General features: G+C 32.3%; 6 protein-coding genes and 1 pseudogene across 23 annotated transcripts; 4 read left to right on the top strand and 3 right to left on the bottom strand.

Moving 5' to 3' along the window:
- Positions 1-17184: 17184 nt before the first annotated feature.
- LOC107949002 (DNA damage-repair/toleration protein DRT100) lies at positions 17185-19455 on the top strand. The gene has a single exon (XM_016883696.2). The coding sequence runs from the start codon at positions 17472-17474 to the stop codon at positions 19239-19241; it is 1770 nt and encodes a 589-aa protein (XP_016739185.1). The 5' UTR covers positions 17185-17471; the 3' UTR covers positions 19242-19455.
- Positions 19456-28907: 9452 nt separating this feature from the next.
- LOC107949003 (helicase-like transcription factor CHR28) lies at positions 28908-36328 on the top strand. Its single transcript, XM_016883697.2, is given in 12 exon segments — positions 28908-29155; positions 30079-30287; positions 30384-31003; positions 31445-31516; positions 31647-31724; positions 31839-32739; positions 33081-33211; positions 33951-34208; positions 34641-35231; positions 35398-35607; positions 35894-35936; positions 35939-36328. Coding segments are annotated over 11 exon segments (3177 nt in total). The 5' UTR covers positions 28908-29155; positions 30079-30148; the 3' UTR covers positions 36073-36328.
- Positions 36329-39984: 3656 nt separating this feature from the next.
- On the bottom strand, positions 39985-41615 carry LOC107949004 (protein ASPARTIC PROTEASE IN GUARD CELL 2-like; annotated as a pseudogene).
- Positions 41616-45720: 4105 nt separating this feature from the next.
- On the bottom strand, positions 45721-51473 carry LOC107949005 (probable protein arginine N-methyltransferase 6). Of its 2 annotated transcripts, XM_016883701.2 has the most exons (14): positions 51011-51473; positions 50464-50529; positions 50118-50186; positions 49648-49683; positions 49284-49349; positions 48112-48180; positions 47885-47962; positions 47603-47681; positions 47358-47452; positions 46993-47077; positions 46567-46772; positions 46208-46326; positions 46042-46114; positions 45721-45967 (listed from the first exon to the last, which is right to left on the bottom strand). In XM_016883701.2, the coding sequence occupies exons 1-13, from the start codon at positions 51281-51283 to the stop codon at positions 46072-46074; spliced, it is 1284 nt and encodes a 427-aa protein (XP_016739190.1). In that variant the 5' UTR covers positions 51284-51473; the 3' UTR covers positions 45721-45967; positions 46042-46071. The 2 variants fall into 2 exon arrangements, with proteins under 2 accessions (XP_016739190.1, XP_016739189.1); XM_016883700.2 differs by having other exon boundaries at positions 45721-46114.
- Positions 51474-53736: 2263 nt separating this feature from the next.
- Positions 53737-58428, top strand: LOC107948075 (mitochondrial import receptor subunit TOM40-1). The gene is made up of 11 exons (XM_041111576.1): positions 53737-54123; positions 54895-54976; positions 55089-55188; positions 55300-55395; positions 55507-55557; positions 55802-55867; positions 56223-56324; positions 56929-56997; positions 57075-57158; positions 57862-57957; positions 58151-58428. Exons 1-11 carry the CDS (start codon positions 53982-53984, stop codon positions 58202-58204), a joined length of 942 nt encoding a protein of 313 aa, XP_040967510.1. The 5' UTR covers positions 53737-53981; the 3' UTR covers positions 58205-58428.
- Positions 58429-61627: 3199 nt separating this feature from the next.
- Positions 61628-65841, top strand: LOC107949006 (transcription factor SRM1). Of its 14 annotated transcripts, none has more exons than XM_041111564.1 (5): positions 61632-61958; positions 62227-62306; positions 62910-63016; positions 63183-63593; positions 64985-65841. In XM_041111564.1, the coding sequence occupies exons 4-5, from the start codon at positions 63217-63219 to the stop codon at positions 65469-65471; spliced, it is 864 nt and encodes a 287-aa protein (XP_040967498.1). In that variant the 5' UTR covers positions 61632-61958; positions 62227-62306; positions 62910-63016; positions 63183-63216; the 3' UTR covers positions 65472-65841. The 14 variants fall into 14 exon arrangements, with proteins under 14 accessions (XP_040967499.1, XP_040967497.1, XP_040967498.1 ...); XM_041111562.1 differs by having other exon boundaries at positions 61696-62021; XM_041111565.1 differs by lacking the exon at positions 62227-62306 and having other exon boundaries at positions 61628-61958.
- A 1740-nt stretch (positions 65842-67581) lies between these two features.
- On the bottom strand, positions 67582-71453 carry LOC107949007 (transmembrane protein 53). Of its 4 annotated transcripts, none has more exons than XM_016883703.2 (6): positions 71298-71453; positions 70400-70511; positions 69326-70211; positions 69106-69211; positions 68298-68503; positions 67582-68071 (listed from the first exon to the last, which is right to left on the bottom strand). In XM_016883703.2, the coding sequence occupies exons 3-6, from the start codon at positions 70060-70062 to the stop codon at positions 67804-67806; spliced, it is 1317 nt and encodes a 438-aa protein (XP_016739192.1). In that variant the 5' UTR covers positions 70063-70211; positions 70400-70511; positions 71298-71453; the 3' UTR covers positions 67582-67803. The 4 variants fall into 4 exon arrangements, with proteins under 4 accessions (XP_016739192.1, XP_040967494.1, XP_040967493.1 ...); XM_041111560.1 differs by having other exon boundaries at positions 70400-70770; positions 71298-71434; XM_041111559.1 differs by lacking the exon at positions 71298-71453 and adding an exon at positions 70690-71277.
- Between the last annotated feature and the right edge of the window lie 636 nt (positions 71454-72089).

Here is a 72089-nt window from a genome sequence, read left to right as displayed (position 1 = left end):
TGATGTTCTTACCTTGTTCCATTGATTTCAATATTTAACTTGATTTTCTCTCTCCTCCAGCTTCTATTTCTTGAATCTAACTTAATATTCTAGCTCCCCATAGTCTCCTTGTGATCTTTCTCTCTTGATGGCTATGGAAATTCTTTTGATTTCTAGGTGAAAATGATAGATTTTTAGTGAAAGGACCAAATTGTAAAGAAAGTAAAACTTTCTTTCTTTCTCTCTTCTTCTCACGTTAGTTTGCATGGGAAAGATAATGAATGGTGTGTGTGTTGTTTTTTTTTTTCACACACACACACATATATATAAACTAAATAAAATAATAACATATCTTATTAAAATATTAAATAAATAATAATTATCTAATTAAATAACTATAAAATATCACCAACATATCATTACTTTCTAGATTTCTCTCTCTTCCAATTGACCATTTTGCCCTTTGTGATCTTTTAAAATTTCATTCTTGAGTCATCACTTAATTTGGTAAAATTACAATTTAGTCCCTCATAATTCTTTCAATTTGGTCCTTATTCATCAAATTTTCTTGGTTTCTAGATCATTCCACCCTTAAAATATTTTCACTATTAGTCATTCAACTTTTCATATTTACACTTTAATCCCTCAAATTTTGAGTATTTACTCTTGGGCCACAAAACTTTTCTCACTTTTACAATTTAGTCATTTCTTGAATCAATATGTCATAATATACTTCCCAGTGACATAACTCAATTTTCCTCTTCTTGTCACTTTATTTCCTTATTTTAATGTATTAAGGATAATATCTTACTGTAGAAATTTTCAGGGTGTTACACATTGAATAGTTTTTTTTTTTATATTTGTAATTAAGGTTTAACTATGTTAGAAGTTGATGTAATTTTTTGAAATTTAAAATTTAATCACTACACTTTAATTTTGAGACATCAAGCTTCTTTATTTTTTATTTTTTATGCGAAAATATTTGGTACATTGTCAGTGGGATTTTAGACTCCACAAGTAAGGTCAAAGGGTTGACAAGTAGAGGTGTTCGTGGGGCAAGTCGGGTCGGGCCTAGGCATGATATTAACACACTTTATGTTTGCCCAAGCCTAGTCTAATCTGAAATATGGGCCTAAAATTTTACCCAAGCCCGCCCATATTTGTAAATAGCTAACCCAAGCCCATTTTAGACTGACTCATATTATTTTAAAAAAAATTTAAAGTATATATTTATATTATTTTAATTAATATTTAATTATTTTATATATTTTTTATTTATTAAAATAATATATATTTAGCTATCTTAACATTTTTTAACATTTATATTATAGTAGTATTATATATTACTATAGATTTAATTTTTATGTGTTATAAGTTACGTAATATAAAAATAATAATAACATAGTATAAAACATTACAAACTTAAAAGCGGGTCGGGTTGGGTCAAGTTAGGGCCTTGAATGTTCAAGCCCAAGCCCGACCCATATTTTAAACAGACTTACTTTTTTACCCAAACCCTTTTCTAAGCCTAATGTTTTTGTCCAAACCCTTTCAAATTTTAGAAGAACTTTCGATCTTGGGTAGCCCAGCCCATGAACAAGTCTATTGACAAGTATTTTATGAGCAAATAGTAAAATATTAAAAAAAATTGGTTAGTATTTGGTACACCGGCTATGTACTTTTTTTTATTTCACAAGCGACGCTTATAAATAATATAACAATTACATGATGATTTTTTTATATGATGCTTAAAACTACCCATAATCCCACTCCAATTCTTAAATAGGAAGATAAACACACCTTAGTATACTCAAACCCACGTCCTCCTACACTAAAAACAATGTCAATCCAAACTGAGTTAATACTCAACCAGCATCATTACATGATGAAATTGAATTATTTTAGAAAGCAAATATTTTAAAAGTATTTGTTTCTAATTAGGTTTATCCAAAATCTGGGTTAATATGAAATGAATGAATAATTCAAACTTTAAAGACTTTACTATCATTGAAGGAGTAAATAACACATTTTTAATATTGTATCTAAATTAAAAGAATAAATCCCCAAAAATATGATTTCTCTCTATGAAAATTCTGGTTCTGAAAAATCCATTGTGGAGGAGTTGATTCCTAAAAAGGTTAGATTCATAGATAAAGAGGAGGAGACGAGTAACGGCATGATGATTGATTTGTCCTCATATCAACTTACCTCTTAGAGAGATAAGCTCGTCGGCCACTCTTCAAAGGATGTCTTCAACAGCTCAGAAGAAAAGGAAATTATTAATACTTTAGAAGGGGACATTCAGAAAACTATTGTGAATAGTGCCTTCTATAACCTTCTCAGACATGATTCACCAAATCCTCATTCAGGGTATGGATAATACTGTGATTTTAAAACTTCTAGGTCGTAACATTGGATTTTTGGTTTTGCAGAATAAAATTTACAACATGTGGATACCCTCAACACCTTTGTACATGATGGATATTGCAAATGGCTACTTCCTAGTCAAATTTCAAAACAAGCTGGATTGTGAAAAGGCTCTCTCTGAAGGGTTGTGGACCATATTTGGTCAATATTTGACTATTCAACCTTGGACGTTGGCCTTCGACCCTACACAGGCTTACCCAAGTGTTGTGATGGCGTGGATCAAATTTCCTGCTCACTTAGTTATTTGTACAGCCGTAAAATTATTACAGAAATTGGGGAACTGGTTGGAAAAGTGATCAAGTTAGATATGAACACCGACAGTAGGGCAAGGGGACATTTTGCTAGAATGGTGTTTTATGTTAATTTGGAAAAGCCATTGGTTTCCCAAATCTTGATCAATGGTCAATCAAAAAAGGTAGAATATGAATATTTATCTACAATATGCTTCCACTGTGAGAGGTATGATCATGTGGAAAACCTTTGTACCTTTAGAAATCCTGACCCTACGGTTGAGAAAAACATTGACTTGCCTGAAACGATACCTGAAAATCAAAATTTGGTCGTGGAAGGATCGGTGAAAAAGGACGAGAATTACGGGCCATGGATGATCGTAGAAAGGATCAAAGAAAAGCAAGGCGAAAATTTAGAGATAATGTTCAGAAATTCACTGGAAATCAAGAGAGGGAAAATGAAGGATCTCATTTTAGCGGCCTAAATAATAGGGATTTAAACAAAGGAATTTATGATGGAGATTTGTTTGACATTAGAAGTTCTAAAAGGAAAGAAATTATAATTGGAAATTAGCACAGAAAAGATTTTGGTCCCCAGCATAACAGTCAGACAGAATTAAATAAAAATAATAATAAGGGCAAGCTTAAGGAGGTGAGCTCTAAAACTGGTTTAGGCCCGGTCATCAAAGAAACTGTTGGACCAAAAGTAGGTTCCAATTTGGTCCCAAATGGTGCTAATGAGAACTTACAAAATTCAGAAGAACTTACTATGGGTTTGGGCCTAAGGGACATTTCGGCTAATCAGGCCTGGGATTTGATGGATCAGGATGTTCAGGAAGAAGTGGCACAGCAAAAATCTATTGCTCCTGGTAGTTGTAGTCGAACCCTAACGACGGTAGGAGTGCCAAACGATTCCAACGACGGAGTGGTCTTTCATGTCGAAGGTGAGTCTTCAGCATATCGTTCAGCCTTAACATTAAATGGGTGTGACAGAAAAAAAGTGGTGGTGGAAGTGGGTAGTCTCGACTCCGGCAAGCGTTTGGCAGAGTTATCTTTCCTGGAAACAAAAATGTCAGTAACAAAAACAGTGTTCTCTCTATAAATAACTCTTTGGTTTTGGTTCCGAAGGGGTTTTCCGTTTCTGGAAAGGGGAACAAAATTAGAGGCAGAAGTACTATTAATAAACATAATAAAATTCTTCATGGTAGTAATATTCGCTTCAAAAACTCTGAATCTCTACGTGTTTCACTGGAAAAATCCATGGAACAACTAATAGAAAGTATATCAACATTCTCTAAAGTCAATTTTGGTTTTGGGAATTTTACCAGAAATGATGAACAACAGAAAGGGGTTAATCTCTCTGGATAGTAAAGCTAAATATTATAGTTTGTATTGCTCCTTATGAGTTTTATTTTTTAGGGATTTGTTATATTTTATTTTTCTTAACTGTCACTTAAATTATTTTTATAGAACCAAATATTAAAATTTTTTCATGGAACTGTCAAGGATGTGCTAGCAGGAATTTTATTCAAGCCTTTCGGGTATATAATGTGGAATATAGACCAGATATTGTTTGCTCGATAAAACAGAGAGTAAGCGGCAAAAAAACTAATTTTATTATTGAGCAACTAAGCTTTAATTATTCTCATCGGGTTGAAGTTGTTGGTTTTTCAGATGGTATTTGGGTGGGATGGAAGGATTCTGTTCAAATTTAAATTATTAGAAGTCATCCCCAATTTATTTTTCTTTATGTTGATAATTTTATTCCTAATAAGTCTTTTCTTATCTCTTTTGTGTATGGCAGTCCAGACAGGTCGAAACGAAAGTTTCTTTGGGAGGGGTTAAAATCTGTTTCCCCAACTCGTTCTTTTCTTTGGTTAATTATGGGAGATTTCATTGTCATTCTATCACCTATAGATAAGAGAAGTCCCTTTACCATAAGTAAGCGCTGTGAATTATTTGGTAATTTTATTGATTCTTGTGAATTACAGGATTTAGGTATAGCAGACCCTCTTACACTTGGCAACGAGGTGGTACTTTTGTCAGATTAGTTCGAGCTTTAGCTAATGACGAATGGATGTCAACGTTCCCACAGTGTTTAGTCCAACATCTCACTCATATTAAGTCTGACCATCGGCTTCTCTTACTGTCTACTAGACCTGATCTTGGCATGCCTAAAGGAAAACTTTTTAGATTTCTAGCCGGATGGACACAACATTATACTTTTCCCATTTTTGTCAAAGAGAAGTGGAATTTTGCAGGTAATATGGTTGATTCCTTGACTAATTTTACTTCTTTTTTTAAAGCTTGGAACAGGAATGTGTATAGCTTTTTAGGTACCCGTAAGTGACATTATGAGATCGCTGAACAATATTCAAAAGGCTCTAGATCACTTCCCCTCTAGTCATTTAGCTCAGAAAGAGTTGAAAGTTCGAGATGAGTTGGAAAATGTTCTTGATTATGAAGATTTACTTTGGAGACAAAAGGCTCGCTGTGACTGGCTTTTCTTAGGTGATAGAAACACTAAATTTTATTATAGTCTACGATCAAGAGAAGGAAATTCAACCGTATTACAACCTTACATATCAATAATGGGGAATGGTGCTCTGATCAAGATATCTTGCAGTCTAAGGTGGTGGAATTCTTTGAAAGGCTTTATGGTGAGGCTCTACATACCTTAAGAAGCATTCCTAGTTTTGGTTTTCTAGCCTTTCTTCTTTAGAGATCACTTTTTTTTTTGGAAGCTAATATCACAAATGAGGATATCAAAAGGGTGTTATTCGACATGATGCCTCTGAAAATGCCTAGTAGTGATAGTTATCATGCTTATTTCTTTCAAAGTTAGTGGGATACCCTTGGTGATGATGTGTTTTAGTGGGTTAAAGATGCTTTTGCTGGAAGGCCGATTAAGCAAAATTTGAATTATACGTTGATTATTCTAATACCCAAAAAAGAGATTCCTAAAGATTTCATCCAATTTCGGCCCATTAACTTGTGTTCTGTTCTTTATAAGTTAGTGGTGAAAGTGATTGCAAACCGGTTTAAGATAAATTTTCCTAAACTGATCTCTCAGGAACAAGCTGGTTTCATTGCTGGACGAAACATATCTGATAACATCATTCTTGCGCAAGAATACATTCATTCTATGCGCTGCAAGCTGAAAGGGAAAAACTGGATGGCTGTTAAGTTGGACTTGGAGAAAGCATATGACAGAGTTAGTTGGGATTTTATTTCTACTTCTTTGAATGCGGCTGGAATCCCTGTCTTTTTACGAAGAGTGATTATGTCAGTTATATCTTCCTCTTCTATGCAAATCCTTTGGAATGGCGTGCCTACTTAGAAGTTTAAATCAGTTAGAGGAATCCGTCAGGGATGTCCTTTATCGCCTTATCTCTTTATTCTTTGCATAGAATGGCTGAGGCATAGTATTTGGGCTGAAATGGATATCAGAAAATGGGAACCAATTTGGTTATCCCGTACTGACCTTGTAGTCTCACATTTATTTTTTGTTGATGCATTGGTGATCTTTTGCAAAGCCTAACTGGATCAAGCATGGTTGTTAGATCCATTCTTAATCAATTTTGTGAGAATTCGGGGCACAGAATTAGTTTGAGGAAGAGTAATATCTTCTTTTCCAAGGTTACTGAAGTTGATGTTCATAATCAAATTACTCAAATGTTCAGATTTTAGGAAGTTCAGAATCTTGGCACTTATTTAGGTGTTCTTCTTCTTCACGAAAGGATAACCAACAATACTTTGAGTTTGTTGTTGATAAGGTAAGGCAGATTTTACAGAATTGGGATGCAAGGAAGTTATCTATGGCAGGGAGAATTACCTTGGTGCAATCAGTACTTCTCTCTATTCCTAATTATTTTATGCAATCTTTGATGATTTCGAAAGGTATGTGCTCAGATATTGAAAAATTGGTCAGACAATTTATTTAGGGTTGTACAAATGGTTACCCTAAAATGTCTTTAGTGAGGTAAGACTCTATATGTCAGCCATGGGCTAGGAGTGGCCTTGGTTTTGGACATTTGAATGACCAAAATAAGTCATTTCTTATGAAGATTGGTTTTAGCCTTGTTTCTAAGAGCAATGCGCTTTGGGTTTGTATCCTTTGCTCTAAGTATGAATAGAAAGAACAACTTCTAGACTCTATTAGCAGGAACCAATACTCCCACTTATAGAGGTTTTTTTTTTAAGATATGGCCTTTACTCCGTGAGAATTTAATTGGGTTTATTGGAGATGGTGCTACTGCCCGTTGTTGGAAAGATCCTCAGATTCTAGGTATGGGCTCTTTAATCTCAAAAATTCCATCTTTTTCTAACCTTGATTTAGACTGTTGTGTTAGGGAGTTTAGTCAAATCAGGCGGGAGTTGGAATTTGAACCTGTTTCGTGCCTGGTTACCTGAAGATGTGATTTGTAGGATTACTAGTATCCCTCCCCACATTCAGATTCTGGTTCAAATAGAGTGATTTGGGCTCAATCAACTTTAAGAGCCTTTTCTGTTTGTAGTGCTTATTATTGAACTTTAAAGGAGGCCACTTAGAATTCTCGAGATAAGTATTGGAAGTCTATTTGGAAATATCCGGAACCACAGAGAGTAAAAGTCTTTCTTTGGTTAGCTTTTAAGCAAAGACTTCTTACTAATTTGGAGCGTGTAAGAAGGGCAATCGGTCACAGTAATTTGTACACCTTGTGTGGGCATGAGTTTGAGGATTTGGCACATGTTCTTCGTGACTGCCCTTTTGTGAAGGATGTGTAGATGCTTATGCTTCCATAACAACTTAAACAAAGGTTCTTCTCTGTCTTATTTTCAGATTGGCTTTTACTTAACCTTTATTTTCATGAAAGATTGCAAGGTAATTGACTCACTTGGTCATGTTTATTTGGATTGATCGCTTGGAGTATCTAGAGGAATAGAAATCTTTTTATCTTTCAGAATATTTCCTAGGCAGCAACTGAAGTGGTTAAGGTCTCTAGCTGTTGGGCTCGACAATACGAATCACATATTAGTGGCTGCAAAAGAAATAATACCAGCTCGAATTCAACGAATAACCCGGATGATACATGGGTTTTTTTATCCACTGATGGAGCTGTGGCTAAAGATTCCGGCTACGCTGCTACAGGAGGTGTGGTTAGGGATCATGATGGAAATTGGATATTGGGATTCACTTGTTTCTTAGGAGTATGCTCTTCGTTTAAGGCTGAAGTCTAGAGCATCCTTGATAAAGTTTTTATTCTGCTAAATAAGGGCTACAGAGGGGTCATTATCTTGACTGACAATCTTGAAGTCGCCTAAATCTTGACTGATTTGGATTTGGAAGATTCCGGGATTACTGTGCTTAGAAGGACTCAGCACATCATGAGGGCGGAAGGGATGTGAAAGATTAAGCACATTCCAAGAAATCGAAACTTGGTAGCGGATCGTCTAGCTAAACTTAGCTTGAGCTGGAAATCAAGCTTATAAGTCCTTAATAAGGCTCCTAAGGAAATAATAGACTTTTTAAAAGAAGATAAAGACAATGGTTGTTTTATGTGGTTGATGTTATTCATTTTCTTTTTCACCAAAAACGCTTTTTTTTCAAAATTTTGAAACCTTTTATTTTTATTTTTAAAAAATTAAGATAATTATTTAATATTTTAAAATTTTAGAAAGTTTAAATTTTTTTCATGTTTTTTGAATTTTTAAATATTAAAAATTTCTATTTTTAAAGAGTTTTTTTATTGAAAATATGAAAAATTTATTTTAGTTTTTTATAATTTTCATGCCAAAAATGTTGTTGACCTGAAATAGTTTATAAGTCTACAAGTTGTGAAAAACAAGTAACAAAATATGAGAAGAAGTGACTACGAAAATAGGTTTGAATGTTGAACCCACATCCTCCTGTATTGGTAACAATGTCGATACCAACCGAGCTAAAACTAAGTTAGCACGATTACATGATGAAATTAAATTATTTTAGAAAGCAAATATTTTAGATTGTTTGTTTCTAATAGGTTTGCACGATTACATGATGAAATTAAATTATTTTAGAAAGCAAATATTTTAGATTGTTTGTTTCTAATAAGTTTGTCCAAATTTTGGGTGAATACGAGTTGAATGAATAACTCTGTTAATACAATTATACAAGAAGGAAGAGACATGAAGGAAATAGTATTGGTTGTCACAGAGACCGGTTCACCCAGTCAAGGCAAAGAGTCGAAGGTTATAAAGAGTGAAAGAAAGGAGAGTATTACGGCTAGATGCTGAAGGTTAGTTCGCAGAGTGTAGGATTGGTATCTTAGGAAAGTTTGTCATTTCTTCATCATTTTTGGGGATATTTATAGGCGAGGGTCTCGTGTAGGATGATCTTAACGTGTTGATCTTGTCATTAAGCCATCATTATGGAACTTGTGGGGTGGATGTTTGTGATAGGATAGATCCAGTCATTCATTCTAACTTGATGGCATAGAGCAATTGCACCAACGACATAACGTTTCTCACGGAAGCCTGAGGGTTTAGGCATCGGATGGTCAGCGCTTGTTATGTAATGACCCAAAATTCACGGGCATCGAAAAAGTGCATTATCGGGCCTCCGTCTTAATAAACTGAATTTGTAAATAATTAATAGAAATAATTATGAGTCTAGTAGTGTGTTTAATTAGGCTTTAATTAGGTGAATTTAACTTAATTAGGAGAAATTAGGAAAAATGATTAAATTGAATAAAGGGTAAAAGTTTAACTATAGATTAAAGAAAATTTTGAGGGGCTAAATAAGCAATTAGACTAACTGCTTAGAATGAGGCGTTTAATGAGTATAAAAATCTTCAGATTTTGTTATCAATTTATTATTATAATTATTATTATGGTTTTTTATTTAAATATTATTATTAATATTATTATATTATGAAATAAAATAAATTAAGACAAGTGTATGGTGATAAGATGATACAAGTGTAATAATGTATATATATACACTTGTATTATAATTATTTATTTACTTAAAATTTAAGTTAAAAGATATTTATTAATTAAATAATTATATTATAAGATTTTTGTATGATAAATAAATAAAAGAAAGACAAATGGATGGTCATGATAATATACAAATGTAAAAATATTTATATGTACAATTGTGATATATGTATTTGTTATTAAATAGATATTTATTATAATTATTATTATAGTTTTATATTAAATTATTAAATTATTATTATTATTATTATTATTAAAATAAATTAAAATGAAGACAATTATATAATGGTTAATGGTAATGTGTAAAATATATATAAATACACTTGTAATAAAATAAAATAATTTCTTATAATTTAAGTAAAAGATATTTATGAATTAAATATTATTATTTTATATTATTATTATAATGTATTATTATTAATATTATTAACTAATATATATATATATGAAATAAAGTAAAATAAAAAAAGAAACAAAAAGGAGAAAAGAAACAGAAGCTTTCGAAATAGGGAGAAAGGAAAGAAGAAAAGAAAAGAAAAGGGAGAAATAGGGATTTTAAAGCTTGGAACTTAAATTGGTAAGACAATTAAGTCCTTTTCTTTTAATTTTGATGTCTTATAAGCTTTAGAACAAAGTTCTGTTGAAATTAAGTTGATGTTTTGGAAGTTCTTAGGTTTTTAAACATAATTCATGTTGAACAAAATGATGAATTAGGGGTTTAATTGATAGAATTTTTAGTTAGAATTGATTAAAGAATTAAATTGTAAAAGAAGCTATTAGTTTTACAGAGTAAGCACTAAATTGCAAGAATTTCAAAATTAGGGTTTTATGATGAAATTAGATAGTTATCTCTAAATTTGGTTGAAAATTGAGTAGAAATAAAGTATGAATTGAGATAGAAAAGTAAGTGAATTTAGTTAAGACTAAATTGAAATTACAGTAGAAAATTGAATAGAAATTCAATTTATTAGATAAAAATTAATATTGTATAATGATTATGAAATTTATCTTAATTTTTCGTATCCAATATTGCACCTGAGGCATTCGCGAAGAAAGGAAGAGAAAAAATAGACAAGGAGTAAAAACGAGAAATCACGGTTTGTATTACTATAATTCAAATCTATTTATTATTAATTGTTATATTTTAATTAAAATGCATGGTAGATAAATTTAGGAAAGTAATTGAAATAATGATATTGATTTGAATGAAATTGATTTAAAAGTGTTTATGGCTATTGAAATTAAATGTTAAATTAAATTATATATTTGGTAAGTAAATTATGAGGTAAGTGTTGTTATGGAATTGAATGATAATTGAAATGGTTGTTAAATAAATTTTAGTATTGGATTATGATTGAATTGTTGAATTGAAAGAGAATTTGGGATTTAAAGTGAAGTTGAATTGAATGAGAAATATGTGTTAGTATTGAATTGTATTTTGATTGGTGAATAGAAACTATATTTGATTTTGAAAGTGGATTTTTGAAATGAAAGTGAAATTGTGATTTAAGTGGAATTGATGTGAATATTAATTGAAACAGAGAAAGTGAATTAAATACCCTATTAACTAGTCGGGCTAAGTCGGATATAGTTGGCATGCCATAGGATTGGAAGAGTTTAGGGATACTTCGACCTCGAGTCGATGAGACACTGGGTGTCACTATTTTACTTCGGATAGATTCGATAAGGTACTAGGTACCACTTTGCTTCGGCTCTGCCGATGAGACACTGGGTGTCAACTTTGCTTCGAACTATCTGATGAGGCACTGGGTGCCATTCTGGTGTGTTTGGTTGGATCCGTGTATCCGCCAAGGTCCGAGTTTGTTAATAGGGTGAATAACTGAAATGAGAAATTTAAATAAATTGATTAATCGTACTATTAAAAGTATGAGAAAGAAATTATGAGTTGAATTGTGAATTGAATTGAGACATGAGATTTGAAGCATGAACTTAAGGTTCATGAAATTGTTAAATATCGAATTATCGATATTGAAATCAATTAAATAAATGAAATGAGAAAATCGAATGAATTTGACCGGTTGAACTATTGAAAGTATGAGAAATTGAAATTATGAATTGAAATTGAGATATCGAAATAAGAAGTGAAAATAGGATGAACAGGAAATAATGAAATAGCGTATGAGTTAATTGAATATAATCATATGAATTAATTATAATTATTTTTATTGAAAAATGTTGGTTTAAATAATTATTGAAAGACTAATGTTACTGAATAACTGATGATTACTGAATGATTATATTAAAGTACTGAACAACTGATTGTTATTGATTGATTATGAATAGAAATGAATATTTTCTTGAGAATAAGTTATTGAATTGAGATATAGATATAAAATTTATGAAATTGTTATTGATGAAATGCATGAAAATGGATATTGATATAATAAGAAGATATATAAATTAAAATAAAGAAAAGCTATTTAAGATATATATTGTTAGAATAAATTTAAAGTTTAAATGCATAAATGATTTATTGAAGGTAAAATAGTGGTAAGACTTAATGTGTATATATATTGTTTTTACCTTAAGTATTTGAATTATAATAATACCACTGGGTGTATACTCAGCATACAGTTTGTTTCCATGCGTAGATTAGGTACAGAAATTTTGAAGAGTTGAGATTACGAGTCATCATCTCATCACATCTTCAAGCAACAAGAGGATACGTTTTAAAATTTTGAATAGAATGGCATTTACTTAGAAAAAATTAAGTATGTCCCAAGTGGTAGTAATAGATTTAAATATAAATTATTTAAATTTATTATTTGTCCGTTTTTATGTTTAAATTTAATAGTAATTAGCCAAGAATTACTTTGGCACCAAATGAAATATTCCTATATCAGGTTCCTTGAGTCGAACATGGTATAGGAGTGTTACATATTAGGACGGTTGACCCCTTCCAATTTGTTACCGGCTAGTTTGTCACTTAAATGACTTTTCAGTTGTCATGTGTCTCCATACGAATAGGGATATAACAAATTCAAGTTTTGAGGACTTTATTATCATTCAAAGAATAAATAATACATTTTTTAAACTTTGGTTTTTTTACTCTTTTTTTTTTGAAATTTTAAGATAAATTATTTAATATTTTTGAATGTTAAAGAGTTTAATTTTTTTTCATAATTTTTTATTTTTTAAAAATTACAAATTTCTATTTTTAAGTCTTTTTTATTGAAAATATGAAAATTTTAAAAACTTTTAATTTTTTTTTTAAAAAACTAAGGACCAAATTGTTAAAAAAATGAATATTGACTTCTAAAAAATTGTTCTAGTTTTTTATAATTTTCAAGCCAACAATTTTGTTGACCTGAAAAGTAGAAAAGTCTATAAATTGTGAAAAACAAGAAGTAAACAAGTATAAGTAGAAGTGACTGTGAAAATGGGCACTTCTGCAAAAACTGCAACAAGTACAATATAAACAACGAACAAAAAATTTGTTTATATAATTTGGTTATCCTACATTTGTGAAGCCTAGCTTAGTGAGAAGAATTCACTATCTTTCAATCAAATACAACCAGTGATCTTAACTCTAACACACCCCCATAAAGAATCATCACACTTGTATCTCAAAGACTAAATCTTTCTCTGTAACACCCCTAACCCATATTCGTCGTCAGAACAAGGTTACGGAGCATTACCGGAACATACAGGAGCATATACAAATAAATCATGCAAATTACTACTCATTCATCAAGATTATTCGAAACGTCCCTTAAATGGACCCTCAAGTCCCAATACAAGCTTCAGAAACAAGTCGGGACTTAATCGGAACTTCTAAAAATTTTTCGCGAAATTTCAAAAAAATTTCCAAGTCACAAGGTTCACATGCCTGTGTGGTCCAAGGGACATGCTCGTGTGGTCCTAGGACACGCTCGTGCTGCAGGCCATGTTCGACCCCGTGTAAATCTCTGACTTGCACACACGACCATGCCACACGCCCGTGTGCTAGGCCATGTGGTTAATTAATTCAATTTGAAATTAGGTGCAGTTTTCACAAGGCCATATCGCATGCCCATGTTCAAGGTCGTGTTGTCTACACGACTGAGACACACGCCCGTGTCTCTACCCGTGTGCTCAATTCTGAGCATTCTATTTTGCAAATTTGAAATACAGGGGCCACACGGCCAGATCACATGCCCATGTACTAGGCCATGTGTCACACACGGTCTAGACACACGCCCGTGTGTCTACCCGTGTAGACAAAATAAAGTAATTTCCTAGCCTCATTTCTCATCCAAATTTTCCATTTTTCCTGCACACACACTTACAAGTATATTCCATCCAATTACAAGTATAATTCAAGCTAATTTTTATCTTTCAAATAGATACATTTCATCATATATTTGTATTTAATGACTTACCTTTATGTAACTTATATAATTTGCAATATTAGATGTTCAAAATTATCATTTTAGTTAATATATTAACTCAACCATGACATATTTCAAAACATAAGTATATTAGCCATTCCAATGGCTAAAATTTCATTCATCATTTACATACCATCATTAGATTTATTTAGCGTATACATGCTATTAATAAAATAAGATTTTCATTTATACCAAGAGGACAAATTGATAGTGTGATGATTTGCTCCGACCGACCTATAACCTTCACGAGCTTTGGGCACTATAAAATACGGAAAATAAAACCTAATAAACATATTATGCTTAGTAAGCTCATATAACATAAATTAAGATTTCTCATTATATTCAATATATTAACCATACAAAACATGCTTTCCATTTATTTGGTAATTTACCTATTCACACATATTCAACCAACATGTTAGTCATAATATACCAATATGCATAGATGAGCTTATCATGTCATATTCATATTCCATCTCATAATTCTCATGTTATACATATTTTGTCCATTGAATCATTGAATGTCCGATGGATATTTCAAGTAGTACACTCGAGGTGTACAATTCCATTATTTGTCAATTCATGTCCAGTAGTACCATATAGGTACACTCTCGAGCCACATATTACACAGCAGAATTACCAGTCCAGGCTAAATTCTAGCTGTAACATATACTCTAAGGGCTTTGTCGGATTACCAGTCCAAACTAAATCCTTTATATGACAAAGAATTCCCTATACAATTTATTCTAGTTTAACAGTCCAGGCTAAATCCAGTCAATTAGGATTACCAGCCCAGGCTAAATGCTAATTGAAACATATACTCGAAAGCTCATTTCGAATTACCCGTCCGGGCTAAATCCATTCTGCAACACATGCAGTTATATCAGGAAAACCACATTTATCCATCGGAATTCAATATTCATATGGAATTTTACCCTTTATGAATAAATTCCATCATATACCATTCCATCCATTAAAATTTTCATACATTTCATACATACAAATTTCATACCACATATTCAATATAATACAACATTCAAAATAACACACTTTTATGCTCATTTAAACTATACGAACTTACCTTGATATTTGTTCGTAACTAAAATCTACTAATCCGAAATCTTTTCTTTTCCTCGATCTAGCTCTTTGTTTGGCACTTCCGGATCAATTTATGCTTGGAAAACTTGTTTTCTCTCTCCTAGGGTTTCCATGGATTTTAGGTTGAAGAAGATGATATAAAATGATGATATTTCATTTTAATTTAATTATCATCTTATTAACTTTTCTATTTCCAATTTAGTCCTTAACTTTTTCTAATTTTTCCATGGATGATTCACCAAAAATATCTACGTATTTTTCATCAATGGTCTAATTACCATTTAAGGACCTCAGATTTTAAATTCTACAGGTATTTAATCCTTATAGCTACTAGAATTCAAATTTGACATTTTATGCAATTTAGTCCTTTCTACAATTAAGCACCCAATTGATAAAATTTTATTATCAAAATTCTCATGCAATCTTTCTACCATATTACTAATCATTTCTTAATATTAAAATATTTTATCTTTCTGGCTCGAATTTGTGGTTACGAAACCACTATTCTAACTTCATTGAAATTGGGTTGTTACACTTTCTACTAAATTTTCCCCTGAAAATTTTACAATCACGAATAATGTTTCTTACTTCAACGGATAAGTGCTCTCAATAATCAATACATTAACCTATACAAGTCTCTCAAACAAACAAGGATTTCAAGACTTGTTAACATAATGAAGATCAATCATAATCCCTTCTAAACAATAGCTAAAATAGTTAACTATAATATAATATTAACAAACAAGGTAAAATAGATTGTTGGTAGATGAGTCTTCAAAGTTTCAATATGATCCAACTTCTTCTATCCAAGGGATTTGATACACAAGATCCGATCCAATCCAATCTAGTCTTCTAAATAAGTTTCTTCAAATGAAATGATTTTTCGTTGATGGGTTTGATTTATTCCACGATCTCAGCTCAACCCAAAGATGTAAAGATGTGATTCAATAAAATACTAATCTTCCAACACAATGGTGAGGAAGTGGACACTTCTCTTAACACGTAACAACTTCAAATATTTCAACAAATGTTAATAATAAATTTTGATGAAGGGGGCAATTTTTTTTAATATGTTTATAAGGAGTCGAGATCTCAAAATTAAAATACAATATTTATTTTAAAATGCAAAATCCTTTTACATATTTTTTTTACACAATATCTAGTACTACCCATAGTTACTCCCCAACCTATAATAAGAGATAATGCGCTTCAACCTACTCGAACTCACATATTCTTACTTTGACAAAAATACTCGTACCAATTGAGCTAAATCATAATCGACAATCCTCTTCCATATTTAAATCTTGTAATTAATTGTTTGAATATTTAGTGGTAAATCAAGACAAAGTGAAGACACGAGCGTACCCTTATCACGAGAATTAATGGTGTAAAAACATTGAAGAAAATGGCAGCAGACTTTTTTCCAAAAAGAAAAACAACAAATTGATATTACTATTCCAGCATGGAATTGTGGACTTACATGCCACAAAATTAAGATAATAAATTCATTTAACAAAAAATGTAAAATAATTTGAAACCCCACTCGTGATGAAAAATTAAATACAATATTAATACATGAATATTTATATTATTGTTTTAAGATTAAGTTAATATTACGAATTTATCTACATTAATTCAATCAAAAAAATTAATAAAAAATTATATTTTATACAATCAATATATAATATTATAAGGTATTTCTATATTATCATATATTTATATAAAAATTAATTACAAAAACAACTTTGTCATCCAATCAAAGTCTCATTATTGTTTCATTTTAATTCCGTAAATATTGCATATATGTTATTTTATTATATGTTATTTATAAACTCATACGTGTAATAAAATTTGTAATATAAATTATGTTTTCTTTTTCTATATACTTTGACAAATAAAATAAATTTTTACCAACATTTGTTGGCTCGAGTGGTAAACAATTACACACTCGAACTCATATATTATTACATTAATAAAAATACTCATACCAATCAAACTAAAACTCAATCTCCTCTAACAAAATCTTTATATATATAATATTTTCTTATTTTTGTTAGTACTAGTATAAATGAGGGGGGACATTGTCCCAGAGACTGGCAGAGGGCGAGGCAAGTTAATAATTCACATTTCAGTTTTTTTTGAATCTTTTTATGCTTTGTTTTTCATCATTATACCTTCCTCTCTACGTGAAGGAAAGAAATAAAACCGTGTCTGCTACCTTTGCTTTCTTAAAACCTTTCTTCTTTCTTTCTTTTTCATGATAGTATATAATTCCTTTTTTTCCCATTCGAAGGTTTCCTTCGTATCAGATCCCAACACCAGTAGGGAAAACCCCTATAAATTTTTCAACCAATCTCACTGATCCAATCAATACCCATTTCCCAAAATGCAGCTTTTGAAATGGGTGCTAAACCTTCTTCTTGTTTGTTCAATGCTTCAAGTGTTTCCATTGCCATTAGCTCAAACAATCTGTTCAGAGGCTGATAGGGCTGCACTTCTCGGTTTCAAAGCCAAAATATTGAAAGACAGTACGGATAGTCTTTCTTCATGGGTCGGAAAGGATTGTTGTGGAGGAGATTGGGAAGGTGTTGGATGTAATCCAACAGGGAGAGTTAATACATTAGCACTTCAAAGACCAGAAAGGGATAGTACCCTTTACATGAAGGGTACTTTGTCTTCTTCCTTAGGAAGCTTACAGTTCTTAGAAGTGTTGGTCATCAGTGGTATGAAGTTTATTACAGGTCCAATCCCTGAGAGTTTGTCCAATCTGAGTCGGCTCAAGCAATTGGTGTTGGAAGACAATAGTCTTCAAGGGAACATACCTTCAGGTTTAGGTCGTTTATCTTTTCTTCAAACACTTTCATTGGCTGGTAACCATTTCAATGGGGTAGTTCCTCTAAGTTTAGGGAATTTGAGAAACCTTGTGATGTTGAATTTAGGGAGGAACTCTTTGACAGGTTCAATCCCTTCTAGTTTCAAAAACCTTGTCCATTTACAGTCTTTTGATCTCAGTTTCAACTTGTTGTCTGGTTTTGTCCCTGAAATTTTAGGACAGTTTCATAACATTACTTTCATTGACCTGTCCAATAATCAATTATCAGGGCACCTACCTGTTTCATTGTTCAAGTTGGTCACTCTGTCAGACCTGTCATTGAGTCATAACCAGCTCACAGGGAGTATCCCTGAGCAGGTTGGAAACCTTAAATCTCTCACTAGCCTTTCATTGAGTCATAACAAGTTAATAGGTCCTATTCCAGCATCTATTTCAAGGTTACAAAAACTTTGGTCCCTTAATTTATCTAGAAATGGGTTCTCAAATCCTTTACCAGCTATTTCTAGTAAGGGTGTTCCTTCACTTTTGTCAATAGACCTATCCTTCAACAACCTTAGTTTAGGGACAGTTCCTAACTGGATCATGGACAGACAACTTTCAGATGTGAATCTAGCTAGTTGTAAACTGAGAGGAGCCTTCCCAAAGTTCAGACCAGATTCATTGAGCTCTATAGACCTGTCAAGTAACTTACTTACGGGGACCATTTCCACTCACTTCACAAATATGACAAGTCTGCAAAAGCTCAAGCTTTCAAATAACCAACTGAAGTTTGATCTTTCTGAACTCAAAGTGCCAGATGGGATTTCCTCCATTGATCTACATTCGAATCAAGTATTCGGGTCTCTCTCGAGCATTTTGAACAACAGAACAAGCAGCTTCTTGGAGGTTATAGATGTGTCGAACAATCTCATTTCAGGCACAATACCAGAATTCACTGAAGGCTTGAGTTTGAAGGTGCTGAATATAGGAAGCAACAAGATTGCAGGCCAAATCCCCAGTTCAATCTCAAATCTCATTGAACTTGAAAGACTAGATATTTCAAGGAACCAGATAACTGGCACCATTCCAGCAAGTTTAGGACAAGTGGTGAAACTTCAATGGCTTGACCTGTCTATCAACAGGCTCACTGGGAAAATCCCAACTAGCTTATTGGGCATCCATTCTTTGAGACATGCAAACTTCAGAGCAAACAGACTATGTGGGGAGATTCCACAAGGGAGACCTTATAACATCTTCCCTGCCGCTACCTATGCTTATAATCTCTGTTTATGTGGCAAACCATTGCAACCTTGCAAGGGAAAGAAACAAGAGATGGTCCAGTGAGTGTCTGACTAATTTGCCAAAAAGTAGATACATTCATGGCCTAATTAGCATCCTCCCATGCTAGAAAGAGAGAGGCCTTGTTTTAAAGTGGTAGTTCTTTTCTTCTTCTTTTTTTTTCTCCATTAGTAATTTGCTAGCTCAGTTTCATTAAATATTACCATTATGGAACATACACTGTTTCAATATGCAGCATTGATGCACATTTTAGCATTTACTCTAAGCTTGCAAGAACCTTTACTTTTCAAAAAATCCAGACACAAGAAAATTTAAGGGGCCAACTCAAAGGCTTTAAAGATTATTTTTTTAATTATCATTGTCAAGATGATTCTAATGAGAAAACAAGATGATTCTCAACATATCCAGACAATTACTAGAATCCATTACCTCAAAAAGGAGATTCAAAAATTTACTGTAGCCCCACAAAGTGACAAGAAAATCCTGAGGGTAGGATGGGGGGGACCTATGTTACCCCAAGTCTTTACTTTTCTTGAAGCATTCACGTCCATGGATACAAGGATATGATCTTCAAAATACATGAAAAACTTGAAAAAAGTTAAATTAAATATACCAATGTAGAATATATATTTGTGTACGATGCTTGCACCTTGTGCTGGCTTTTCAGCAGCAAATGTTTCTTTCCCGTGAACCTTGAAACAAGTTAATCATTTTCAGCAAATGACAAAGAGAAAAAACCAAGGGACCACTAGCTCAATCAAATGTTTAACGTTCAAGAACAAGGTGAATGAAGTGTTACTTTTCATTTTCATTCTGTCAGCATTCTTTGCCTCCTTTAAATCCTACTCATACAGTCATACTTCGCCAGCTATGCTGCTCGGATCCTTCATTCTTTCTGAAACATCCATGTCCAACACTCATCTGACACATGAATATGAGGATATAACTTCCAAAGAACTGAATATATAGAAATAAAAAATCTAACTATACCGTGTAGGAGACATATATGTAGTGGACACTGGCATCTCAGTGCAAGTAACATAGCTCTCTGCCCTGTGTTCGGCAAGTTTACCAATGTAAGACGTATTTTCCTGATTTAAACAAAAATTAGATCTAACCCATTGTTATAAACCATTAATCAATTAATTCTTATTAATAATAAGATAAGATAAATAAACTTTTTTTTGGCACATTGATGCCAACTTTGGAACTCAAGCATTGCAAATCATTTTGATACTAAACCAGTAGTTTGATGGCTAAAATTAAATCAAATGAATATGTAGAACTTAATTCTGACATAGACTACTCCGTTTCTCATCACCTTCCTTTGCAACCTAAATTTCATCTCAAATGCTTAATAACTACTATAAAAAATCTCAATTTGGCTATTTAGATAAAAGCTTCAAAAAGGAAGCAAGCAAAAGAAAATCTGTGAAAGTAAAAATTACCATTCTGCAAGATTGTTTTCTTATCCTCAGCAGGCTTCTCAATAACTTGAGCATCGTGATTAAACAGCCCATTAATTAAACAAAACTAAAGGGGCAAAAACGATTGATCTAGTAGTAATTTTTTTAAAAGTGATGAAGGTTATTGAAAGATTAATGATGGTTGGATTTAGGGTTTAGGTTCTGAAAATAATTCAATCGGGAATCAGTTTAAAAGTCTAAATTGAGAGATAATGAAATTAGCATTTGGGAAAAGGACCGCCGTCTTTGGCGCAGACATGAGAGGCGGTAGCAGTGGCAGCGTTCGAAGCATAGTGCACCTTTTGAAGGGAAACAAATTTAATTAAAAATAAATTAATATGGGGGTGTTTTAGCGCCACTTTTAAAAACGCGCGTTTTTTCACGGTTTGTTTTTTCTCTCGTAGTTAGTTTAATGTAATTTTTAGCCCTCCAACTTTGTAGCTTGTTACATTTTAGTACTTAAATTTTATTTTGATGTATCTCTACGTGGAAACATTAAACCTAAAAGTTAACAAAATTATTTAATGTCATCATTAAAAAAATATTGTACAAACAAAGACACCACATCATCCTGCATCTCTTCTTAATAATTATTTAATGTCATTTCAACGTTCTTTTATGTCAATGACACATCATTTTGGTAATTTTTTTAACTTGAACCATGGACGTTTGACCTTGAACCCTAAACATTGAACCTTGAATATTAGACCTAAGGTTTAGGGTCAAGGTTTAAGGTCTAAAGTTTTAAGGTCCAAGGTTTTAGGGTAAATAATCCAATGTTTAAGGTCTAAGATTTAGGATTTAAGATTTAAGATTTATTCTCAAGTTAAAAAATTACTAAAATGATGTGTCAATGACATGAAAAAAAGATGTTGAAATGACATTTAATAATTAGTAAGGGATAAAGGATGATGTGACGTTTTTGTGTCATGCAATCATTTCCTTATCATCATGTGTATGTTGATTTGTAATTACATGTCATGTTTATTTTAATTTTGTTTATTTTTCATTAAATATAAAAAGTGATAAAAGTAAAATATTTTAAAAGAATTAATTTTTTATGAATTTCTTTCCCACACCAAAAACCTTTCCAAATAACAAAATTCTTCTTTCTTAAAGAATTAACAATAATTTGTTTTATTTTATCTTTAATTTTTTTAAATTTTTTTTTCTCAAGAGATCTAGATCCACAAGTTTAAAATTCAAAAACACGGCGTTAGAACCACAACATTGATCACCTTTCAAAATCACCTACAGACTGCTTTCAACCTCTTCCAGTGATTCAATAGTTTAAATTTCTAAAAAACTCTCATAAATTTTCAAAATCTCAAGTTAAATATTTAAAATTTTCAACTTTTGATCTCATATATCATTAGTTTGAATCAACCTAAATTTGAATTATGTTGTTCCTTTCATCCTTCTCCATTTCCTCATTATTGGGATCTTCATAGTACTACCTATAACCTCTCGAAATCCACCTAAGTCAAATGGCTAATTTTCTCTTCTTCTTTTTTCCATTTTTTTTCTTTCTATTTTCAATTTTTTTTGGTTTGTTTGTTTGTTGCATGGAATGTTTTTTTACTTGAGCTCGACTAGAAATTCAAAGCTCAATATTTTGCTCGAGCTCAATCGAACATTTGTTTTTATACTTGAGCTCGGCTCGAGATATAATCAAGTCACTCAAGCTTGAGTTCGATTAAGCTCGTTTACCTGTTTTTATACTCAAGCTCAGGTTTAAGATCGAACTTGAGCTCGACTCATTAATTAAGCTTAGGGTTAATGAAATATATTACAGGCAATAATATAACTTAATAATATAAAAACATGAAAAGCTTGATAAGGCTCAGGAGTTGTTCGAGCCAAGTATTACTAAGCTTGAATTCGACTCAAACGATAGTACAAGTTGCTCAAGCTCAACTCAATTAATTACCAAATCATGTTTGAATTTCTTTTCAATTCGAACTTGAATAGCTTGTGAATACCAGTATCTCATTTATACCCTAAATCCACTCAACTATAAATGTATATATATTATATTTTGAATTATAAAATACGTAGTAAAAACTATTTTTTATTACAACCACATGATTAAAAGAAAATCTTAATACTAAAATTAAATTTATAAAAAAATTATTTAATAATTGAGTTATTGGTAGAATAGTAAAATATTTACAAATAAATTTTATTGAGCTCAAACTTTAAATATTTTAATTGTTTTATTTAAACATTCATATAAAAATAATAAAGGATGAAAATATCATAGTATTATTTAAAAATAAAGTTCTTGACTGAAGTTGACTTGTGAGACCCATTTAGTTAAACATATTAAATATATATAAAAAACATATATTATAAAGTACTCACATCTTGAATATTATTTTTTACCACTTAATTCTAAATAAAATTAACTAGTATTCTTATGATGTGCTCATATGTGTGGACACAATGTATTTAGAATATAAGTGTGCACTTGAATATAACATATAATAAACAATTAAAATGTAAGATTGCAATTAATTAATAATAACACATGCAATATGTACAATATTAAATTAAAAAAACAAGACATATGATTTTTCAGGGGGAAGTTAGAAATGTTTTTAGAGGCGGAATTAAATTATATATTTTTATGGTAATAAAAATGTAATTTTATCATTTTAATAGCCTAAATATTTATAATTTTAAAGGGTTGAATCAAATTTGTATCATTTTGATGGGCCAAAGTGTAATTTTACCATTACCAATTTAAAATTATATAAATTATAAAGTGGCCTAAATGAAAATTTTTCCATTTTAGAGGGGTCGGGGCCCCTATCAGCCCCTTTGGCTCCACCCCTTGGTGTTGTCATCAATATTGAGTTAATACTAAGTTGACTTATGACATTAATTCAATTAACAACATTATTAATATATACAATTGATGAATGTAATGAAGTATGCATAACAAAATGTAAACATTATATTAAAATAAAGCTTTGATTTAGTGGAATATTATATTTTATTGATTTAAACAACATTGGTTGAAATCTCATTATATGTTGTTTTTTGTTGGTTTTCTGTTAGAAAATAAAAAGACTAAAGTACCATCGAATAATACAACTTAATTTAATTACAAAAATATATTTTAATAAATTTCTTATTAAGTTGATGCTTAATTGACTCGTGACACAAATTCATTCAGGGGCTTAACAATAGTATAGATACAATATAATAACTATAACTATAACTAAAATCAACTAATGGTCATTCAACTAACTATAAATACGACAAAGATAAGCGCACCTATCGAATAATAGTATAGCTACGGTGAGTAGAGAATAACGTATCCACGAGGACTAAAAGTATTAGTAATTACCTTCTTCTTATCATTTAGTCGATAATTTGGGGTGATGTGCTTTAATCTAAAATTACTAAACTAATTTATCTAATAATGCAACAGAAACTGAGATAGACAATACCTAGGAACGAATCCACCTAGATTTCACCTATTATTATGAATCTAAATTAAACGATTTATTCACTTGTGCCTTAATCCGTAAAAATCCCTAAATTATGTTAATATCTCATTTGAGAGTAAGAACAATTAACTCTAGGTTGATTAATTGAAATATCTTTCTAATTAAAACAACTAACTCTAGGTTGATTAATTGAAATCTCTTTCTAATTAAAACCCCTATCGTCGCATTAACTCGATTTATGAATTATCCTGTTAGATTTGACTTTAATCTGATAGATTTATGTCGTCCTATTTCTAGAATTGCATGCAATTCTACTCAATTATGCTAGATCTGTAACAACCTAATTTTCAGTGGTATCGGAACAGTGATTCGAGATCACTAAATCCGAAAAATGAGTAGGAAATATTATTAATTTAGCGAGTATAAGTTAAATGTGAAGTTAGGAAAAATTTTGAAATAGTGAAATGTACAAATATATATTAAAATAATTAGAATTGAAAACGAGGTATCGAGACCTCTGGAATTTTAAATCGAGTCATAAATATTTTTATAAATATTTATGGAGTGTTAATAAGTTAGTATTAAAGTTTCGTCAAGAAATTTTAAAGTACTGATAGCTAATTGAACAAAAATGACTAAAGTGGAATTATCTAGATTTCCCTTTATTTTTCTGCATTCTCATCAGCAAAAACACCATGGAAGGGTTCCCTTAAGCTAGTTTTTCATATTTTTACTGCAAGTAAGTTCAATTCTTGATTATTTCTTGAAATTTTTGTGTTTTTGTGACTTTTACAACTAGGTCCATTTGTTGAATTCATTAGTTCTTGATTCTATGAAAGAAATTGAAAGTTTCTATGAATATGTGCTGGAAGTATATGATGATTTGATATAGAGTTAGAGCTTTAAATTGTTTATATGCTGATTTTATTGAAAGAATTGAATAGAAAGTGAATGTTTGGGACCTAAATTGTAAAAGAGTTTGAAGTTAGAGTTTTATGTGGAAATTCTGAATTTCAATAGTTATGAAACAACTTATAATGTCTAGGAAAAGTATTAATTGAGAAAATTAGTTTAATTGAGGGGTTAATTAAGTAAGGACTGAATTGTATGAACTGTGAAATTTGGGGCAAAATGAAAATCAACATTTTGCACTAAAACAGTTTTGGACAGCAGCAATAGTCTAACTTTGAAAAATCTCCAAAAATTGTATAAATCTAATTAGAGAATTAATAAAATATGAAATTAAAGCTTATTGAGTCTAGTTTCTTATAGAAGAAACGATGTAAGCAATGGAATTGTAAATCATGAGATATAATAAGTTTTGTGAGACAATGTCAGAATGATTTCGGGTTCCCCTGTTCTGACTTTGGAAAATCATCAAAAATTGGAGAAAAATAATTAAGGGATTAAATTTATATGTTTAAAATTATTAAAGAGTCTATTTTCAATAGAAATAAGCGGGAACATCATCCGAATCTCGTACGATGAGATAATTAATTCTTAGTGAAGAAGGGTCGGAACTGTCAGACAGCAGAACAAGGGCAACTTTAAAGAATAAACTGTACTTATTGGCTAAACCAAAAATTCTGAAAATTTTACGGTAATAAGATAAGTAAGTCTAGTTTCAGGGAAAATTAGCGGATCTTAATTTTGAGTTCTATATCTTAAGATATAAATAATTTAGTGACTATGACGCAAATGGACAATTTTGAATATACATAAGTAAATAGTGAAATTATTGATAATGTTACTTGTTGCATGTTATATAAATTAAGGATGTGGAATGGAGAGGAGGAGGAGGAAAATATGTATGAATATTCAGCTAGCATGGCTAATTTGTATGTTTTAGGCTCATGGACTAAATTGAATAAAAGTAAAATTTTATGGGCAATTTTGTTAAAAAATGTTAGAAATGACCAATTTGCATGAAATGGATTATTTTATTATTTAAATTACAAAATTGAATGAAATTATTAATTTAGCTCAATATCAGGGAAAAACATGTTTTAAGGATTAAATTGAAAAGTGTTGAAATTATTGAAAATTCTGACATTTTATAGAATTCATAGTTTGTTATCAATTTGTGTGAGAATAACGGCTGGAAATAAGGATTAAATTGCTATAATTTTATTTTATTTTAACCTATGGATGAAATCGTCATTAATTAAAAGTTTAGGGGTAAAATGATAATTTTGTTTAGAGCATTAGTTGAATGTATTATAACATGAAATAAATGAAAACGAGGATCAAATTTATTTATAAATATCCGGATGACTTGAATACGAGACATGAAAGTGGAAAAGAAAAGATATCGGATTAATGAAATATCTGATAAATGAATCGGTAACTCCGGTAATGCTCCGTAACTCTATTCCGGTGACGGATTTGGGTTAGGGGCGTTACAAGATCTACTCTTAAATAAGCACATTAAACATTAATTAATATCCCCAAAATATTAAAACACGAAATAAGCATATATAATTGAGAACAATAATCAAGTATTTATCGCGTAAAAAACATAAATTAAATAATAAGATTCATCATAGGTTTCATCGTCCCTAGGTATCTAAGGAATTTAGTTCATAAACTTCGAAAGAAATTAATTGGATATCTTCGATATGGAGGGAGATCCGCTTCCAATTTGATTCCGATGCCGTTCTTTGAGTGTTTTATTCGATCTTCTCTGATTGCCAATTTAGATCCTCTTCTAATTGGTATTTTATAGACTAATTTGCATAATTAATCATCCAAAAACGCATTAAGAATATGATTAAAATATACTACTTTTATAGCTTATCATCAACATTTTATAAAAGCATAATTGATTGATTACATTAGAACTTTTTCGCACATAAAAAGAGATAAATCTCAAAATTACAAATGAATTTTAGTTTAATGTACAATTTTATATAAGAATTTTGATTTTGTATAATTTTATACATGAAATTTTGATTTGATCAAATTCTCATAAACTATTAACACAATTATCGATATAGCATTATTTTTTGTTCATATATTGAATTTACAAATAATACAACTAAACTTTTTTTGTTCCAATTTGGTACCTAAAGTATCAATCACATCCCATTTTGTTACCTAAAGTATGCTTCTATTATATTTTTTAGTCTATTTTTTGATAGACGCTAAAAAGAACAATAGCCATCACAAAGCATCATGGGATAGCTTCATGTAAAATTTTTTTTATGTATATATACATTTTAAATAATAAAAATAGAAATAAATATATAAAAAAAATAAAAATATAATCTAGAAAAAATATACAAATCATACAAGAATTGTAAAAATAAATTTTATAATTAGAAAAGAAATTAGTTGGAATTAATAATATTAATAAAAAAATGTAAAAAGTTGTAAAAAATATTTTTAAAAAGTTTAAAAACAAATTTTTATAAAATTCTAAAAAGTATTTAAATTTCAAGGTTTTTTTTTGAATTACTTGAAATTTAAATATTTTTTAACTTTTATAATAATTTTCAATTTTTATATATTATTTTGAATTTTATAAAAATTTATAATTATATATTTTTAAATTTTATAAAAATTTATTTTTTATATATTATATTGATTAATAAAATTTTAATTAATATATAATATTAAAAAAAATAAAAAAAGGACATATGACATATTCTAATAGCGCCACGTGGCACATCAATGCCTAGTCAACGCTCGGTCAATGGTTGATCAAAGTCAAAAGTGTTTTTCAATATTTAAATTTTAATAATATACTTTTTCAATTTAAATTTAAATTTGATATATTTTTATTTAAATAAATCTAATTGCCACGATATATTTTTTACTGGTCAAAACAAGCCACGTGGCACTTTTCCATTGGCTAAAGTGGCATAATATATTTTCTTTGATGACCATTACAAAATGGATCAAAAATAGAGAAAATTGATACTTTAAGTACCAAATCGGGATAAAAAAAATTTAGTTTCAAAGTGAAAAAATAGGTATACTTCAGATGCTAAATCATGAATTAAGCCTTTTATATATACATTGAACAATAATTAAACTTTCATGTAAACTATTACATCAAGTTGCACGTTGAATTATAATTTATATATAATTTCGAGATTTATCTTCGTATAAAAATTACGAAGTCCATGAATAACATTGAATAAACAATTGCCGATTAAGCCTTAATTAAATTGACACAATTCCTAATAGATGTGTCATGGGCCGAGTCGGGCTAGATCCTAACAAATTTGTAGGCTCAATTGATAAGTCTGGGCTTGACTCGACCCGAAAAATGGGCTTACATTTTTCCAAGCTCGATCTAGAATATAAATACTAAACCTGAGCCTAGATCAATCCGACCCATATTAAAAACCTAAAGTGTTGATACAATAGAGAATGTATTTATACTTGCTACAAGGTATTGACATCTTAGGGAGGGTATCGATACTTTCTACGATGTATCTATACTTTAGATATGTATCTGTGCTGCACCGAGTTTGAACTAAAAAGCCTTACTCGAGGCGCAACTTATTTTTTAAATATGTTTTTTTTTTACCTAATTTCTTTTCTATTTATATTTTTATTTAAACTCTTTTACTTTTCGAACTGAAACAAATAGCTCAATCTATGGATAAAAATACATAAATTAGAATATAATTAAATATGTTTTTTTCTCCTATTTTAAGTGTAGAAAACGAAATACTGGAAAAGACAGATTTTAATTTAATACAAAATTGATAATAAAACCAAAAGGACCGCGAATCTCATTTCTTGCAGACACCCAAAAACCATTTTGTAACCTCCATTAAAAACCAAAAATATTGGTTACGCAATAAATATTCACTTTTAAAGCTAACATTTACCAAAATCCTAAACTTTGACGCTCTGTCACTGACCCCCGCCCTCGAAACGCCGCCGTTGGCGCTCTCTTTTTTCTTTTTTCTTTTTTGTCTCTTTAAGATTCTACAGTTTGCGCGCTTTGCAAAAACTTCGCAATCGTGGGAAGCAGTCTCACCAACTGTAGCTTTTGCATAATGAAGAATCCTAACCCAAGGTAGGGTTTTCTTTTCTTTTCTTAAAAAAAATTTTACTTGATCAAGTCTTAATTTACTTGCTTTATTTGCTTTCATTTATTTATTTTTTTGGTGTCAGTCTGTTTTTTATGTGAATGTGTGTCATGGGTTTTTATTAAGTTTTGAGATTTTGAATCAATAATGAAGTTGAATTGTTTACTAGCTTAGTTTTTCTTTTGTTATGGGCTTTTGCACTTGCATGTTTTGTTTGTTTTTTTGTTTGTTTGATTTTAGGTTGATAGGAATTTGTTGTTGTTGCTTGGTTTTTGGTGGCGGCCGGGGGGGGGAGCAGTGGTGGTGCTTGTGTGATTTTGAAAAGAAATTGGAACTTTTTTTTATGAGTTTTTTGATTGATTTAAAGTATTTGATTTGCTTAGAGAATCAGATAAGAATACCCATTTTAGTAGAGGGCAGTTTGCTGAGGAATCTGGAAAAATGATTTAGGAACTATAGGTTGTAACTTGCAAAGTGCAAAATAGTAATTGTTCAAGGAATTGGCCTTCTGTTTATCATAAGGAAATTTGAAGATAAACACACACACGCACGTTTTTTTTATTTGGTGAAAAGCAGTAGCCCCCTTCCTCGTGAATTCGCATATTGTGCTGTTGGCATTGGTATGCTTCTCTGACTAGAATTGAATTTTCTTCCTGAAATATTGGTGCTGGTCCAATAGCTTGTTGTTTGCCACTGCAACAACCCTGAATGGCTAGTTTTTGAATAATTTCAATAACTTAAGATTGTTAGTGAAAATGGGTGGATTTGCAGCTTAATTTTGATTTATGCTCATCCTGGTTAGCAGAAATATTTGTTTTTTTTTAATGAAAGGGGGTTGAGGGGTGGGATTGGGCTGTAAATGTTAGTGTCCCAAAAGCACTTTCGCTACACTAACTATTTCTTGCTACAGGTTGGGTTTCCTTTGAGGAATCTGCTTTCTGCTTCAATTGAGGGGATACTAGTAACTTTTTTTTACTCTAATGGCTGCTATGAATCCAATAGACATTAGTTCTTCTGATAGTGAGCTTGAAACTGAAGATGTTGCAGACAGAAAAGCCTTATCTTCAAGGATCCTTCCCCAATGGGCAGCTACAAATGGTACTAATTCAAGGAGTCCTGGTTAGTCTGTATTTTGAAAAATTACCATATGGTCTAAGTTCCAAAGCTTGATGTTTGACTCGCACTAACCCATATAACCACACTTATAAAATGCAGGTGATGCTAGGGAGTCTAAAAAGATTTCCAATCAAGCACAGTTTTCTAATTTAAACTCTTCTGGTGTAAATAATCATTCACGAACAGAAGTCCCGACACATGACCCTGATGATAATGCTAAAGCCTCATCTCAACATATTGCCCTAGGCAATGGTTCTGAAAATTTTACAATGAATGGGAATATTGGTCAGCCTCGGACTGTTAATTCTCGAATTTCTAATGGTTCAGGTACTGACTTTGAGAAACTGACATCTCAGCAGGCTCTAAAGAGGGCTCTTCCTCCGTCTCTTCAACTCTCTGGACAAAGTAGTAAATCAGACAATTTAGTGGAGATTGTGAGCAACAGTCAGATTCTTGATGCTTATGGAAATTCTAACCATTTGGCTGGACCTAGTTCTTCCAATAGCCAGAGCTATATGAGAGACCATTATAACTGGGGCAATACTGATGGAGCTATGTATGGAAATACTAGTAGGGTCCTTCCTCCATCTTTTATGCAAGGAAAATCTGTTAATTTTTCTCAGTTTTCTGGGCCTGAAAATCCTGTATATCGAGCTGGAGTAAGTGAAGAAAGAGTTCCTATAAATGATGAAAGAATGGTTTATCAAGCAGCACTGGAGGTATTTCTTGTTTGATCTGAGACTTGCCTCATTCATATCATGATTTAACAGTTGATGGTCCACTGCACATTAATTCTTGCATCTTAGACTGGGGTGCTGTTATTTTGACGAAAGGAAGCTTTAGCCTTATTATGAATGTCTTTTTCTTTTGCGCATGTGCAAATTACAAACTCTATGGTTATTAAGTTTACAACAAACCTGCTGGACTGTGGTAATTTTCTATTGTGAATTTAATGAACTTTCTTATGCTAAACTTATGGAGTATGAATTTGTCGATGGGTTTCTTTTCTTGTTGTTTTTCCTTGTCTCTTTCTTAATGCGATTCACTGATTTGTGTAAACAGTAATATTTTGTTGTCTTCTTCATTTTGCTAGTTTCTAAATGGTTTCATATTTGATGTGCTTAGAGAGTTTATATATGAAGGGCTTATGTTTCGTGCAGGACCTCAGCCAACCAAAAATTGAAGCTGAACTTCCCGATGGTCTTTTGTCTGTTTCTCTTTTCAGACATCAGGTCATATTTATATACACATATATTTACATATTATGGATGATTAGCTTGTTTTATGTGGTTACAATGGTTATTTCCTTATTCTTTTTTTCCCTGCCATGTCGCAGGGTTATTTAATCATTGAATTTTGCAGAAGATTGCATTACATTGGATGCTTCAAAGAGAAACAAGAACTAGGTTATGTTCAGGTGGAATATTGGCTGATGATCAGGTTACTTGTTTAAATTTCACTATTATTATTTATTTATATATGATCAGTGTGCCTTCAATGCGTATTTTATAGGCTAAGTTTTCTGCTAAGATTGATCATGGCTTGATCCTACAGGGCCTCGGTAAAACAATCTCAATGATTGCTCTTATACAAGTGCAGAAGTCTTTAGAGTCCAAATCAAAACCAGAAGATCCAAAAAAACGTGAATTTGTAGCTCTGAATTTGGATGATGATGATGATGATGATAATGGTACTGGTGGGTCAGACAAAGTAAGCCAAAATAGAGAATCTGATGATACCAAGTCAATCTCAAAAGTGAGTACTTCAACCAGTGCATTCAGCAGACAGAGGTTACCAGCAGGGACATTGGTTGTGTGTCCAGCGAGTGTTCTTCGACAGTGGGCCAGGGAGCTGGATGACAAAGTTTCAGAGAAATCTAAACTTTCTGTCCTCATATATCATGGGGGTAGCAGGACCAAGGATCCTTCAGAACTTGCCAAGTATGATGTCGTTCTTACAACATATTCGCTTGTCACTAATGAAGTTCCTAAACAAGCTATTGTTGATGATGATGAAATTGATGAAAAAATTGGGGAGAAATATGGATTGTCTTCTGACTTTAAGAGGAAGAAAACAGCTAATGTTGGTAATAAGGGGAAAAAGGGTAGGAAAGGAATTGATGGCTCCCTTGTTGATTCTAGTGCTGGTGCCCTTGCTAGAGTACATTGGTTAAGGGTGATACTAGATGAAGCTCAAACAATAAAAAATCATCGAACACAAGTTGCTAGAGCGTGCTGCGGTCTTCGAGCCAAGCGAAGATGGTGCTTATCTGGAACACCTATACAAAATGCTGTTGATGATTTATATAGCTACTTCAGGTTCCTGAGACATGAACCATACGATGTATATAAATCATTTTGCTATGGGATTAAAGTTCCAATAGCTAGAGATTATGTAAAAGGTTACAAGAAGCTGCAAGCTGTTTTGAAGGTAGTAATGTTGCGTCGCACAAAAGGTGGTTGCCTTCTCTTTGTTTTTTTTTTCCTTGAAAAATTTTAAAAAATCTTCTCTAACAATATTTAGGAGGCAGGATTTTGGTGTATTAGAAGAAATTTCGTAATTTGCAGTTTGACCTAACAAACTCTAAGAATACTCCATATATTCTCATGGTATTGCAATTTAGGTCCCTACATCCCCTCAGTTTGTAGATCCATCCTTGTTATACACAAATGGTATTATAACTTTTGGTTATGACAATCATCAGTAACTGTAGTATCTAATATAGGTGTGCTTTAGTTGAATTTAAGCTTTGTATCATTACTGCTGTTTTGGCTGATTTGATTATTTTCTATCTAGCAACGTTGATTGACGGGGAGCCGATAATCAAGTTGCCGCCAAAGTCAATTCACATGTCCAAAGTAGAGTTTTCAGCTGAGGAGCGGGCTTTCTATAACCAGCTAGAAGCTGATTCACGTTCTCTATTTAAGGTTTCCCTTTCATTCTGCATATATATTGTTTTCGATAAGTTCCCCTTTTATTCTGCTTATTTGTTCCCGCTTTCTAGTCACTTGTTTGAAACATGCATGACCGGTGTGCTATTTCTAGTGGACTTATCATTCTGTTTTTATTTGCAATTGGAAGCATATTCCACCTTTTACTTTTTTCAAGTCAAAGCCTTCTTTTGAATGCCTGCTTGGTCCATATCTAAACTATGAAGTTTGAATGTCGATACTTCAAAAATTATTATGTTCTATTTCTGCACAAAATAATATAGTTTGGGAAATGATAATTGAATGATTCTAGTAATTATTTTCAGCTTCAACAAGGAAGCTCCACCTCCCATAAATGGTTCTTTTTTTATTTTTGTGGTTACTAGTTCATTTTAAAGAATCTGCAAATTGCTCCACAACATATTTTTGCTGTACAAAATCATAGTGATTCTTCAGCTTGTAGAAATGTGATTGCTTAATATTACACTTTACTAGAGTCTAGGATTAATTTTGTAATTTAAAGATTTAATTCATATATGTTGGTGAAAATTGTGTTTTTGCTGTCATTTACGAGCATGCAAATTCTGTTGGTGTTTTGCGAACATATCATTTACGATACCTTGGTCATAATTCATTTACTCTAATTTCATGTTCTTGTCAGTCTGGCTTCATGCTTGAGTTATGGAATTCTCTATCATCTGATAGTTACACATCTTTTAATACATATTTCCTACAGGAATATGCAGCTGCAGGCACACTGAACCAAAATTATGCAAATATTCTGTTGATGCTTTTGCGCCTACGTCAGGCTTGTGATCACCCGCTTCTTGTCAAAGGATTCAACAATGATTCCATTCGAAACTCTGACTCTGTTGAAAACTCTAACCCTGTTGGACAAGTTTCTGTAGAAATGGCCAAGACACTTCCTAGAGAATTGCTGATTAATCTACTGAACTCCTTGGAAACTTCCTTTGCCATCTGTCTTGTCTGCCAAGTGAGTTTTTCTTGAACATAATATTTTATCTGAATATGGCTCTATTGCACTTCTGAATGTTGTTACAGTAGCAATGACTTAGCTTTAATTTTTACATATGATGGTATTTTGAGGAATATAAGCAAAGCTCCCTCTCATGATATTTTTTAATATATTAAGGCCAAAGGTGACAAATGCATTTCAATGTGTTTAACATTGAAAGGTTAACACAACTTCTAAATTGTCAAATGAGTAGTGTGGCTTTCTGGAAGATTTTTTTCGCTACTCATTTATGACCTTTTTTCATTTTAGTCCTCTTTGGTATAGGCATTAGATGTGAAATATTTTTCAATTCCAATTCTCATAGTATCTGGCTAGCGAGCTGAAAAAGTTTATCATTTAGAAGGAATCTGTATGACTAGTATAATGCTTAATGTGCTTTTCTTTTTCCAGGATACACCTGATGAACCTGTTGTTACCTTGTGCGGTCATGTTTTCTGCTATCAATGTGTGTCAGAACATCTGACTGGCGATGATAATATGTGCCCTGCACCTGAATGTAGAGAACAACTTGGTGATGATATAGTTTTTTCTAAAGCTACTCTTAGGGGCTGTCTTGCAGGTGATCTTAATAGTAGTTCCTCGCATCCCCAGTTCTTTGGAAAGTCAGTGATTTTACAGGACGATTACAGTTCATCAAAAATCCAGGCTGTCCTTGAGATTCTTCAGTCAAAATGCTTATTAAAGAATTCAAGTCCTGAATCACCGAGTTCTATTGGATCCAGTGAAGCTCCTTTTTCTTCTGAACAGACATTTAAAGAAACTGGTCATTCAGGCGGTAGAGCTGTAAAGCACACAACAGTTTATTCAAACTTGCCAGCTGATGGACCGATGAAAGCAATAATTTTCTCACAATGGACTGGTATGTTGAACTTGGTTGAGCACTCGCTACGCCATCATGGTATAAGCTATAGGAGACTTGATGGAACAATGACTTTAACTGCACGAGACCGGAATGTCAAAGATTTCAATACTGACCCAGAGGTTTGTTCCTATCCCTTGAATTTAAGTAGATCCCCTAATGCCATTGGTTATTATTCAGTGAACATGCATGCATGTGTATTTATTCTGTAAACACTTGAATAAATAAATTATGTAAAACTTGAGTAATGCTCTTTCTTACTTCTCCCATCCATTGATTTTCTTGCAGGTAACTGTGATGCTGATGTCATTAAAAGCGGGAAACCTTGGTTTGAATATGGTTGCTGCTTGCCATGTTATCCTTCTGGACCTCTGGTGGAATCCAACCACTGAAGACCAGGCTATTGATCGAGCACATAGAATCGGACAGACTCGTCCTGTTACTGTAACTCGGATCACCATTAAAGACACAGTGGAAGATCGAATATTATCTCTTCAGGTATTTTCTCTATAACCTGAATTTGCCACTTTTAGTCATGGAAGCCAACTGACTTAGCAACATTGGTTTGGGATGAACTATTAATTCTTTCCGGTGCTGTTGATTTCAATATCATTTCCGAAGGATTGCTGTATAATAGTGGTTGGGTATGACATACCGAGTCTTTTCTGGAAATTGCAAGATCAGATACCGTTTTAGCCATTGAAGATGAAAATTTTGCTTTATTAGCAGATTGGTGAAAAGATTTGTTGTCTAAAATTTATCTTTTCCTTTAACCTCTATGTAGGATGAAAAAAGAAAAATGGTTGCTTCTGCTTTCGGTGAAGATCAAAGCGGGGGATCAGCAACTCGATTAACAGTAGAAGATCTCAGATATCTGTTTATGGGAAATTAGCCAAATCTTATTTCATTGCTTTCTTCTGGCCTTATATATTCATACTTGAAGTTCCCATCATGAAAGTTTGATATTTTGAAATTTTCATTCAGAATCAGAAATTGCACACATCTGGTGCCAGCTAAATGCTGTCATTCATGTTTTGCAAATTTAGAAGCTGACTTATATGAGATTTATTAAAGCCGAGCCATTTTTTTGTCCATCAGGTGCAGAAATAGGAAAGCAAGGGTGCCTGTAAATTCTAACTAGTTTTCAATCTACATTAAACCTTTGGTTATTGTAGTTAACCTCTTTTGCTCAATGTAATACATAAATATTATTTCCAAATTACTGTGTGTTTGTTTGTCTCTTAAGCTTTCCTTGTTTCACCTTCAAACCCCCCTCTCATTACCAAATAAAGGATCGTGGACCTAATTTCATTGGAAATATCTGTTGCCTCAAGGCTTTGGCAGAAGGCCGACAATGGAAAGTAATGAGACTTCAGTTTGGACTCAATCAAGGTACATTTCCAACTAATAACTTTTTCAAGTCTGTTGATTAGAGGATATGCCTGTAGTTTGTAGGGAGGACAGGGAAGACAGAATGCAGGCTCCCTTTGAGTCTTTATATATATAAAAAGGAGGGTGTAGAATGGGAAAGAAAGGGATGGCAGATATTGAAATTCAGATTCCAATCATATGGATGCCATAATGACTAGCCTCACTAGGGGGGTTGTAAATGAGATATTGGAGCTTGCAAGCTACTCGAGTTCAACATGAAAAATTCAAACTCGATTCAGTAATTATAGAGTCAAGGTCGAGCTATTAATTGAGCCAAATTCAAGTTTAGTCGTCGAGCTATTAATTGAGCCAAATTCAAGTTTAGTCATACTCGACTTGAACTGCTCACGAACTTTATCGAGATATTCATATTTTTTTTTATTATATTATGTTATTTCCCTTAATATATATTGTATTAACCTTAAGCTTAATTATTGAGCTGAGTTCGAGTTCAAGTACAAAAATTGGTAAACTAGCTTAACCGAGTTTGAGCTTAAAAATAAATATTCGATTGAGTTTGAGTTGAGTATTGAGCTTCGAATTTTGAGTTGAGCTTGAGCTTGACTTGGTTCAGAGCCTCACTAGAAAAGAGTCGAGAAGAATTGATAGATGTTTTTACATTTGTCTTTTTTTCCCTGCTGTTCACGAGAAAATATATATTCCCATTCAAAAGTGGTTTTAATCAACTCATTATCTACCCTCCTCTCTTGTAGTTGTTTTCTTATGGTAACTGTTGAAAACAAGCAATATTCCAATAAAGAAAGCAAAATCATGATGAACCCTTTGCATTAATGCTTTTTGGGGATGACTATTTTTGCAAAAATGTCTTCAAGCCTGTTGAGCTGGTTCTGGGTTTCTGACGATTGAGAAAGAACTCTGAATAGTCATCACTTTTGCTTCTTTCTTTTTTTTCATTTTAAAGTCTAGGATTATTGGTATCAACTACTAACATTTAGTCCTTGACTATTCTGAAAATTAGTGCTGGTTCTGGGTTTCTGACGAGTGAGAAGGAACTCTGAACAGTCATCACTTTTGCTTCTTTTTTATTTTTTCATTTTAAGTCTAGGATTATTGGTATCAAATAGTAACATTGAGTCCTTGACTATTCTGAAAATGAGTTTGGCTATTTAATTAGGCTTAAAGGCTTGTTTGAAATTAAGAGGACAAAAATACTAGGTTCGAAAAATGGGTTTAGTTAAAAAATTAGATCTGTTTAAAATATGGATTGGGTTCAAGTTTGAACATTCAAGGCTCGAGTTTGACTCGGCAGGACTTATTTTTTAAGTTTGTAATATTTTATATTATGTTATTTTTATATATTACGTAATTTATGATACATAAAAATTAAATCTATAGTATATAATAATTTAAATATTAAAAAAATGTTAAGATGATTATATATGAAATTATTAAATATTAAAACAGTATAATGTAAATATATTTCTATTTTTTAAATAATATGAGCGGGGAAATTTCAAGTTTTATATTTTAGGTCGGGTTTGATTTGAAGAAATATGAAGTGTATTAATGTTATATTTAGGCTTGGTCTATAAACATTTTTATAATAATTATCTGAGTCTTGGGTTGACTCGAAAAGGGAGGAAAATTCTCTCGGTGTTTTTTTTTTTTTTTAGTACTCGAACACAAACATCTTGTTTAAAGCGTATGATTTTAAGTGTATACAGTAACTTTTTTATAAATTAGAAAGCTCATTACGTGAAAGTTGATCTAGGCATAGATGGATTCAATATCAATAATACTTTCCAAGTGTGAATACAAATTTTGGGAGTATATCCAAAATGGATTCTGATTTACTGTGCTTGCTTGGCCTTTTACTTTTTCTTTTGTTTGATGCCACATCTTTCACCAACTTCACCCAGCAAGTCACATTTGTGGGCCTCTCCTTAAATTGCAGACATATAAACACACAGTAATCGCACACCACTAAGAATTTCTCTGTGATATTTATGCCATCTTAAATCTCACCTCCATTTAGAAAGCAAAAGCTTGCAAAAGTAGAAGATGCCTTTATGAAAGTTCAATGGTTGAACAATATATATTCGTAGGTGAGGGTTTAAACAATGCCTAGTGATGGCTTCACATGCCAACCCTAATTAAATGGTGGCTCCCCCCCCCACACCTTCATGATTTCAACCCTATTGTCCCTCGTGAGAAAAGAAAAAAACAGATCCCCCCAAGGAATCTCCTTATGTGAAAGCTGGATGGCAGTCAGCATTGTTGCAGGCTCAATCAATAATCTCCTTCTACAGTTCCAACCCAAAGCCGATTCATGATTTTTTCAAGTTTGAGTACTTTTAATTATTATATATATGGAGTATAGTAGAAAACAGTGATCTTGGATCCTGTAATCATGTTCAAACAATGGGAGGTCTGGCACACAGCAAAAGATTTCTTTATGATTCTTTGTTTTTGACTGTCTGCAAATTTGACTCTCACCCTTTTTTAACTTTTGTTTTTTTTACCAGTTGGCAAGAACTCTAACCATATTCACATTATATGTATATACTATAGTTAGTTCTTTCACAAAAATGTAAGATTTTAATTAAAAAATATATTTGATGTAATAATTACATTATATTGAATACATTGTAAAAATCAAAGGACGTTGTATTAAGAAATTTTAAAAGCATGTACTCAAAAAAAAGGAGGAATTTGAAAAGTTGTTGAGGGATGACCGGAGTTCTTTGTCAGTGAAGTTTATGAAGTATCGTTCACTAAAAGTTAATGGACCCCTCAATAGGTCTAGCATTCAGTCGAAGATATTTATGCTTGGTTTTATCTCAAGTTTTGTCTTTTGACTTTATCAAGAAGAGACTTGAAGTTGAGGAGTTCACAAAGTGTTAGCACCTTTACCCACTAACGAAACGTCAACATTTATTCTTGGTAGGATTTGAACTCATGTTTTTATTTGACATTTATAAGAAAGATATATGAAGGCACTTTTACTCCGTGAACTCTTTAATTGTTAGACGAAATCATAAGACAGAACTTAAGAACAAAACTGAATATAGGCACCCTAGAATCAACACCGAACTTGTTGAGAGATTCATTAACTCCTAATGGATGACACTTCACAATCTTCTTTCAAAATGAATCCAACAATCTTCTTTCAAAATGAATCCAACCGTCTCTCAAAAATTAAATATAAATAATTTTACTTTTAATGAGATAATATTGTATGATCATGTACAAGTTACTTAAACTCATATATTAATCATAAAGTTAATACTTGGGTATGAGTTACGCTAGTCCCGTTGTTGTAAGGGAGAATAAAAGGCCAAAAATTGACCATTTCTTCTCCTTTCAATTGTGGCTCCCTTTCCCCTTAAGTTTTCGGATAATTTTTATTAGGATTGATGCTCGTTTAATTTTTTAAGCTTATGTTGAAAAAAAAAAACCACATATGCTACACTCCCATAATAATTTAATAATTAAAAAAATTAATAAATTGACCTAGCAAAATTCACAAGATACAAGCTCAGCAAACATTGGGGCCAAACCCCACATAACCATTGGCTCCATCAAAGGAAATTTGGATCCCTTCTTGTTGGATATTTCCTATTATTGAAAGACCCGAACCCGAAGAAGCAAATGCAAAGCAAAAGTCCCCACACTATCAACGGGTATAAGAAAATTGTTTGCGGGTAGGGTCAGTATCGGCCCAGCCGACAAATAAAACGATACTGTCGGAATCCGAACCGTGACAAAACTCGATAAGTTGTAACACGTATCGAATATGGATACTCCGGAAACTCGAGGGAGGTTAGCCGTTTGCTCTATAAAAGCGTCACGGAAAGTGTTATAAGCTATGGTCGGGAACCTTGTGACGGCCGTGCCGGTGTCCATAACGACTCCACCGTACCCTAATTCGGTAAGTTGAAAAATGTCTTCGGATATGGGCACCCGAATGCCTCCGATTCCTAAACCTGAAAGCCCGATGTAGTAAAAAGTGGGTGCTTGTGGGTTACGTAGTAAAGGTACCCATGCAGCACCTACGGGCATTGCTTCACGCCCGAATACTAATGACCCGGATGAATTGGTGCCCCGACTTACTAAACAGTAACTAAATGCACCACCGGTTTGACCACCTAATTGACCCACGAGTGACATGGATCCACCTCCTAGACCCAATAACCCGGCTGCACCCACGAACATGCCCTGATTCACATGACCGCACCCAATAGCCACGTCTTGAACCACGGTTGGACCGAAAGTGAGTGTTTCAAGAGCCAGGGTCCCTTTTGTGTAAGACCCATCACCGTACATGACTTCGTAACGACACCGACCCGCATGGCAACCCGAATTCTCGATCCGGTCACAAACGGAAGAGCTACAAGGGACGCCTCCGTATGAAGCGGAATCAGCCGGGTCAAAAACCGGGTCGGATTGTTTATAGCATTGGTTACAGGGTTTACATTGGACCCAAACAATATCACTGCCCGAATCTATAACCATATATTGACTTCTCGGCGGGCTGCCGACACCTATTCGTACGAAGTACTCTCCGCTTCCTTGGTCCATTCCCGAAACCACATCGGACCCAAAATCGTTCACTCCATGAGCCGCCTCTCCGTCGTGGATTACGCCGCCGGGGATGCGGAGGAGGAGACTAGCCACCCTTTTGACGTCCCTTTGAATACGAGCATGGAAACGAAGGCTGTGGTTTTGTGAAACGGTGGCGTTTTTGGTGGACAGCCAGTCCCTATGGATGAGTTTCAGCTTCCATTTCCATTGATCTTCACTTTCAGTAACGTTGAGAAGTTCGTGATGATTATATTCAGATGTTTGGAGAGGACTAGGCTGTGCTAACACCCCAACGAGAGCTTGTTCCACGTTCAAGAGTTGAAAGTCGGGGAAGGAGGTGGCGGCGTTAGTTAGAGTTAGGTGTAGTAGAGCCACCAGAGCGAGCTGCAGTGCCGGAGGAGGTGACATGGGATTTTGGTGGGTGAGAGGAGTTGAAGGCGGGGTTTTGGCTTAGGGATGCGTAGAAGGAAAAGACATGTGGGGTTTAGAGATATAATTGGAGATTGAACTGATGAAGGTGAGTGGGGAAAATCTCATATCATATATGATATATACCGTGCCTTGTTTCTTTCCTTTCTCGCTTTTACGAGTGTGTTATGTTGACTCAGTGGACTGCATTAATTATCTGGATTAACCCTGAAATTTTCGGTAATAGCATTTTACCCGCTTTTTTATAAAAATAATATTGAAAAATTAATTAATTAATTAATAATTCTGGGCATATTGATGGTATAGTGTTTTCTTTTTAAAATTTAACAAGAAAAAAATAAAAAAAATATTTTTTAATTGGCGACGCGAATGTGCCAGAGGGCACCTCTTAATTAAATAGAAAAAAAATCATATTTTAGGAATTAAATGGAGTGAAAATGCATCAAGGCATTAATTGTAAAATCTATTGATTGGTGTTCGGAATAACTTTTTCGGCCTTTTGTTTTCCTATGAGGTTTTTTTTTCTTTAATTTAATTAATTTTCTAATATTATTTTTATAAAAAAAACAGATTTTATCGGTGTAAAATTAATTTCGATAAGAAAATTTTCAGAATATAAATTTATTTAAAAATTGTTTAGTTAAAAAAATATTTATTTATTTTTTAGAATGTACTTATTCATCAGTAAATTAAAATATTTTAACTTTTACGAGTAATAAAAGAAAAATAAAATTTAAGATGTTTTTAATTAATTTTACCTTTAGTCAATTAAATAATAAGATTTTATATTTCAATTAAATAAGAGTAGGTTAGATCATCGTATTCAATGTTAGATTTTGTTATTTCGATAAAGAAATATAAGATTTAAAAGTATTTTTTACTAAATTATCATTGTTATAGAATTTGCTTTGAATAATGACATATTTGACCCTGTACTTTATCAAAATGTTTAACATAGTACCACTACTATCAGATCTTCTATGGCAATAACATCAATACTAACTATAATTACGTGTAGCAGAGCCAGTATGGCCAATTGTAGTGGTAGAGGAACTTCCATAATAATTTTACTTTTATAGTCAAATTGTATTTTTTGATAGAATATTTTTTATCTATAAATTACGATTTTGAGATCTCACTTAAAAAATATAAAATTATTTATCATTCCATTGTACAAGTGTTGGTTGAGTTAAAAGAGTGAGAAAAATCTCATATGCAGTATTTTGTTTTGAGACTTGTTTCTCTCTCATAAGTTGATTTAATATTTATAAAAATTTCAATATTAAATGAATAATTATTTATTTTAATTTGATTCTAGTATGAGGGTTATAGGATTGCTCCATTGGAAAACAAAAATAGATTTTGTAAATTATCTTTTAAGAAAAAGTGTTAAAAACACCCTAATCAACTTTGATTAAAAGGAACAACACGAAGAAGTTCATCGACACTTAAATAAGAAAAACGATATCGTTTAAGGATGTAGAGTTGATTGAGTTTTAGCTTGATTGGCATCGATATTATTGTCGAGAGAATTGAAAGATATTATGAATAGTTTTAATCATTATATAAAAAACAGACATGACAAAGAATATGAGATTAATGTTTAATGTAGCTATGTGTGTGGAGAAAATGAAGAACATCGGCAACATTGCTGTAAATGGTTATGTTTGTGTGTGTAAATGGCCGCAAAAGGAGGAGTTATGTCTGGTTGTCTATCATCTTTACACAAGGCCAATGTCATTTGAATACTAATATATATATATATATATAAACTTATTAATTACTATTAAAGTAACCTCTCTAAAAGGGATGGAAAAGTTTTTGAGGTGGCCCCAATTTGCTCCCTTTTTTTGGCCTTTTTATTTTACCTATTCAATTTAATCATTTAAGTGAATAATGTCCTCAAATTGTTGTTCATATTTCTAATGCCAAAGAATTGATAAAATATTAGTTAATTTTTTTCTAGAATTTTAATAGAATCGTTTGGATTAAACCTGATCATGGATCGCGTCATCCGTTCAGGTCTAAAGGATCCACTCAAAAAGTGAAAAGGTTTGAGAAAAATATAGGCACTAAAAATAGCCTTAAATAAAAAATAAGGTCCGTTTTCTAAACGGGCTGGTTCTTAGGCATAATTTTTTTACCCAAGCTCAGTCTGGCCCGAATAATATGCTTATATTTTTTTTATTTTTAATTTGTTAGGAAGTATTTATTTTAATATTTTTAATAAATTTGATGTATTATATTTTTAAAAAAATTTTATATAAAAAAATTTAAAAAAATTATTACGGTAAAATTAGATTAGGCTTCAGATTTAGCATTTTTAATAGGCTGAACTTGGACAAAAATGTAGACCCATTTTTTGGGCCGGATCAAATCCGAACTTAGAAATGGACTTAAACTTCTACATCAACCCGACCCATGATCAAATCTAGTTTTTAACCTCCTCACGTTTTTAAGCGACACCATTATCTTATCAACCAACAATTTATTTATAAATTTACACTAATTTATATTCCTAAAGTTTAGTAGACTCATAGATGAAAAATGTTTTTTAATGTCTTTTTTATAACTCCTAAAGACTCGATTTTAGTCCCAATCACCCCAAAACAGCTAGAACTCGTTTTAAAATGTTTCTCAATCATTTTAAATGACTTGAAATTGATTTTAACCATTGCCAGAGTGTTGTTATGATATGCTAATGTTTGATGTTCTTAATGACTATTGAAATGAAACTAGTTCAAGTAGCTTTGCCAACAAATAAAGTATCTCATACTCAGACTCAACTATAGGATCGGGTGTGAGATGTTACATTTGAATTTAATAAATATTGTTTGTATCAATAGTCAAATATTGAACTTTTGAAATTAAAAAAATATAAAACTAAAAATGATCCAATTAAAGAATATGAACTAAACTCATAATTTTATGCGTAGTCAAGAACAAATAGCAAAATTTATCTAAATGAATTTAACTGAAATTTCAAACTTCAAAAAATATAAAAATCAAAATTGATCTATTAAAAAAAAACAAGACCTGATTAAATTAAAATACAAAGATAAAATTCATAAATCACAATTTGGTACAGAACTAATAACAAAATTTCATGTTTAAATATATATTTGTTATTTAATATTTATATGACTAACATTTTGAAAAAAAAAACACCAACACAAAATAACAAAAATAGATGAATAGATGGTTAATTATTGCAGAGACATGGGGTTCTTCTGTTAATGATTTCCAGCATTCAAGTAGGGTAACTTTGCATTCCAAAAAGTCAAAACATATGCAGTTCTTAAGGACAAGAAGTCAACAACTGGTTGGAGTGGGACAACAAGCCTTATCATATAATGCATGTCCAATTTAACCCTCACTCGAATCCGAAAAATATAGATTATAAAAATAAAGACATCCTAATCTCATATCAATCCAACATAAATCAATTAGATGATAAAAAAAAAATAGAATCCATTAATGAATTTATTTGTATTTTCTTATACATGGATCAAGCAAGCAATGGCATTTTTTTTTACATTTACCTTAATCAGGTTCAGCCAACCCAAAAACCCATTTCGCTTTTTGAAATAATATTAAAATATTATTTTTGTATTATTTATTAAATAATAGGAATATTAGTCAAGATTTAATCTCTGAATTTGACAATTTTTTTCAACTTAATCCCTGAATTTATTTTTTTTTGCTCTGTATTAATCCTTGTGATGATGTCGCAATATGACATTGTACCACATTATTACCTAATTTTTTTTTTAAATTATAATTTTTTGTGTTGACATGGGACAATATCATAGTTTTACATTATTGCATGGACTATCATAGGAAAACTTGTCAAGTTTCAAGACAAATGTGAGAAAAATTGTCAAATTTCGAAAGTAATGTGGACCAAAAAATAGTTTAGGGACTAAGTTAGAAGATTTTGTCAAGTTCGGAGATTAAATGTTACTTTATCCCTAAATAATAAAAATGTTTCTAATTGCTGGCAAGTAATTCCAGCTAGGCCAACCTGAATTACGAATGATCATCCAGGTCAGATTCTAAACAGGCCAGACGAGTGCCTTACGGATGGATAAGTCAAAATTCATGAAGATAGAATTCAAGTAGAGGTGGTGTAAGGGAACTGATGTTATTTTGCACAGTCAATATAAATTGCAGATCAAATCTCAGCTAATAAACTAAGGAACCATGTAAAAAAGGAATGAATAAGTTGATATTATCACATAGTCATACATACATATATATAATATATAATAAACTAAAATATAGCAGATAACTTTGTATTTTGAAACGGCAATCTTACACAACCAGCAGAGCTAATATCAAAACTTTTTACCTAAATTTAGTTTTGTTCTTAGTTAAACAAATATCTTCCTCCTTTAAGCAGCTTGGTATGGTAAAAGTAGTCAAATGACTTGTCTGTGAATTCTAGTGTGGCCTGAAATGGTAACTACGGCACAATCTTAGAGCGATATAATCAGTTGTGAAGCTTGAAATGGAATCGGTACGTACCCCAAAGGGATCATCGCATTACGGAGGGTATCATCGCATTACGGACTCTTTTACATAGGATCTACCTCCCGAACTGCAAGAGTTAAGATCACAAAGTTGGTGAGACCTATCATTTATCCAACAGAAGCTACTATTTAGGTTAGTGATGTGTAATGCTGTTACTTACGAGTACTCGAGATGAATATTCATAAATCGGCGGTTTTCTTTGCTTTGAGATAGCGTTAGAGAGCCTTCAATGATTTGATCTTGCTCCACCTCTATCGGGTCATAAAAGTATATCAATGTCTGCAAAATTTACATCCTAAACATTAAAGGTCCATTATAGAATACAACCATTAGCTCCATGCAAGTCATCAGATGTAAAAACGACCAGAGTTCATCATAGTTAAAAGTAAAGTTGACCGCTTAGGACTTTTTTATGCTCAAACCAATAGCATAATACTTAACAGAATCAAATAACTTTTGTGCACAGATGTGTTTCTGTATGCAATGTTGACATGTGCAAACTAAAAATTAGTATGGTACCTGTTGCCAATGTGTTGGAGGATCCTCGGGAGCCGTTGAGAGAACAAGTGCTTCATTGGGATTGGCACGTTTCTTCTTCTGGATACCATCGATATGATTATTGTTAGATGCACCAGTAAGTAAGGATGGGATGTGATTATTTGTAGGAGAATTTGTTGGCCCACTGAACTCAACATCAAACCAAAACGCAAATCCATGTAGTGGAGCTGGGAATCAAGGAAGAATGAATACCATGCTTAAAAATGAATAGACATATTGAGAGAAGTAAAACTAAACAAAGGCCTAACAGTAATACAAACATGGTATGAAACAAGGGTAAACTGAAAGCCCTTAAAGAGGTCTCTTACATCTCAAATTTATGGTAATATTGACACAGCATGTGAAGACGGCACATATTGAAGGAGGAGATTCAAGGGGAGAACTCACCTCGCATCATTGATTGGAACTTATATCTTGTTGACACAGATTCTAGCTCATCGTGTTGGATAGTATAGCAGTCCACGTGCTTAACCTGTTAATGCTAATAAATCTCAATGCCTTTTGCCGAGGGATTTCTATAAATATGTTAAAATAGACCATGTAATTTGGGCTTATAACCCAAATAAATGCTGCTAGTGAAGAGAATGTGATTTTATGTGAGAAATGCAAGAGAATTGCAAGAAGATTTCGGTTGGTTAGGTAACATGACATAAAAGGTATGGTTTACAGAAACTAAACTTCAGTCCTTCCAAGTTCAGAAATCAATTCACGAAATCAACGGCAGACTAAAGCAAGAGAATTAGAACACTCACCACGTGTGGCCATGTCAAAACATTCTCCCCCGTTATTGTCTCCACGCATGGCTCTTCAAATGCACACTGTTTTGCTAATTGCAACATTGCAGACACTGCAAGAGAAAATGACATTGTATTGCCAAATAATATTCCAAACATAAACAAGCTACAAGTAAAAGGCACGAGAGCTACAATCTTCAAGCAGAGTAGTAGAATTTAATTTCACATATATGCATGGAATAAAATAAAAATCTAATACTCACTATCAATTCCATAGACGTTGCGCCAAAATTCAATGCTGTCATTGTATCTGTCAGGATGTGTGATGGGTGCCATGTATAACTGCAAGGATTATAGAGTGAAAATGATTGGTAAACAAATAGTTTTTTATCACACAACTACCTGATTCTGTGATACAACAAAACTTCATATGAATCAAGATTCAAGAGTTAAAAAGGTGGAAAAAGAACAAAGACGTTCAATTACACTGTCAAGCTGGGGCATTGAAACAAAGTTACACTAGACTAATATTAAGTGAAACAAACCGTTGCGTTGGAAGGAAGAATAAGGCCTCCATGTTTTAGCCACCGATCTCTAGCAGTAATAACACTTCCCAACATACTCTGGAAAATAGAAACATGGATAATCACAATGATAATGGAAGGAAAACAATAGAAGGATATAATATTAATTGTCTGAATAAAATCACGCTCTCATCTCAACCTTGAAGAGTAACTGGAAATCTCTAAAAGGTTCAGGATAATACAATCACCTCATACAGAAGCATGTAGCCCATCCATTCTGAAATTATTACATCAACCTCCTCGTCAATTTCAACATCCTGTGGAAATAACAACTAGTAAATAAATTGTCGGACATTCGGAAGGAGTAAATCGGTTCAAGGGAAATAAATGTTTCTTAGAACACTGCAAAGAATTTAGCTTCCCCGACCCCTACCCCCTGGAAGCTTATTTCCAGATATGGATTCCAAACATAAAAATGTACAAATAATCTGTGGCTCTTCATTATCTTAATAACCTACCTCTTATGTCCAACCTAACATAGTCTACAATGGCCACAATTTTCTCTTCTTCTCCAAAGAAAGAGATAAACAGCAGAAATATCTTATCAAGTTATCATGTCCTATATGGCAAGCATCACGGTTACTATCTTATGATCACCATAGATATAAATGGAGCTCACATCAAGCATATGATATACGTGCATACTGATTCAATATACCCACAATTGCACAGCTATCTACCAATGAGAACACCCAGAAGGTGCTATGACAATCACTTCATCCAAGATCCAACAATTGGAGAGAATATAAAAGTTTCCTTATCTATAATGAAATTTAAACACCAACACCAATGTGAAATATTAAAACGTCTGCAAAGGCAAAGCACTGCATACTGGTCCACATTCTTTTTGCATGCAGCAAGACATAATTCCAACTTAATTTTACACTGCAGTTAGTGTTCCCTTGACCTTGGGAGACAATGCAGATGAGTTGTCTCTAATGACACAAAAAATGTTGAAAACCAATCTTTGCAGTTCAATAAGATATATAATTCTCAACAACTTTGGAAGCTAAAGAAAGAAAGAAATCTGACACTAGATTGGACTACTGGTTGTTAGTTTCTTTTACATGTGTGTGTATGTATTATTAAAATCTTGAGGAGGCCGGAACTGGGAGTTAAATCCAGGACCTTCAGCCTTATATCTATATGGTACAATGAAGAACTAAGCCTAGGAATAGCGGCAGGGGTTGCAGATGCTAGGATTTTAACTCCAGACTTGGACACTAAGCTCCAAGTTGCCAAGCGTTAACATATATAGGTGCTTGTTGTTTTCCCAAATATGTAAACAGATTAAGCCTGTTAAAACATAGGAACCATTTAAGAAGCATACACATCAATAAGCCGGAGCAGAAAAGCCTACCTCAACTCGTCCATGCAAAACGATGATCTTTTCAGCTAAGTTATTTGCTTTCACAACTTCATTTGCCTGCTTGCAGATAGCAAAGATTAACACATACCCAACAGCCAGTTTTATTTCCAATACTAGAAGCCAGTCAAAGGAAGGAGGAGAGAAGTTTAGAACAATATATTTCCATAATGTTGATAGATAAATAGCCTTCATAATCTAATCGCTCTGTTAACCAGATCTCATTATCTCATTGTCGTAAATAAAACAGAGAGAAAATAATAATGGAGATGAAAAGAAGACAAAGTGCTCAATCTGCACTGTCAAGACAAAAAATAAAAATGAATTGGTAAGAAGCAGTTAAGAACTTCTGAAGTACCTGCAACGCAATATCACTTGCATCCACTGCATACACCTGAGAACACATAATCACATCAGATACTAGACAGATGTGTTTTACATGAATCCATCAACATTAACAACAAGAACAAAACTTGGAAGTAGAAAGAGATTTTTAACTTCTAAATAGTATAATAAAGAACAAAATTAAGTTCTATCCATACTGCTCTTCTTTTAATTGTTCAATAGAAGTGTATTGTCTTTTTTAAAGATAAAATTATAAAGTTCACATGGAAAACTAGTTAAGGGACTAGAGGAAATAAAAAAAAGTTAAATCTGAGTTAACTTCTAGCATTCCCCTGCATTTATTAAAGAAAGCACTCTTCAGAAATTGGTTGAAACCAGTGCCACATGATATGCAGAAAATAGATTTTCAAATAAATGTTCAGCTATACTACTATTATAAGCATGTAAATTATCAAGTGTACAAATAATGCCAAGACATATTACCCGTTTTGCACCAGCTTGAGCACAAAATATTGAAAGAATGCCTGTGCCACATCCAACATCCATTACAACCTGTAAGCATGATCACAAGCAATAGTGAGGAAGAAGAATGAACTAGCTAAACGTTCTTTGGACTTCTGAACACGGTTCTTAAACTGACTAGGGCCTTTGAGATCCAAATACTTCATATCAATGTTCCTATAATAGACAAATGCATTTCATCCGGGTAACTGGATGAAATGGGAATCACAATGTAACCAATTACGGTAAAACACACACAATAACAGAAGTATCCTAATGTTATAGATCATAAATAATTTTATAACTGAAATAACCACAATGGTATTACTTTGCCTTCAATAAAACTCTGGTGTTGCATGATTGCAGCCCTGTAAATGTCAGTTCGAACTCGATCCTGTATGTTTCAGAGAAAAGGTATGATCAGCGAATTGTCATATATTTTATTATATGTACAAAAAGGCAAAAGGTGATCCTAATATGCAACTGATAGTCAAAAACAGGCTCACAACTTTGTCAAAAGTATACATCACTTCAAAAACATAAAACCCTTAAGCAACAAATCATAATTTAAAGAACTCGAAATTTGAAAGAGCTCAAGTCAAGAAATATCCAATCACCAAATAAAGAAAGCAAACTTGAATTCCTATGTTAAAGCACTCACTCAGAGTCACCACCTTGGCAACCCCTACCTCACATTGTGACAAACCATAAAAATTTCTTCAAATACACTTAAAACCTCCAAACAAAAACAAAAACCAAATGAGCTAAAAGTAAAAGAAAACTCACCCAAGTTCCCGAATATTGAGAAGAACAAAGTAAACCCAGTAAAGAACAAATGGTAGCAAGCGAAATAACAAAAAAAAGGAGGAAAATACCTTGATCATTTCTTCATGGATACCAACGTGAGCATAAGAGTGAAAGTAGGCCATGTCGAAGTCCGTGCAAGGCGGAGGTGCTTTCTGCTCTTGCTTGTCATCGTCGTCATCGTTATTGTAGTGATGGTGATGGTGGTCGGAAACCCTAAAGCCGGGACGGTGGCGTGATCTACGGCCTCCCCTCCTCCGTCGACCTCCGCCTCGCTTCTCTTCCGAACTGTGCTGCTGTTGATTTTGGTGGTAGCCATTACTGTAACCTGTGATTCCATACATTTTTTTGTTCTTCCTTTCCTTCTTTTATTTTATGGGGTGGGTAAGATAATCAGCAATTCACCGGCAATGCTTTGGAGAAGGTGAACAACGGCAGCGGTTTTGTTGGGATTTTTTGTCGAAAAAAACCCAAACAGAGCAGCAGATTGCTTTTTTACTGTTTATTTGACAGACCAAATCAAATGAAATAAGGGTTTAGGATTAAAGTTAACCTGGATTATGTTTGAATTGAAAATTAAGGTAAATTACATCATTAGTCACTCAACTATGGGTAATTTTCCTTTTTGGTCATTAACTAAAAAAAGTTATAATTTCGTCACTAACTTTTCCAAATTGTTTTTGGTAAACTACACCTAAGGTCACTGAACTTTTAGTAAGTTTATATATTGGTCTCTAAACTTAAAAAATTTATAAAATGATCACTAAAATATTTGAAAGTTTACGTTTAAGTCACTGGACTATTAAAACTACTCTTGTATGACCTTTTTGTTCATATTGCTTACACTAATCAAAAGCTCTCGTTCCTCTTCTCTTTTATAATTCAACTTTTTATGAAACAATTTTGAACGTCATAAATCTGTAAACCAATATTCAAATAGCTTTCTTCTCCAATCATTGACACTGACCATCAGATTGATTTGGATCTAAAATATGTTATACTCGTTGATAAATATTGTTCCACTGTACCGATTGTTAAATTATTGCTTGGAGCTTATTAGTCAGTTTTTTTTTAAATTAACAACTTGGTGACTTACATAAAAACTTTTGAATAGTTTGGTGACTTAAATGAAAGTTTTCGAATACTTCAATGACTATTTTATAATTTTTTAAAGTTAAGTGACCAAAATATAAATTTATTAAAAGTTTAGTGACCTTGGATGTAGTTTACCCATTGTTTTTTATCAAGTGGCACTTTTTTAGTTGGTATAATAACATTTTAATCCTCAAAATTTGTTTTATTGTCAATTTAACCCTAATTCTATATAAAATTTATTAAAAATCAATTTTTTTAATTCTATTTAAAAAATTTAGAAAAACAAATAAAATATTGAAATTGTTTCGTTGAAGAACTTATATGTATAAGAAATAAAGAAATTATCATTCAATATAATCCAATAACAAATTAAAAACAGAACAAAAAACGGTTATCTCATTACACGCTTTCTCAATGTTTTTCGAAACCAAATTAGTAATATCTTCAATTAAAATCCTATGTCATTGAAAAACATCTTAAACTATTGATAATAGAAAAGAGAGGATCTTGAATACTATTCGAAATTAAGAACTACGCGGTGAGCTATTAAATGGCTGGAAAAGGCCCGGGCCCACTTACAGAAAGTAGAAATGGAGGCAGATCAGTTTCGAGTGAATGGATACTCTGAGATTGAACGAGAAAAATTGAATGTTATAGAGGCTTGTGAAATCAACTATGATACCAAATTTTAGCAAAAAAAAAACAAAATATATTATAATATTTTATTTTTCAGACTCAATTCAAATTTTCAATTCATTTAAATTATTTTCGAAAATTATTAGTCAAAAACAAATTATATTATGAATTTTTTATTCTCTTATAACAAAAAAGCCATGTCAAGAAAGGAAAGAATTAAAAAACAGAGAACCAATAACTTTGCTTAATGTTTTTATTTTTTTTCCTATATTTTTTAAAGAACAGGGGTTTAAAAACAATCTTCCCTTATTTTTTCTCACCCTATTTATTTTCAAAAATTTTATTTACTTTGATTTTTTATTTTAAGTATTAGAATTCTCTAATTAAAACAAAACAATTTTTATCATTATATATATAATTAAGGTTAAATTGACAAAGTATAAAAATTGAGGATTAAATTTGTTATTATACTAATTAAAAAAGTGCCACTTAATTGTATGGATAAAATAGTAAAGTTTAATGACAAATTTTATATGTTTTGTCAAAACGACCGTAATTGTATTTTTGAACATTTTTTTTGCCATAAACCTTTATTCCTTTTTTTCAATTTGCTTTTTCCAATAGATGTTATGAATCAATCTGTTTTTTTTAACAGATATAATGAATAAATTTAATGTTTCAATTTTTAATATGTTTGTTTAACGATAAGTTTTTTTATTGAGTTTATTTTTTAGATAATTATATTTATTTTTTTAAATTAAGAGTTTTTTAATTTAATGCATTATTTATTTATTATTTTCTACATATAATTATCTTATTGAGTTATTTAAATAATAAATTATATCTTATTAAAAATATTCCACCTATGAAATTTCATATCATCCCTCTTAACTTTTTTAATGATGCTTTTATTAAATTTGTTAGAAAAAGCAGATTGAAAAAAAGAATAAAGGTTGACAGCAAAAAAATATTAAAAAATACAGTTAGAGCTATTTTGACAAAAATGCAAATATTAGTGACCAATTTTGTCATTAAGCTGAAAAAATAACCCTATTGTAAGCTTTTGAATTTGTGTAACTTGTAAATTTATTAATAATTTAGTGACTTTGGTTGTAGTTTACACTTTTAGAAACCCTATTGTAAAATAAAATCCAGTGTAGATAAAACCCTGGCAAAACCCATATCAAGCCTTCCCCGACAGCCGCAAACCTGCAACTCCTGCGGTTGTGCCGCCCACTATATCTTACTACACTCAGCGCCGGCGGCTGTTTAATTTGGTGGCAATTTCCCTTACTTTAAAAGGAGAGACAAATGGCGGGGCTTTTACCTTCAGGTACTACCGCAATTCCAGCCGAGGCATCCAAAACGGCACATACCAAAGCTGAGGAGAAAACCGATTACATGAATCTCCCATGTCCTATTCCTTTTGAAGAGCTCCAACGCGAAGCTCTCAGTTAGTCTATTTCCTTTCCCACTTTCTCATCAATGGGGGTTTTTTCTATTTTCTCTTATCTCAATGATTTGTGATCATGTGTTGAGATTATGACTTATTTGGTTGTTTCTTGATCTCTGTTGGTTTATGTAACTTTTCATGGTTTATCATTTTGAACAGAAATGGTGAAGTTAGTGGAAATGGAAGGACTGTAGGTGTTGCTTTTGGTGTGCTTGTTAAGCCCTTTTCTTTAAACCCTAGTTTAACCCTGATTAGTGAAAATGATTTTTTTTTTGATAAATTTTGCATGAGTTGCTAAACTCGAAACTTAGTTTTCTCTTTTTGATCAAATCCAAATTGCAAAATTTATGAAAGCTTTTGTGATTGGCAAAACTTATAAAAGCTTTTGAGACTAACAAACTACTATGATTTGTTTGCAAGATGTTAAGTACTTGACATACAATTAAAGGTTTTTTTTTCCTCCTTGAGTGCTTTGAAATGTATACTTAATTTCTTTCTCTTGTGGGTATTATTTTCTTTTGCACCTTATGCACATTTGATGTACCTTGTGATCATGTGTAATGTTGAGGTATATGCACTTAATTTGTTTCTTCTATATCCTGATTATGTGTCTAATCATATATCTATCTCTACATGCTTTGAATTCTAAGGTATTGCAATGCGTTTTTAGCAATGTTATTGTGGAGAAAGAAGAATGACCTAAAGTTGTGGTTGAAGTCTGTTGGTTTTTTCTTCAAAACTTAATGTTTATAGCTTGACTATGTCTGGCAGTGTCTCTGAAGCCAGAAACTTTTGAAGGATTGCGCTTTGATTTCACCAAAGGGCTAAATCAGAAATTCTCACTGAGTCACAGGTACCTTCAACTCCTTCAACTCCTTTGAGTCCTTGAGTTTTTGCTTTTATTGTATCTTTTCTTTTCTATTTTAATAAATAACGGTAATTATTCAACCACAATCATCTCTCAGTGTGTTTATGGGCCCAACAGAAATTCCTTCTCAATCTGCTGAAACCATTAAAATTCCTACTGCTCACTATGAATTTGGTGCCAACTTCATTGATCCAAATGTAGGTTGCTTCTCTCATTATCGCTACTCTTCCAGTTGACTCTCTTATCCTCCTGAATTATTTTAGCTTAACAAGTTGGTTTAAAAGTGGGGTCCATCGTGGTTTTCCCAGTTGATGCTTATTGGGAGGGTACTGACTGATGGTAGAGTCAATGCGAGAGTGAAATGGGATTTGACAGACAATCTTTCTGTGAAGGCTAATGCTCAGGCAATTTAATTTTTCATTCTTTGATCTTCTGTCTTTTTTGTTGCATGCAGAATATATGTTATCTTCATGTGTAAGCTAGTGCTAATTGATAACTTCCTGTTTCCTTTGCAGCTCACAAATGAGCCCCATATGTCACATGGCATGGTCAACTTTGATTACAAGGTTAGTCACTTGTAAAATATATTATCTTGGTTAATTGGCTTTGTTCTGTGTATGCATTTTTGCTTCCCATCATTGTGAGTGTGATGCATGATATTCTTTTTTATTTTATTATTTAATTTTGAGTTTATTCATCATCTGGACCATGGAGAGCTATTTTTGTGCTGGCGAAGAAAACTTAGGGTGTTTGCTGCCATGGATACAAGCTTGGTTTTTGTCTTGTGACATCTTTGTTTTCCTTTTACAGGGTAAAGACTACAGGTCTCAGTTTCAAATGGGAAATGGTGCTTTATTTGGAGCTAGTTATATCCAGGTAAATTGTATGAAGCCATATTATATTTGTTGAATTGAGTAGACAGATGAAGAACTTAGCAGAATGGACAAGTTACTGGATTTTCAGTACCTAGAAAATTGACTTTTATGCTTAGATTCAGTATCACATGGATCTATGCACTGCTATGGTTTATCTTCCTTTTTTAAATTCAACATACTATAAGATAATATACTAATTATGGTAGAAGCAACCCAGACTTTCTCTGCTGAAGGTATTCTGCATTTGGCATTTTGTTTGCAGTTGCATGCATTGTCAATCTTCAGCTGAATCCACTAATCCTGCAATTATGATTCCATCGTTATTAATGAACTGAATCTAAGCCATATTTATGCAGAGTGTGACACCGCATTTATCCTTAGCTGGTGAAGTATTTTGGGCTGGTCAGCACCGGAAGTCAGGCCTTGGATATGCTGCCCGATATGAAACAGATAAGATGGTAATTTAGCCTGGTTTCTTCTTTATCACCGAGTTGTCAATGTTTTTTGTGCAATAGTTGGTGGGAGATTTTTTTACTTCTGAATATGTTTCTAGATCTGTTACAGCAGTAGGGATGTTATTTAAATCCCTAACCAAAGTGTTGATTAGGGTTGCCAAGTTGTGAGAACCAGGATCTCCTTTCTTTTCAATGACTTATGACATTTCCAAAATAAGGAAGTGGCGGACCAAGTCATTGGAATCAAGGACATGGTTTAATGCTTTCTGAAGGTAAAGCTGAATAAGCATTCAGAACTGGTTAATACAGTGATTAATGTTTGGTATATGCGTTATGGATGCCTGAAAAGTATCTAAGTTAAGGGTTTTACCTCCTCTTCCTGAAGTTCCTAGATTTTCAGATTTACTGTCCCTCTGGTCCTTAGATATTTGATGGCAATCTTCTTCCAGAGCCGAGTTTTAATCAAGAAAATAGTTAACTTGCTTCTCCCCCACCATATTTTTTGCCTTACTCCTGCCAAGAGGAACTTGTTATTTACATGGAAATGAAATATTATTGCTAGAAATATTCAATTGCAATGACTAACCAAAGCACTCTCTGGATCCAGGTAGCTGCAGGGCAAGTTGCAAGTACCGGAATGCTTGCTTTGAGCTATGTTCAGAAAGTTTCTGAGAAGGTAAGAATTCGTTTTTCCTCCTTACAATATTGCAGTTTGTTTCCTAGTCATTCTTATTCAGTTCTATTTCTATCAAGGTTTCTCTAGCATCAGATTTCATGTATAACTACATGACAAGAGACGTGACGGCAAGTGTGGGCTATGATTACATCCTTAGACAGGTATTTTTGGTTGCTAAATTTCCAATATTAGTGTGCATCGATTTTCCTGCATGTCTATACATGTCAGCATATATATGTATTGTTTCATCTGTCGCTATATTATCTCCTGGATATCATCCAAAAAGAAGGGTTTTTTTTGGGTGAACTACACCCAATGTCACTAAACTATTAGTAAGTTTACATTTTAGTCACTCAATTTCGAGAAGTTACAAACTGATCATTGATGTATTCGAAAGTTTTCATTGAAGTCATTGAGCTATTAAAATCGCCTACATCAATTAAAAGCTCTCATTTTTTTTTCTTTTCTGCGATTCAGTTAGAGAATCAAAATCTAAACAACTTTCTTCTTCGATCTCCGGTACTAATTGTTAGATTCACTTGGATCTAAAGTATGTTATTCTGCTCATTAATGTGTACTGATCCATCTACTGATTGTTGAATTGTTGCTTACAGCTAATTAGCTGAATTCTTTTTTTAAAAAAAACTTAATGCGCTCAGTGATTTAAATAAAAAATTTCAAATAGTTCAGTGACTTAGATAAAAACTTTTTAAACTTGAGCGACTAAAACGTATACTTACTAACAGTTCAGTGACTTTTGGTGTAGTTTATCCACTTTTTTTTTTGGGGGGGGGGTGGTTGGTGAGAGAGATGACCAATGATGATTGTGTAATTCATTCCGGTTAATCAATGTCACATTTTCAGTGCCGCTTGAGGGGGAAGATTGATTCTAATGGATGCACTACTGCTTACCTTGAAGAGCGGTTAAATATGGGCCTAAATATCATCCTCTCTGCGGAGGTAAGTAACTTCCTTAAGAAAGAGATCAGCAATTATCCACTTGGAGACTAGTTTGTTTTTCCCTTTTGTCTATTGCTTGTGAATATGATATGATGCCATTAGTCCTTTGTTTTGCACTTTGGTTTCTCTTAGTTGATTCAATCCCTCGGAATCGTGTTTCTTAGCATCTTATGCCGGAATTACATTTTTGCAGATAGATCATAGTAAGAAAGACTATAAATTTGGGTTCGGATTGACTGTCGGGTGATTTGATTTCGACACAGAAAACCCGAACGAAGAATGTTCCTTTATCACCATTTAGAGTATGGTTGAATATTAAAGAACTCAATCTGTAGTTTGGAACTGTTGTTTGTTAGCGGTTCAGCAGGAAACTGCTGTGGCAATTTTAACTATTGTTTGGTATTGGCAGGTTTAACCCTTTAGAGCTGTAACATTTGCTAAATTAATAATGCAATTTGTCATGTTTTACTACTTTATACAAAGTGGAGTGACGGTGAGGGGTTGGTTGGATATTTACCATTTGTATAAATATTCCAATTTACAAAATTGCTTTAAATTCGAATTTATTTATTATTATTAAATTGGATTTGGATTAGGATTAGATTATTGAGAATTTCAGAGTTGATATCCGCTTGAATCTGCTAAAATTAATAATTATATTTTTTTTCTAACATCAATTTTATCATAGTTTTCTATCATATCTATTTAAATTAATATAATGCTTATAATTATCTATAATTTTTTAAAATTTTTAAGTAGAAGGATAATATTCTTCAGTACGTTTAAACTCACGCTCTCTTGTATTAATAATAATATCGATGTCAGTCGAGCTAAAATTTAATTAATAATAATTATAATATTTAAATTTGAATATTATTCAAATCTTTGATTAATCACTGAGAAAAATAATCAAACTTTATGGTTGCAAAAAGTGAAGAAATACCCCAAAATTGAGTGTGAAGATAGTGGGGGAAGTGGAAACACAATAAAATGCAATTATTAAAACCATGGGCCACACGTCACGTGCTTGGTGAAGTCCCGTGAACTATTATCCACGTGGCGATATATGACTGGTTTGTTATTTCTTTTTCATGACAAGTCTAGATTTTATCCAAAAGGTAAATGGAAAATCAATTTACGATGTTAGAATTATAGTTAAGCATCCAAACAAAACCTCAATGTTATAATAACCCAATTGCTCCTCCAACCCATCCGTTGGTTTTAAAACCTCAATGTTATAATAACCCAATTGCTCCTCCAACCCATCCGTTGGTTTTAGTTATGACTTGAGTTTACTTATGATAAAGTGATATTTTTCCATTTTTATAGTAAAGGGAGCATGATTAAAATTTTAATCAGACACGTGATTGAAATAAGAAAAAGTAAATTATATAAGTATAGACATCCATTGTATTAAATTATATTTATCAAAATTAAATATTTAAATTCATTTTTTTAATCAACTTTTTACTAATTCAATCAATTTTTTTAATTTTATAGTATCGTTCAAATGCAAAATAAAGCAAAATCTTATGGGAATGTAATAGTTGAAAATTTTAGTTAATTTTACGAGAATATAATCATGTTGGAATCGGATTAGTTGATCAAATCGGTTAGACTGAAAATTGGTTAGTATATTGGTATGGAAAAGGAGGTGGATTGATCTTTGGGGGAACCGCTTGAAACCACTTGGAACCAATTGAACTGAGACAAAAAAAATCAATTGAATCGACAATTGAATTAATTTTATAATTTTTTTATTACTTCTTTAAATTTGTTTATCTAATTATTGTTAAATGACGATTGAACAAGGAATTGGTGGTTTGATCGATTTGACCACCAATTCAAAATTCAAAACATTGTGGGGATGGACTTAAATTAAAAGATGTGATATTAAATTAAAATATACTATAACAATTTTAAGTCAAGTGACATTTTTCCTAAACCTATAGCAAATTAAAAAAAAATTTCAGGAACAAAAATGAACTTAATTGTTAAGTTCACGTATTAAAATAAATTTAATTATCAAATTTAGATAAAAAATTATATTAAGTTTTCATTTAATTAAATCTGTATCATAAAATCAATTGTTTTTTTTTCAATTGTTATTGAAATTATCATTTTTGTGTGTGTTTTTTTAAATTTTAACAAATGAGAATTTTTATGTTGATAATAAAAATAAAGGGATCAAAATGTACTATATGATAAATATATCTATGGGCCGAGCTTGAAAAAAGATTTTCCATGCTTTAGATTAACTCAATCCAATTTCGATTTGAATAATTAAAATATTTTTAAATATAAATATTAAACTAAAAATATATTTTTAATATTTGAACAATAAAAAGAGTTGATTGAATGTCTGAGTTTGATTTCTTTTAGAATTAAGCCATGACTCGATTCATGAACAATGCTACTTTATATTAAAATTTTTCCTTTTCGTCATTTAATTAATTAAAGATGATTAAATTTTATTTTCTTGTTTTTATTAATTTAAATTATCTAAATAAGATAAAATTTAATCATTTCATGTTATTGGTGTTCCCATCATTACTTTTCTTTTATTTGCCTTTTAATTTTTTTGATTGAACCATTAAAATTATTGTGACAATAAAGACGTGAATTTAAAAGCGTTTACGTTTAAGTGTGTTTCTTTTTCAATTTAAAATTTTTTAAAAATCAAAGGAAAAAATAAATTTTGTATTGATTTATTTGAATAAATAGATTTAATGCACAATTCTAAAAATATCAAATTTTTTTATTAAGAGGAGTTTAAAAAATTATTAAAATGAAGGTAAAAAAGTCTTAGTTTAATAGGATGGTAAGTTCGTGACTTTTAAGTTTTTTAAAATCTTACGATTCTCTCCGCATATTAAAATATCATATGTAGATTTTGATAAAATTTATTTTAATTTAAGTCTAAATATTATTACAATCATCGATTCAATCATGTTTTGTAATGGTTAATTTTGATAATAACTATTCAGATATTTGTACATGCAATCATATTGTAGTTGTAATTATACTTGAAACTTAAAAAAAAAATTGTTAAATTGACAAAAATTTACCATTTTTTTAAAATTTTAGAAGTTCAAGTATAATACAACCACAGGTATAATACAATCACAAATACATGTTCAAAGAATTGAAATATAATTGGATAATACATTCCTATGACAATTGCATACAATATAACTTGGACTCGAGTACTTGAAGATTCAAGACCTCAACATTTGTCAAAAAAGACCTTTGAACTATACTCGCACTTTTAACTTTGGTATTTAAACTTTTTTTTTTCCATTTTACATCTTGAATTATTATTTTCATTCTAGTTTATCCCCCAAAAATAAAAGTTTCCAATAAGAACATAACACGTGTCACATTCTTTATTAGACACGAATAATTTTTTAGACAAATTGGAATGAAAATAATAGTTTAAATACTAAAAATAGAAATAATTTAGGGTCAAATCATAAATAAAACATTTTTCATAATAAATGAACAAATAATATTCTTTTCCTAAAATGAGAGAATTACATATTCAAAATCATAAAAATTAAATTCAACATGTCAAAGTAATTTTATTACAGTAATTTTTAAAAAAAAATATTCTAATAAAAACTATTTAAAAAGTAATTAACAAAACAGGTCCAAATTACTCAACTGCTCATTCATTGCATTTTGACTAATTTTACTCTCTTTTTACACTTTGGCAAAGATTCAAATTTTGCTTTGATTTTTTTTTTTTTAAGTTTGTCACTATGCAAGAACACCACAATGGAAAAAGTGATGATTTTATAGTCAAATCATTATAGATGCTCTGCAACTGTTTATGGTTATTGCTGACACCTAAATTTGTTTTTGGTTGTTTGGTGTCTCAGAAACGGGAAGAAAAAAGACAGAGAAAAGAAAAGAAAAAAAACCCAATTTTCTTTGTCAGATATTAATGGGAATTGCAGATTCCATTGTGAGGCAATTTCTATGCCAGTAATCTCATGGAGGTGATGGACCAATTACCATTTCTGCATCTTTCTGGATATTTCATAAGAACCCATCACCATCATGTATAATTTCTTTGTCTACCCTTCGTAAATTTCTCAATAATTATGCCTTTTTTAAAGCTTTTTTTTTTCCCTTTTAAACCATTTTTTGTTTTCTTCTACCTAAATTTTTTACTGCTGCTATATAATTAGAATGAAAGAAAAAGAGTTTATTTTATATTGGGTTAAAGTGTCAGTATCTTGATAGTGCCATTTCCATGAGTTGTAGGTGGTCTTTCATTTTTATGGCGTTTTCTACTGTTGTTGTGAACACTTTTTAGGTTTAAATAAGGAGACAACAAAGCTGGGGTAAGTTTTTTTTTTTCTTCTTTTTTTGAGTTAAATTCTTGAAGTTACTGTGTAGGTATCTTGAATAAGAATTAAATTACCAGATATTTCTGAAGAAACCTTTATGGTAGTGGTAGGGTTATTTTATTTTACTAGATGAAATTCTGGTTTTTCAGTTTTCTATTCGATTTTCATTCTTGGTTCTGATTTGAACTAGATTCATGGTAATTCTTTTGATTGATTAATTAGTATTGGAAAATAGTGAATGAGTGAACTGAAGTGAAAGAGGATAGTTTTGTTATGTGGTTTTGTATTGTTAAAGCTGTTGTTATCAAACAAGGTTTTAGTTTGCAGAGATTTTTGTTGAATTTAGAAATGGCAATTTAAATTCTCAGTCTATATGCATAGACTTTCTGGATTCTTTTTTTTTTTTAATTTGGTTTTTCCATTGTCCCTTTCATATATTTCGCAATCGAAAACCCTAATCATGTTATTGTTGAATTCACATATTAATTTCCTTTTTTTTAAATAATGTCTTGAATTGCCATATGCTATCTTAGATTTTATGGTTTTGAGATATTTTTCTTTGTTTTAACACTTTGTTGCCTTTTCATTCATCAATAGGTCAGCAATCCACAAAAGTCCAATTTTTGAATCGTTGAGCAAAACATTATTGAATTCTTCACATACTTTTCTGGGGCTTTCTGAATTTTCTTGGACTTCGAGCTCCAGTTAAGCTTCCTTGGCTTTTTCTGGGTTTTTTTTCTCTGTTCTTGCATAGCTCATTTACTTGATATCCCTGCTTCCTTTAACTTAAGTATTCGAAGACCTTTTGGAGATGGATTACAGGCTATAGTGATTTCGACTGTTGGTGAATTCAGTTCTTTCTTCCTGCAGGTGATATTCTGGATAGCTGATTTGACAAGCTTAGATGACCGTGGAGGAAGCCGATAGCAGCTCCAAGTGGAGTAGGGAGCAAGATAAGGCATTTGAGAATGCTCTTGCAACTTATCCTGAGGACTCTTCAGATCGATGGGAGAAAATTGCAGCTGATGTACCTGGAAAAACTTTGGAAGAGATTAAAGAACACTATGAGCTTCTAGAGGATGATGTTAACCGGATTGAATCTGGTTGTGTGCCTCTGCCGCCATATAATTCTTCCGAGAGTTCAGCAGGAGATGAAGGAGCTGGTAAGAAGGGGAGCAGCCATTCAGGGAATTGTAACAGTGAGTCAAATCATGGGAGTAAGAATTCAAGGTCAGATCAAGAACGTCGGAAGGGGATTGCTTGGACAGAGGATGAGCACAGGTGAATAACTTTTAATGGTTTAAAATTCTTTATTTTTCTGTTTTCATTTTAGATTGATTATATGCCTTTAGAAGAATCTTGTTTAAGTTACTTTTCCTTGTAGAGCTTTAGTACTTAGTGTTTATACTAACTTGGTGTGCTTGTCATGTATTGGTTGTCTTGGATTCTCCTGTCCTTTTCATATATAGAATCCTTGATTCTTTTTAGAAAGTTCCCAAAATTTAATTTTTTCCAGTAAAAATTCTATTTCATGACTGTTGTTAAGGAAGCTCTACATGCATTTGAAGTCATTGGGATCTGTGAATAATAAATCTGGAAACGATGTGAAATAACCGAAGGGAACATGGAAGAGAGATCTTGCTTTAAAAGAAAGGGAACAAACAAAGACAAACTGATCATAAATCTTAACTTATGGACTACTTGCTATGGTATGGTGATGTTGTCAGTAGCTTGTCATAATGTTGTAGATTTCGAATTAACATGGGCACTCATGATAGTGCAACTCTCACGGGCTCTGGTTTTGTAACACTGTTAAAACGACTTCCCGGAGGCTCTCCCTTAACTTGCATAATCTTCTTTAAGAGTTGTTTCTATGAGGCCTTGGAAAGTTTGAGATCGGGAGAGCCATTTAGGGGATCCCCTTGAAGTTTTAACTGATATGTGCTGAGAGATTATTTGGAAGATTTGGATAGGAAGGAAAGGTAGGTTCCATGCTTTAATATGCTGCAATTAAAGTACCCCCTCCTTTTCGATCTATTATCAGTAACAGTTAGCCTTTTTGAAGGTTGTGAAAATGTATGTAGGGGGATTGGAGTTAAATGTTCCTTGTAGTGGCTCTATTAAAGTCTATCTGAAGAGACAAATTCTTATCATATAGACATTGGTAATATTTAAATACACATTAGGCTTTCATAGATATGCTAGTTTTCTGGGGTTGTCTAGGCTCGAATAATCCTGAGTTGTACTTTGGCTGAGTTAATGCTTAAGTAAATTTTGTGTTAAGTGATTAGGTTTCTAAATACTGCTGTAATTTTGAACAGCTTGAGATAACTATGGGTTGCATGTGTGGCTTTTGAACATTGAAGTTGTCATCAGAATTTGTATCAGACACATATTCAGACATGAGTATCGTGTATGACCCTTCAAATAAGAAAAAAAATTGAACATACCTGTGTCAAACATCTATCCATATCCAGCTTAAAACTAATTGAGGTTTCCCCCAATGTAAACGGCTGTGGGATTTATTCTATCTTCATTTCAATACTGTTTATACTTATCCTTGAATGTGAGACGTCTTTTGATATTAATTTGACAAATAAGCTTGTAATATTATGATTTTGATGGTGTTTAGTCACTGTATTTATTTATTTATTTTAAATCTTGAAAAACAGGTTATTTCTTCTTGGTCTGGATAAATACGGGAAAGGTGACTGGCGAAGCATATCCCGGAACTTTGTGGTCACAAGAACGCCAACACAAGTAGCAAGTCATGCGCAAAAATATTTCATTAGATTGAACTCAATGAACAAAGATCAAAGGCGATCTAGCATCCATGACATTACCAGTGTTGGCAATGGGGATGTTTCAGCACCCCAAGGTCCGATCACTGGTCAATCAAATGGCACCGCATCTGTGGGTTCTGCAGCAAAATCAACCAAACAGCCGCTCGGACATTCTGTTGCACCACCCGGTATCAGTGTGCATGGAGTTCCAACTATGGGGCAACCAATAGGTCCCCTCATCTCAGCAGTTGGCACGCCAGTGAACCTTCCTGCTCCGGCACATATGGCTTACGGAGTCAGAGCAACATTACCAGGAGCAGTGGTTCCAGGTGCACCCGTGACATACCCTATGCCTTATACATCTGCTCATAGGTAATACAATGATGTTTAGCTACAAAATGTACAAAGAAGGCTACTTTTGCTTGTGCTGATATTAGGTCACTGTGTTTTCCATTTCAGCCTGAATAAAAGTTGCTTAATTGCAAGCACAAGTTATGTCTGTCATTTATTTAATCTAAAATAAGCCATAGGGAGACAATTTACATGTATTTTTTTTATAAGAAACTATGAAAAATGAAAATGTAAAATGTGGCAGATTTATGGGTAGGACACCATTTTGGCACCTATTTTTTTTTTCAGTGCAACCATAAGCATTAGACTAGGTGGATGCTTAGGAATTTTATGGGAAAAAATGTTGTATAAAAAAACTTGGTCGATGCATTATTATATCAGGAAAGTTATTCGAATATGCTTATTTTTTTTTTACGATTGTATTGTATTTGTATATCTCAAAATCCTTTTTAATGAAGTTTTAAACGTCCCATATATTTAAAAAAAAATTATTACATGGACAAAATTGTTAATAGGATGATAAATCGGAGAAGATGTTAATCTATCATCACTCTATAGTTGAGATGTTTTGCCCCACCATTCGTATGTATAATTTTAAACATTACCTTACCACTATATGAATGTTGCTTCCTCTTTTATCTCATCCCGCTCCACTTTAATTCTTTTAGTTATTTTCAATATTTCAATCTTTTTAAAAGCAAGTGAATACTTAAACATGAAATTTTTTTTAACAACTTTTTACAACTTTACTATTGTAATAGCTATATATATACAAGAGTAAAATAGTATATTAAATAGTTGGACGGGATGGACTGAGTAAGCAATTACCATATTCACTCATACTTATATTCACTTTTTTTAGTAAAAAATGCTCCATTCAAAATGGATTGATTTGAAATTCATCGAATTTTACAGTCTCTAATAATATTAAGAGGTATAATTTAATATTTTCTAGGAGCTGCCTTCAATGATACGAGTAAGGGCAAGGATTATTCAGATAATTTATTTCAATTAGAATCCTCCAAAAAGAAATTGATCTAGTTTCATTTGCTCCGATTGAAGCTTTACATGGGTGGCAATGAGGATTATTTATATCAAAATTCTAATTGTTGAGGGGATAGATTCTTTGAGAGAAGTTTTTAAAGTATCATCAATCAGGCAATCGTATCGGTCCTCAGCAATTGAATGCATTGTCTTGGGTTTGGGCTTTGTCTCTCAACTCTATGGAGAGCCTTGTTGGTTTACAAAGTGGGAGGACCTCAGTTGGTGGAAGAGACACATACTTGAAGCATGAGCAGAATATTAACCGTGGTACCATATCTCCTTGAAAAGGCTACTTATGCCTTGTTTGATGGTTCGATCTCCGCGCGTACATCTTCCACTATTAATTATCTGCACATCCTTCAAGTATATACTTTCTCCACCAACCAAAGCGTTCCAACTTCGTGAACCAGCAGGGCTTTCCGCAAAGTTAAAGAGACAAAATCTAAACCTAAGACAATACGTTCCGCATTGATTGACTGACAGATAACACTTCAAAAACTTCTCTCAAAAGAGTCGATCCTTAAGCAATAACCTAAAACAATAAATTTATTTAAATTAATTATTCATCTGATGTTATTTAACTAATCAATTGCATCATAATTCCAATCCACATGTTTCAACCAAAATACAATATAAAAAATTTAAAATAAGTTCAATTAAAATCAATCAATTAAGTAATTATATGATTTTTATTCCAATAATATAAAGAATAAAAATAATACCCAAATATTATTAACTGAAATGATATGAAAACTAAAGTAGAATCTGGAGTCATATACCTCAAAATATTAAACCAATCATTACAAAATAATATTAAAAGAACTAAAAAGTCGGACAAGAGCCACATGGCTTTCTAGAACTGATGCGACATGATAATGTTGAACCGACAAGACTATGTTGAGTTTGAGGAGAAAAAATCTTGTATGAAAGAGGGTCAGTTGCTTACCTCATTGGTTCTCACTTTTGAACCCTAACTTTGCATGCTATTAATTCATTTCTGCGTTAAATTCTTATGATTGAGAATATAAAAGATTTAGCATATTAAAGTATTTTCAAGATACTTAAATTTAATACCAAAAAAAAAAAAGATGTTATGGAAATTCAAATATGATTAAAGTAGCTTGTCTTTACAAAAACAATTATCTTGAAATTCTTTCAAGGCAAAAGAAGAGTATGAGTAGTATTTGACCAGGAGAGACCTTTATGAATGAATGAATTTTCATATAAAAATTGATGGGTTTATTATTCCTCCCCTAATGCCACCTTGTCTATGAATATGGGTTATTAGTCAGTGCTTCGATGGCGATACTTACTTAAGAATCTTTGCAACAAGTATGCACACAGTCCTCCAAAAACCGGCTGAGCTGACTTGTATACAGTTTCGGGTCATTTCTAAAATGATCAACATGAGGTGTGGACACGAAGTTGCATGCCCGAACCTCACGCCCGGATCTCTTCTGCTCCTCGATAAACGATTCCACCCGTTTGGCAGGGATGACTCGATCCGCAGAGCTATAGATATATAACTGTGGACAGGTAGGTTGTCCAGATGACAGCAAGCCTACTACATTGGAAAGCCTCCTGCAAGATGAAATGAGATGGAGTTATGTTAGATATAAAGCGGAAAGGTTATTCCGGCTAGGATCGTAAGTATTTGTATCGGGCATACTTCTTCCCGGAATGAAAAAATTGATAATTCTGGCCTAATGAAAAGCTCTTTGAATGAATCAAACATCAGGTATGGAATTAGAAATAGTGAAACATTCATTCCTTCGTGACCAATTTTTGAGGAGATTATTATTACTACCTGTTAACACCAGGAAAATTCAAAACCACCCCAAAGAACTTCTCCAGGACCACCAGCAAAGCAGCTTCAGTTAGTGCAGGCTTCGGTTCTGAGACTTCTTTTTTGCCGATTAATGTCCCCATACCAGGTTCAACTGATCCTGGAAATCCTTTTGTTGCCACACTATGTTTCTTCAGAAAAGCGGCTGAGAAACCTGAAGCCCAGACCTAAAAATTCGAAAAACAAAAGCCAATAAGCATTTCCAGTGTATTGATCAGAAACATGAACTCCAAACTTAAAAGCAAAAGAAATAAAGAACTCCAGAAGAATGAATAAACATATAATCTACAGTATGTTCCGGCCAATGCCAATGTCCAAATTTCTTGTAGAAAACATTGACAATGTAAGGACAAAGCAGGCATAAAGTAGTTTCTGGTTTCTATGAGAACTACCAATGATATAATGGCACAAAACAGAATCACGAAGAACTAATGTATCACAGTACTAGACGATCACCAACAATTATACAATATGCTTTTGCTTGGGAACATCCACCTAAATGCAAAGCATGATAAAGGGACACTAGAAACTTATCAACATTTAAGCGCAGACTGGTCAATGATCCTAACCTATTTTGCATTTTCATATAAATAAATTCCCATTCTCAAATAGCTTATAACTACCATTTTATTGATAGACTTGATTATTACTAGAATTGAGAAAGTTATAACATAAAACGCTACCACCATGCATCTACTTTACATTGGTAAGATAATGTTTTGTTAATCAAGTCAATTATGTATGTAAAACACCTTCAAACATCGTTTACCTGAGGGTCAAGGGCTGCAACAGGGGCTGAATCCACAATGCAACCTCTTATCCTTCCCATTAAGGAAGGATCCTGCTTCTGAAACTTCTCAAGAATAACTCCATATCTGTAACAATTCCAGCCCAAAAATCAGTTCAGGTAATTAGCACAAACAACAGAAATCAAATTGATCCTAATGAATACATGCAAAAAAAATGTAGTTATCTGAGTGAAAACTCACGTTAACCAGCCAGTATTGCTAAAAGTGTGAAAAACCAGGTTTTCCCCATACTCGTCTTCCAGCCAATCAGCCAAGTGATTAACAAGCATGTCGACGTCCTTCTCAGCTTTCCCACCATCTTGATAATTGATAATATCAATCATTGGAAAGGTGAAGGTAATGACATGATAGCCTCTGGAGGTATACCAATCTGCATATTTCTTGAGATGTTTCTGCTTAGACCCCAACCATCCTAATAAGACTACAGCTGTGCGAGACTTAGCTGTCGAACAATCAGAGTTCCCAGAAACATCAATGGCAGATGGCTCTGGCAAATGCCATCTGTATAAAACATCAGGGGATGAGGTAGGGATGTTGTGTTTAAATGCAACAGGCTTTGATGCTTTAGATAACTCAGCTGACTTGTATAAATTAACCAGCACCGGAGATGAAGCAATAGAAGAGCTTTTGGGAACAAAATCCCGGCCTGAATTTGGAACCGGAAACTTAACACTTGGGATAGGCACTCGGATTCTAGTAACAAAAGAGAAGTTTGCAAGCTTAGAAGCTGATATATGATCCACAAATGAGGACTTGGGCTCCGGTAAGGAACTAGATATTGAAGTTCGAATTTGTTCAGAGGTTGAACAAGTATCCCACGATGGAAGCTTAACACTAAAATCGGCAGAGACCGAAGCCACGGCCAACGCAGCAGCGGCTGCTAGAGGACGTTGAATGATTCCTGACAAGGAACCCATATTGAAAACCCAAAAGACAAACTACCATACCAATATGAACCAGCCCACAAACAAACATTAAAAACCCAATCCAAAACTCATAAAAAAACTCAACATGATCAATACCCAGAAAGCCAAAACACAAAAGAAAAAACAAAAACAAGGATCACCTGCGAAAATAAAGAGAACCCATTTATGACCCCAAGAAATTGAATCAAATAGATAAATAAGAAACGTGAAAAATAAAAAAAGCAAGAAAATGTTGTCAAGAAGCAAATAAGCAAAAGCCAAGGTTGGCACTTGTCAAAGCAATGGCATATTCGATGGCTATTGCTGTATATTCTTTTCCTATTCTTACCTTGTGTAAATTAAAAAGGGGTTTGACAAAAAATCGGGCTGTCAAAGAATGGACATTGACAGCCCGAACAATATCAAACACCGACCAAAGAACCCTCCTTTGTAGTCTCCTACTGCAAGAAAAGGAAACTTTTTTCATTCAACCAAAAAAAAAAAAAGAAGGCCACAAAACATGAAAGTCGTTATAATAATTAATTGTTATATAATTTAAAAAAAAAAACAGCGCGTGCTTGGGGTGTTTTGCAGAATCAGCCTGCTCAAAAATATTTCCACTAATTGAATGCCACGTGCCTTTTGTTCAACCCTGCACGACAGGGATTGATAATGTATTGAATGACCCTTTTGCCCTGTTGGTTCCCCTTTTTTTGGACCCTTAAAAGGATAGGGAAAGAGATTTCAATATAGAAAAGTTAGGTTAGGGGTAATATAGGAAAATCAAATTAAATAAACGCAGTGACCTAAAGGAAAGAATCTTGGATCATTGGATGTAACGTGACGCGGTCAAAATTACAACTAACAAAAAATAAGAAAAGGGAAGACCTGTAAAAGTGAAAAAACGGCAACCGAGTCAACTCGGCCACAACTCAGTTACCGCCAAGAACACGAATAACCGTATTAGTCGCTCATTATTCAATGATTTTAAAAAAGAAAAGTCCAAAGGGTTTTTCAAATTGCCAGACGAATTCACAAAAAACAAACAAACAAACAAAAAAATGAAACGATGGAAATCGAAACGCGAAGAGAGAAAAGGTTTACGATGATTGAGAAATTAAATGCAACCCTAAATCATGAAAAAAGAAATGCAGGCCATGGAAAATACTATACAGATTTGGATTAAGATGAGGCTTTCAAGAAGAAGACAAGAGAGAGAGAGAGAGAGAGAAGGATAAAGAAGTCACCTGAAACTCTTAAAGGGTTGAAGATGGTAAAGGCGATTTTAGATTGCTTGGTATTTAAACTTATTTGAATCAAATGAAGAGAAGATTTTTGCGGTTTGGGTTTCGATTTTCGTGACGGAAATAATGCGCCCCCTCTCTCTGTAATTTTTGTTGTTTTTCTTTTTCCTTTTTTTTCCCCATAATTTCTACGCTCTCAATTAAAAAGATAATTGATGCAAATTTTGGAATATATTAAATAAAAATTATATTAAAAATGGGGTAAATTATTAAAATAGTCACTTTTATTTTTTTAGATTACATTTTAATTACTTATGTTTAAATGTTACGTTATCATATTATAACATTTTAATCATTCAACGTTAATTGTTGTTAATGGTGTAACAGTAAACTAACATGGCATGTTAAATTATCATATCAAATGAAAATTTTATGTTAAATTATACAATTGGTCCCTATATTTTTTTTGTTTTGAGAAATTTATTTTTTTCTTTTACGTTAAAAGAGATGGAGAAGGGAGGAAAGTAAAAGCGAATTGAAAAGAAAAAGGAAAAGTTAAAAGAACATAAAAAAAAGTGTTCTAAAACAAAAAAATATGGGGGCCAATTATATGATTTAATTTAAATTTTTTGTTTGAAATGATGATTTAATGTGTCACGTCATCTTACCATTACACTGTTAACGGCAATTAACGATTTAGTGACTAAAATGTTACAACACGTTAACAGAAGTGATTAAAACATAACATTTCAAACATAAGTGACTAAAATGTAACTTAAGGGGAACAAAAGTGAC

This window comes from Gossypium hirsutum, chromosome A04 (genome assembly GCF_007990345.1).
Source record: "Gossypium hirsutum isolate 1008001.06 chromosome A04, Gossypium_hirsutum_v2.1, whole genome shotgun sequence".
NCBI lineage: Eukaryota > Viridiplantae > Streptophyta > Magnoliopsida > Malvales > Malvaceae > Gossypium > Gossypium hirsutum.
The sequence above is the reverse complement of the archived record's forward strand: the minus strand, read 5'-3'. Positions and strand labels throughout refer to the sequence as shown.

Coding starts and splice junctions, on each gene's coding strand:
- LOC107949005 (XM_016883700.2), bottom strand. CDS start 51,283: ATGTATGGAATCACAGGTTACAGTAATGGCTACCACCAAAATCAACAG. Junction 47,453..47,602: donor CAACGTCTATGGAATTGATA/GTGAGTATTAGA, acceptor TTTCTCTTGCAG/TGTCTGCAATGTTGCAATTA. Junction 46,115..46,207: donor AATATTCATCTCGAGTACTC/GTAAGTAACAGC, acceptor TAACTCTTGCAG/TTCGGGAGGTAGATCCTATG.
- LOC107948075 (XM_041111576.1), top strand. CDS start 53,982: ATGGCGGGGCTTTTACCTTCAGGTACTACCGCAATTCCAGCCGAGGCA. Junction 55,189..55,299: donor CCAACTTCATTGATCCAAAT/GTAGGTTGCTTC, acceptor TGGTTTTCCCAG/TTGATGCTTATTGGGAGGGT. Junction 56,998..57,074: donor TTCAGAAAGTTTCTGAGAAG/GTAAGAATTCGT, acceptor ATTTCTATCAAG/GTTTCTCTAGCATCAGATTT.
- LOC107949006 (XM_041111565.1), top strand. CDS start 63,217: ATGACCGTGGAGGAAGCCGATAGCAGCTCCAAGTGGAGTAGGGAGCAA. Junction 63,594..64,984: donor TGGACAGAGGATGAGCACAG/GTGAATAACTTT, acceptor CTTGAAAAACAG/GTTATTTCTTCTTGGTCTGG.
- LOC107949002 (XM_016883696.2), top strand. CDS start 17,472: ATGCAGCTTTTGAAATGGGTGCTAAACCTTCTTCTTGTTTGTTCAATG.
- LOC107949007 (XM_016883703.2), bottom strand. CDS start 70,062: ATGGGTTCCTTGTCAGGAATCATTCAACGTCCTCTAGCAGCCGCTGCT. Junction 69,212..69,325: donor AGCAATACTGGCTGGTTAAC/GTGAGTTTTCAC, acceptor GAATTGTTACAG/ATATGGAGTTATTCTTGAGA. Junction 68,072..68,297: donor AATTTTCCTGGTGTTAACAG/GTAGTAATAATA, acceptor TTCATCTTGCAG/GAGGCTTTCCAATGTAGTAG.